The sequence below is a fragment of the Tamandua tetradactyla genome, chromosome 9 (genome assembly GCF_023851605.1).
Source record: "Tamandua tetradactyla isolate mTamTet1 chromosome 9, mTamTet1.pri, whole genome shotgun sequence".
Classification (NCBI taxonomy): domain Eukaryota; kingdom Metazoa; phylum Chordata; class Mammalia; order Pilosa; family Myrmecophagidae; genus Tamandua; species Tamandua tetradactyla.
The window spans coordinates 77,468,504-77,540,592 of record NC_135335.1 but is presented as its reverse complement, the minus strand read 5'-3'; positions in this window follow the sequence as shown (position 1 = coordinate 77,540,592).

The following is a 72,089-nucleotide window of genomic DNA, read 5'->3' as shown; positions in this document are numbered from 1 at the left end:
TTTGCCCCTCCAATGAAGATTTAGCAAGTAAGATTTGCCTCCAGCTCTGTTTTCTTGGAAACCAAGGCTAAAACACAGTGTTTATGGGACATGCAGATAAGATCAAGTCTAATGGGGTAAGGGTAGATGACCATTTAAGCATTTCATAATCATATGATTATATGAGGCACAGAATTTATGCTTTTAGTTACTAACACTTGCACTCAGACTCCCAGGATATTATTGTCACTGTAGAAAGTGCTCAATAAAGCAGAACTATGATTCTTTCAGTATAGGAGAGTCTTTTACAATTATGTTTTCCAATGTTCCCAGTATGAACAGAGGCAATGAATTAATTTTCCTTTTGCAGAGTTTTAAAAATATTGCAAATAACCTGTCAGTTATGACCTTTACAGTGATATTGTCCTTTTAATCGCACAACAACAAAACTGCAATAAAGTATGGCTGCATGTAAATTGTATTTCAGAAGTCTCTCACAAGAGTGAATTGTGGCATATTTCTCAGGGACTGGAGCCTAGCCATGCTTAAAATTTTTTAATCCTTCTCTCCCTCTCTACATTCACTCTCTGCCCTCCGTACCTGTAACCCCCCTCTCTGTTCCCCCCTTCCCCCTCTTGTTGTAGACCGCCCATTTCTGTAGCTCACCCCTAAAACCGCAAGCCTTCCTGTTATTCTCTTCACTCCTCTGTACCTAACCTAAGCCCTCAGCCTAGCAACTGCCTCCTGCCTTGTGTGATTGGCTGTCCCTTCCTGACGTGTGCGCCCAAGACTCCACCCCTCCCCGAGAGTACTTAAGCCCCACGCTTACCCCGCTCTGGGTCGTCCGAGCCCCGGGGTCTTTGGACCCCAGACATCTCACTCCTCGGGTTCCGGGTGGCCCATCCTGGTGTGGATCAATAAAAGCGTTAACCCGTATCTGGCCTGAGTGAAGACTTTTCTCGCGACCACCGGCTGGGGAAAGCGCCGGCTCCAGCTTACCCAGGTTAATTCCCTGTGAGCTCGCCCCAAACCCACCCAGTGTACCGGTCACGCGGCCCGGCTGAAGCTATCAGCGGCAGTGAATAAAACAAACATCAGGGGCCAAAAGTGCTATATTGTTCAGTGTAGTGTTTTACAGGGAGTACAAGAATGTTTATGGGTCAATGAATTATTTTTCACATCCAGAAAGAAAACTTGTGTGTGTATGTGTATGCGTGCGTGTGTGTGTGCGTGTGTGTACAGAGCATCCTGCTGATCTAGGCTGAACACTCAGGTTTTACACAATGTTCAGTAACATCTAAACTAATTATCGTAATATTAAAATGAGTTTGAAAAGAAAAGTAATGTGATAATGAGAAATATATGAAACTGTGAAAAGTTTTTGCCTACTTAAAGGCAAATTTTTAGTACATTGAAGATTTTATACCAGTTCTATGAAAGAGAGGAATGAAAGTGATATTTTATGTAAATTAGAGTAATATGTATTAGAGACTTTTTCTTGTTAATGTTTCAGCAGAGGTTCACTCACCAATGATCTCTACTTCTAGAAAATTCTTGAATGACATATGATCAGCAATTTCAATTTACAAACTTAATGTTTTGATAAGTCTCCAGAACTATGCTTCTGTCATCTTCTTTGACAACAAGGAAAGAGTTTCCAAAGCCATCATTTTAAGCTTATGAACCTCCTAAATGTAGCACCATATCCAGAATTCTTGAGTTCTTGAACAGATAGCAGTTACTTCTGGTAGGTGAAAGAATTATATGGCAGTTTGGAGAAGCTAACCCTTCTTACTCTCAGTCCTTTATATCTAAACCTAAGAACCAAAGCTATCTCTCTACCCACAAGTAGTTTCTAACTTTTTAAAACAGATCTTTTAACCCATGACTCAGGAGCATTTTACAAAGTGGCCTTAGAAATTTGAGGCACTTTTACCTGTAGTCTGAATGAAATATGTAACCTTGAGCCCATTCTCAATGGTAAGCTTGATAGAGACAGATCAATTTTAACTCGAGGCAATATTAGAGTATGTCAAGGAAATAGGTGAGCCAGACAACTCTTGGGGTTAACAATAAGGAACCCTGAAGTATAACTAGAATTAATCTAACATGGTACCAGTTAACTTCCTTCATCTGGATAAAGATAACAAGTTGTAATTCAGGCCAACTCTGACATGAACACAATATGTCATTAAAAACAATCAGATCTCTTTGCTGGCTTCTACCTCTACATATGGTTCTTCTGGTAGCATGCAAATTCGCCACTTTCAAGATGCAAATTCAAACCAAACTTGATTCTGAGACTTGCTTCTAACAGGAAAGAGGGGTCAACAGGTATGATCATCTTTAATTCCAGAATATACCTAACAAGAATGAGTGTGATATACTTGATTATTTAAATGTAAACCCTTAAAATATTTTTTAAAAATAATATATCAGAGAAACGGCAAAGAAAAATCAACAGAAGACTGTGACTGCAAACAGTGGAAAACATTTTCCTAATGTGAGAAATTAAATTACAAAAACAAAACCACAGGAAAGCAAAAATAGTTTTTAATTGTAGAATGTACTAAATTTCACTTTAGTTAACAAATTAAATTGTTACAAAAGTGTAAAAGACAAGTTATTAAAATATTCTTATTAATTTTGAATCTTTTTTGACAATTGACTGGACATGCAGTACGTTTCATTTCATTCCATGTTGATTAATTTGAAAAACAAAATAATTTCTGTTCACTCATTCATATATTCAATAAAAACGTACTTAACAAAAATTACTGGTCAATGAAATGTCAGAAATAATCACATTGTGAAATAATGCTTACTTGAATCTGTGATCTTAACCACTATCAAGCTTTATGAATAATTCCATGCATACACAAATGCAGCAAGGCAGGATCTAGGACTGAAAATACTGTTGCCAGGTCTCTTCTTGCTATATCTGGATGCAAACTATCCCATATTAACATATGAATTCCTTCAGTAATGTGCATGGATATATTACTCACATGGAAGGGAGCGATTCAGCTCATAAAACATGTCCAGTTTATACCCAGCTACTTATACAGCTTGCGAGATATTTTCCAGGAAGTCATGCTTTATAAATTCATAAATTTCAGACATATTTATCTTAGGCAATCCAAGACCAAATAGAAATATTCTAGAAAGATTCCATGGATAAGGAAACTCCTGTTATCAAATAACATTGCCTGTCAGGAATTCCGTCTTTACCATTTTAGGATATTTGATCATTTTGCCTCTTTTTTTTTTTTTTTTCCCCAGGAGGCATCTTCTGGTAAAGGGAGGGAATAGATTTCAGGCCTGATACTAAACAATTGCTCCATAGCTAATCTGTGGTCGAGGCCCCAGGAATCCAATCTAAGTGAAAAAATGCTATTACTTTATAAAAGCTGACACTTTACTTTATGCATAGCCAACACTGAGACACTGTTTCATATGAATTTACTCATTCAGTCATATCATTATCTCCATATTATAGATGAAGAAATTGAGGTCTAGATTATTTAAGTAAGTTGTCCAGGTCAACAACGTTAAGCTGTCAAGAGTCAGGAACTGAACCAGAATTTGTTCTTGAATCATGCTGCATTGCCTCTTCTGAGCTTGGGGAGGAGACAGAGATGCATTAATCAGTTGTACAAATGGTATCACGTAGAATCCAGAATATATATCCTACTGTCTTTAATTCATCATGCAATACACATAAACACATATGTTACACACACATATGGGTATACATACACATATGCATATACATTTATATAGATTTGTTAGAAAAGAGTGAATATGTGGAACTTCCTTTTATCTTGAGAATTCGTATTAACTTTACTCATAATAATTATTTTGACATCTGAATAGCTTATTTGATCAAAATAAACTTTGAACAAAATAAATATCTTTAAATTACTAATTTAGTGTTTTCGTTATTGTTACCCTCTTTTTAATAAAAACTTTAGAAGACAACTCTAATTTTTTTCTTTTAGGATGCCAAAAGTTTGAAGAAAGAAAAATAAATAGTATGGAAAGAATTTTAGTCTAGTAATTTAATAATAAACACAAATGAAAAAAGCAACATCATGTAAACCACACAGGTACACTTCCAATGTAGCTCAGGAGAAAGTTTGATCAGGATCACATGGTATCTCGGATATGACTGAAAAGAGTTAATTCAGCCATGGTTAAGCTATAGTACTGGTATATGCCTTCCTAATCTAATACTATTACAAGTTATTAGTGTTCTCTTGACAGACATGATGCCTTTGGCATTACAGAAACTGATTCTATTTGTGGGTGCACAATTTTCTTTATCATTTTGGAAGAGCATTATGTAGGGAGCTAATTTGTATGGCTCATGGGAAATAGTAGAAGGATTTAGATGCTTCATGACAAAATTTTTGGTTACCTTAAAAAAGCAAAAATGTGGACCGGTTTTCAAAAAGAGTCTTGCTTCTCTTCTACCCATTAAAATAATTTAGAACTACAGTTTGCATGCCAGAATAGTTAACATGAAAAATTATAACAGATTATGAATGATTGTACACTTTGTTTTTTAAAAAAGAAATACCTAATTTTAATTGAATGAAGCAAAGAACATGAAAACAAGATTAATATTGTCATATTTTCCAAGAGGATACAATTTTTTTAAAAATCACACTTTAAAGATTAGTCATCAAGTTTGTACAGGTTAAGAAGAAAAAAAAGCTTTTAACTCAAACATATTATTTAATGATTGACATAAAAATTACAATTACCAGTTTATTTATCAAAAAATATCCTAAATATTTGGAACACTACATATTTGAGAAAAATAGCTCATTAGAAAAAGTGACAAAGATGGTTGCAACCGTCATATCATAAAGTTACTTCTAAGTCATTATTATAGATAAATAACATTAATATGCAAAAATCATGAATATTTGAATAAATGAGAATGATTCACCTTTCAAAACCTGTTTGAATACTACCTTTGTCAAATATTTTAAGGAACTACATGAAAGACTACCATACATTACTTTATGTCAAAGCACTTTTAAATCTGTAATTCACTAACAGCCCTAGTTCAAAACATTTGTGGCTAACATAATCATCATGAATTTGATTAGTGTAGTCATATTTCAGAAAAAAATATCTTAGGCCGATGACACTAAAGGCAGTGCTTAATTATTTCACAGTTTTTCTGAGGGATGAGTCTCTTTGAAGATTATTTATTTTAGGAACAATTTAAATAAACACGCTGCAGCAAATATCATACAAATCCACACCTTATAGAATACAAGATGAGTGCATATGTGTTTGTTTGGATGCATGAGTGTGTGAGTGTGTGTGAGTGACAGGAAGAGAGAGAGTGAGTTAGTTAGTTCTAGCTCTGATATTCCCTTCTATCCTAATTAGAAGATATCTTAGAATCTTTGTGCCATCTCTTAGGAATATACATGCTGTGACTTTGACAGCAAGAATCTAATGCGAGGAAGAGAAAGTTCTGAAAGTCAAAGATTTCCCCTGAGAGCTAGCATTTTCAGAACAAATTGGACAGCTGACAGATATTAAGTCTCCAGATCTCAGAAGATAGTTAAGATCAGTGATCTTAGAATGGCCACAGAAAACAATTACCAAACCCTGACTCAAACATTTGTGCAACTCTTTTCAAAGGCCTCTTCGGTGATTTTTCTTTTTAATCAATGCTTGCAGATTGTGTCTAACTTTCTGAATTTAGCTGCTGAATAGACTCAAACACTTTTTCATGGGGTAATATTTTTCTAAAGTTGAACTGAATACAAAAGGACACAAATATTCCAGTCAAATATTAGAAAATTAAAAAAAAGCTTGACTTGAATCAAGTCTAATATTCTTTAGTATTTGACTTACATAAAATACATATTTCATATTGCTTCCTCTTATACATAGTTTTCATTTTATTTTATTTCCCTGAATTCTGGCAGCAACTACTCTGTTTTTTAACAATTAATCTTTTGAATTGGAGAAGAAATAATACATTTTGTTAAAATGATCTAGTTTGATACATGTTCCCCATTCTTTAGAAAAGGAGTTTGTCATTTTCCACTTACATTATGCATCCAGATTTAAGAGCATACTGTAGAGAGTGTATTAAGACTAAACATTTTTAAGTATTTATAGGATTTCCAGTAAGCTTGATATTCTTGGAAAAAAGTTTACCCTAAATGACATCTTGAATTGTCATTCTTACATGGTGTTTCAGTTTGCTAAAGCTGCTGGAATACAATATACCAGAAATTGATTGGATTTTACATAGGAGATTTATTAGGTTACAAATTTACAGTTCTAAGGCCAAATGTCTGAATTAAGGCATCAACAGGATATACCTGGACTCTGAAAAAAAAGCTGTGGGATCTGGAGCACTCTGTTGCTGGGAAGGCATCTGCTGGTCCTTAGTCCTGGTTCCTTGCCTTCAGCTTCTAATTCCAGTGGCTTTCTCTGTGTGTTATGCATATCTGTGTTTTAGCATCTCTGGGGCATTTCTCTCTCTAAGATTCTGGGGTTCTCTCTTAGCTTCTACGGGTCAAAGTCTGGATTTCAACTCTTAGCTTAGCATTTCCCAGAGCATTTTTCTGTCTCTAAGAGTCTGAAAGGGCTCCGATAAGCATATTAAGTAAACCTTGAATGGGCAGGGTCACATCTCCAAGGAAGCAGACTAATCAAAAGGTCCCACAAAACAATAGTTCTGCCCCCATAAGATTGGATTAGAAAAACATGGCTTTTCTGGTGTAAATAACAGTTTTAAACCACCACACATGGATCATGGCAAATGATTAAAATGGGGAGCATTGTTTTATTTCTCTAGTAAACATTACATTTAAAAATTGTGTAGGCAGTTTACTTATAATCATTAAAAACACAGATTTGGAACCAGGCTATTTGGGTTAAACCCATAGCTCTATCTTGTTTGGCATGAATTTCCTTGAGAAAGTTACTTAACCTCTATGGTAGTTTGGAGTAATTATGTACCCTAGAAAAGGCCATGTTCTTTTAATCCATTCTTGTGAGGGCAGACCTATTGTGAGTAGAGGCCTTTTTGGTTAGGTTGTTTCAATTGAGATATGATCCAACCAATTCGAAGTGGGTCTTAATTCTTTACTGGAGCCCTTGAGAGATAAAGCAAACAAGCACCCACAAAAGCTGAGAAAGCCACTGAACTTATATGGTGAAAGCAACAAAACCCAGGAACAAAGGACCAGCAGATGTCAGCCACGTGCCTTGCTATCTGACAGAAGAATCCTGGCTACCAGCAATTCTTTCTTCAAAGAAAATATCCTCTTGTTGATGCTTTAATTCGGACATTTTCAGAACCTTAGACTTGTAACTTTTAACTTAAAAAAACCCCATTGATAAAAGCCAGTCATTTCTGGTAATTGCTATCCAGCAGCTTCAGCAAACTGAAACAAACTCTCTTTGACTCAGTCTTCACTTGTAGAATGGAGATAATACCATATAGGTGGCTGTGAGGATTAAATGAATTAAAGAATGTGAAACACAGACTGAAGTCTGACTCATATTAAAGCACAGTTATTGTGATTATTACTATTCTGTGGTCATATTTAGTGATGAACTTTTCATTTCAGGAAATGGAGCACATTTAATTTTCTAGGAAAATTTTGTAACAAGATTCTACAATACAAGCCATGGTAAAGTTTCCAACAGAATGATTTATTTTCACTGCTTCACCCTTCTCTCTGCATGCATACATGTATCACCCTTTGATCAATCCACATTCTATAGCTGGATAACCAGCTTTACCCAAATATCTGCTAATATGTTGTCCTCTCGAATATTTTCAAGGTGCTCCCTCTTTTATTTTAAAGCCTTACTAAATCCCCCAAAATGAATTATTGCTTCTCTCATCTGAAATCTCATAATAATCACTTCAGTTATTCTGCTTGATATGTGTTCTGTCCTCACTCAGATCCTAAGCAAATATTTATCTTTATATTCCTGATATTTAAGTGGAATCATTCTTTACCCATGTGTGTATGAACTTTTCTCTGTTCCTCCACAAATAATTTTTAAATTATCAAATTAATCATTTTGACATATTCAACATGTCTTATTAATACTTTATTTGTAGCTATAGTTGCTTATACAATATATTGCTGATTTGATTATTTTCCAAATATTTTTATTTATGATATTATACAATATATTGTCGAATATTTAGATTTGATTATTTTCCAAATATTTTTAATTTATGAACTTTTATAAGCAGTTTTCTTTTCTATTTTTTAAAATTTTTCAAAAACTCATTTTGTGGGTCTTCTATGTTTTCACAAATGATTCTACATATTTTAATTCATTTTTCTCTTTAAGTGTTCAGCCATAATATTACAAACACTGTGTATTATACTATTATTACTTGGAAGCTACTAATTAGCACATTTTGTTTATTCGCAAGAATATATCTCAAGAAGTATACTATCCAGTTAGGTTTTTGATTAAAAATCTTTCAGTCCTTCTGAAAGTGGCTGATAGTAAATAACGAAAATTTCATATAAGGTAGCAAATTCACTCTTGTTCTCTCTCTACATAAATAGATGCTATATACAACATACATATATACCAAATTAAATCAGTATATTCCTCACCTCATTTATTTTTAAACATAAAATAAATGTCACATGAATTTAAATATGAATACTAAAATTAAAAAAAATAAGAACAAACCTTTATAAAGCTCTTACTATTTACCTCACATTGTTATAATAAACTCTTTATTAATGCATTTTATCAAGCAAAAGTTTGATATTATTTCTAATTAGGAGGTGACTGTTTCCTTGTATGTTTTTGTTTTTTAAGTATTTTTAGCAATACATATTTTATTTTAAGATGAATTTTTTTAGAGAATTTTGCTTTATTTTTAAAAAGGTCCTTTCTGTTTCTCTGAATGATGTATAACAATAAAATTTTCAAATATTTTGATATTCTGTGGAGGAAAATGTAATGCAGAAACAATTTTTTTTACCTCGCTGAATTTAAATGTTTTATCTTATTATCTTGTAATCATAAAATCAGTTTGAATGTAAAGGATCATGCATAGAGCAAAGCTACTTGTTTAACCAAAAAATATATAGAGAGCTTTAAGTAGAATCTGTATCTCTTTCTTCCTTGTCCTAGTTCCTTATAAGGACATTGTTTTTGTATTCCTCCAAATAGAAATTTTCCTATCTACTTATAATAAATATAAATGAAAATTTTCAATTTAAACTCTGCCCCTTCAAAAAGGTTCTCCTGTTCAATTTCATCACCATCCCCATTTTTGTGTATATACGTTGTGCATTTTATTTTATTTTTTAAGAACTCTTCATGGTGATATATCTCTCTGCACCAGGCCCAACGTGGGGCCTTGTCCTTTGTAGGAATTATCACAAAACTTTTGTATACTTCCATCTGACTGCAAAAATTAAAGTCATCTCATTTTTGTATAACTGTGGGACTGGGACCTTTTTTACACTAGCCATGATTTGAGAATGACTTCACTAGGTATAGATAGATTCAAATAACATGAGCAATAAAAATTAATATCTTACTAAACAGTGATTAGACTCTGCAGGAAATGTTTTTATGTGCAGTTTGTTAGTAAATGGAATAAAATACACATGACATCTTTTGTTATGTGAATAAACAATAGATGGCTCAAAGTGTTGCCAATATTGCAGTGTCAGAAAAATTCTCCTTTGATCAAATAAATGTTAGGCCTGGTATAATTTCTGAAACAATCTAATCATATATTTCCATGTTAGGTGTTTAGCATATGAACTTGAGCGTTGTTTTTTAATACCTCATGAACCCAGTAATTCAGCACCAATCATTTTATTGTAGAGTCCTATTACAGACTTCAGTAGTTGTAAACAATTAAAGTCACTTAACTACAACGGCATCTGTTATTGAGCAATAGTATACCACCAAGAAAAGTATCAGCGTAGTTTGGAGTGCATATTGCTTCATGCTCACCAAACCCACTGTGAGACACCAAACCCACTGTGAGACAGACCTGAACTAGACATTAAAGATTCTATTTATTTTCATTTACTTAAGACTTTGGAACAAGTTCTTTTCTGGGCTACGGAATTTCTATAAATTTACAAAAGAGACAACAGTCCTAAACTCATGGAGCTTAGAGATCTAAAAATCTCAGTCATTCCATATATCATTCTATAAATATAAATGAGATTTTTTTTTTATTTTGAAATCCCTTGGCTTCAAAGCATTAAAAACAAATTATACATTTTACAAAACATTGAAAGTGAAATTAAGCACAGGGCTGGCCACGGTGGTTCAACAGGCAAGAATGCTCACCTGCCATGCCAGAGGACCCGAGTTCAATTCCCAGTGCCTGCCCATGTTAAAAAAAAAAAAAAAAATTAAAGAAATTAAGCACAAAAAAAAAGTGAGTGGGTATACCTTAAATCTCAGAAACAAAATTATCAGTTACCTTATAAAGCCTTAACCTTACATAAAATAAGGATACCTGGGCCTTTCCTCTTACTTCCATGAGAAACAATCTCTACCCTTTTAAGAGAAGTCCCTGGCACTTTACGTTTTACTAATAAGAGATTATTCTTATATGTTCACCTGATTTTCACAGATCCATGAAATAGAGTAATCAAAGTCTTTCACCAAAATCACTGTGCATCGTAACAAGGCCATGTGCAGCAGCAGTCCATCAAAGAAAGAATCATTTTTTAATGCAGGGAAGCCAGGAAGAAATAAAATGAAATACCTGCCCTTTAACATTTCAGAACAGAGGTGCTGCTTCATTGTGCTTCATTTCGATTCAATGTAATAGATGTATTTTTTTTTACATGTCCAAGCCAGAAACATTCTGACAGAGGTTCTTGAAATAGTAAAAAGAAAAAAAGTGAAACCTCCTATAAATGGAATGTTTTCTTCTTCTCAGTTTATTGTCTTTGCAATGACAGCTACCTCAAATTAATAAGTTTGAGAGCATTTCTCTGTGGATCAGGTGTTAGTTCAATAAGATTAATGAGCAGCATGAAAGCTTAGTTTGATATTTGAAGGACTGATAATAATCCTTTTATTTATTTTGTTTGTTTAACTACCATGCAGTGAATGCTTCTCTACAACCAATGAACTCTAGTTACCCAGTCCTGATTCAGGGTAACTGAATCAAAGTATGACAAGGAAAATAATATTTTTTTCTCGTTTTCTCAATCTTTGGATCTAATCATATTGGGTTTTGTTCAACTTAATGGCTAATTCTGAGAAATAAAAGATTATTATTTTTTATTATTATTGGACTTTCCATAAGTTTCCTCTTATTCTGTTTTGTTGTGATAATTTATTATTTATGACATTTTTACATTCTTGAAATTCTATTAAAATTGGTAAATCTTTATCTGGGGTATCTATTATTTATGCAGTGATTTATAAAGCATTCATTAATTTGCATTATCCACCTTTTCACAGTGCATGCATGCAGATGATGGCTGTGGTTTCTATAAATACACTTTTTTGAAGGAATTTTTTCTCCAATATTTTCTTATCTTAATAAGAAATGTTTTCTATTTATGGTGTTACATAAGATATTTATATCAAATAACTTTTCAACACCAATTAAAATAAAAGTATCATTTCCCTTTTTATCTGTTAATGCTGTGTTTGCATTATGGTAAGCCGAAAAGTGTTTCCCCAAAAGGTATCCACATCTTAATACCTGGAATCTGTGCATGATACCTAATATTGGGGGAAAAAAATTAAATAAAAATAAAAAGATGTCTTGGCAGATGTGATTAAATATGGATTTTTAGATGTTGAGATTATTCTGAATTATCTGGGGTGTGCTCCAAATGCTGTCACATGTATCCTTCTAAAAGGGAGGCAGATGGAGATTTTGTGCACACATAGGAGAGGATATGTGGCAGTGAAGAGAGAGATGTGAAGATGTTGGCTTTGAGGAGTGGAGTGATATAACTTCACATGGAGGAATGCTGGCAGTCACCAGAGGCGGGAAGTGTCAGGAATGGCTCTGCTCTGCAGCGTCTGCAGGAAGCGTGGCCCTGCCAACCATGGGCACCATGATGCCAACCCAGGGACACTGTCTTTGGATCCCTGGTCTCCAGAATGCTGAGAAAATTAGTTCCTGTTGTTTTAAGCCACAGCTCCAGGAAAATAATACAGGTTTAAAATTGGTATGAATCATGGTTTCAATAGAGAAACAGAGCCAGTAGGATATATGGACATAGTAAGATGGACATATATGGACATGTGTGTATGTGTGTGTGTGTTTGCATGTGCACGTATATGTGTATATACATCTTTATGCATATAGGCATATGTGATAGTGGTGGGCTGGCTAGGCAAGTTCAAAAACCTTTTTGGCAAACCAACAGGAATCCAGGGCACAAGCTAAAACTGCAGTTCACAGGCAGAATTTATTATTCCTTCCAGGAAACCTCAATTCTTCTCTTAAGACCTTTCAAATAATTGAATCCGCTCACTCAGATTTTCTAGGATAATACCCTTTACTTAAAGTCAATTGATTATGAATATTAATCAGTTCCTAAATACCGTCAGAGCAACACCTGAATTAAGTATGTGATTGAATATATCTGGGCACTATAGCCTAGACAAGCTGACACAGAAACCTGACTAACCCATGCATTAATGTATATATTTTCCATTAAAGCATTCTGATTTTAAACATACCCCAGAGTGTTATTTTAAAAAATATACTTCTGTTTTCAGTTTCTTTGTATATAAGCGAATTTTTGTATGATATCCTTTTTTTTTTTCTGTTACCATTTGTTTTCATGTCGCTGTGAGGTTTATGCTTAAGATAAAAATGAATGTTGACATCTTCAGCCACTCTTATGCTTTAGAACAATTCAAGGAACAAAGTCATGTCTGCTATATTTTCCATGTTCTGCAGTACTTAAAATCTGCAACCATTAAAAATTTGTTATAATTAATTTTTAGGATCATATGCGCTCGTCCCTTCTAAAGGCATATTGTTGATCAGGTATTTGGTTCTATTATTGTTAGTATATTTAAATTTCGTGTTTGTGAAGTCTATTTCAAGAGTTTATATTTAATATGGTCTTTAATTTTAATTTTCAAAATCATTTATGTGATATAAATTTGAATACTCTTTTCTCCTGTGCACTAAAACATTTCTAATCAATATTTTGTCCTCGTTTGAATAACGTTTGATATATAATTTTTCTATTGATGGAATTTCCTACTATTTGTATAATCTATTGCACTTTCAGAGACTAAGCTTTTGCCTTGACTGATTTTTCATTTTTATTTCTTATTCTTATTTTCTTTGTTTTATTACCAGTTTTTCTTGATATATAACTACTTTTACAGAAAACGCAATATGTTTATTTTAAACCAATATATAATACAAAGGAATATGAGTTGGTAAGTAAGAAACCTGATATAAACAGTTTTCTAATTAAAGAATCACATTTGGTAAACTCCTTTATATCTACTCATACATAATACCAAGTTGATTATGACATTAATTATTTTCAAATTTTTTCTTACATATGTAATTCCATAATATTTTAAATATATTGTTCTGCAAAATGTTTTTGTAAAAATCATTTGTTTATTCATTCCCTATTTTAGATAGTAATGTCCTACTTTGTATTTTCTTATTAGAAATAATGTTTTGAACATACTTGTGCATATTATTTAGGTGTAGTTCTATGTAGATTTGTATTCAATAAAAGTTATATCCATTTAAATCTTGATATTCAGTTTATAGTAATGCACAATTAATATCAAAAACTAACCATGCCATCTTACCTTCTAACCTGAATGCTTTACTTGTTTCTTTCTTTCTCTCTCTCTCTTTTTTTTTTTTTGTTAATTCTCCAGAAATTATGAATGTCCATCTGGGGAGCTGTTTTGATATCACATTGAATGGAATATATGCTGTATGATTTCCATTTATCCAAATTCAGTGAACTTTTTCTTAGTTTTATTAGTCTATGTGTGTAAATTCTTTTGAATATTTGGCTAGATTGAGTATTATCCACATACTGGAGAATTGCAATCAGTATTAAAATATAGATTAAATTTTGGTACATAATTTTAAATGTCTAGTTAAACCAAGTTTTATTATTATATAAATACTCATTTGCTCACTTATTGGTTTGCTTGTTTTGCTATGTTTGGACAAAGTTGCTCCAAATTTTAAATTGTTACTTCTTTCTATTTTTCTTCCTTTTTTATAGAGTATTTCCTTCACACAAGCAATGTTGTGAGTTACATATTTGTGATGGTTCTATATTTTTTATTCATTATATTTTGTCAATATTAAGCAAATCCCTTGATTTTTAAAACTTTTACTACCATTTTATCTTGACAAAAGTTAATATTGAAATCCTGATTTATTTTGTTTAAAATTTTTGGGTCTATCTCTGATTATCACATTTTTTTAATGCTTTGAATTTTGTTTTTGATGTTTCTGCTATAAATAAGGTACATTTTTAAAGTATTCAGTCTAAGAAAACTTTTCATTTAATAAAGATATTAAGTCAATTCACAATTACTTTAATCCATAGTATATTTAATCTTATTTCTAGTTTTCAGTTAATGTCTTCTTTTTATAGCATTCTTTTGTGCTCATTTTAAAAATTTTCTAGAAATATTGTATATGTTTTGTCCTTATGTTTCCTATTTTTCTCTTATTCTTCAAATGTCTATATTCTCTCACTATTTCATTAAATGACTGCCTCTAAGTTTAAAAAGAACCTTTAACAGAAACATAAAAGAATATTTATGACCATATCTTTGTTCAAACAACAACAACATGGGCAGGCCACAGGGGCTCAGCAGGCAGAGTCCTCGCGTGCCATGCTGGAGACCTGGGTTTGATTCCCAGTGCCTGCCCATGCTAAAAAAAAAAAAAAAAGAAACAAAAACGTCACTGTGCATAGCTTCTTAAACATAGTAAAAAATTTTGAACAGGTTTTCCTGATCTATCTTCCCTCCATATCTCTAAACCCAGTGGTTTGTCAGATGATCTAAAATTTATTTCCGCACTTCTAAATTCGTATATTTACAATAAAAAAATGAAAGCTTTTCAATGGTATAATAGCTGATTAAATACAATATAACAATAAGGAAATATTATTCAGTCTTTAGGTATGACTTGCATGTTCTTCCTGGCATCAGTTGACATCTAATCCCCACTAAAATAAATTTCATATTTTAAATATGATTATTTTACCTTTATTATGATTAATTTTAATATAATTGCATACCAGCTTTCCATAATCCAGTTTTCCAGTAACTAAAAGACAGGGTATGATTAATGTATCCACATTAAAATTGCTTTTAAAAAATTAAGCAAGGAAAGACACACTTATAAAATAAATGTGGCTTTAATTAGTAAATGAGAAAAATCATTTGGTTTCCCATGAACTAGACTATGTTTTATTTACCTATTTTCCTGGAATTTATATGAGTGTAGAATAGAAATCCCATCAAGAATGTAACTTTAATTCAAGAGCTAACATGATGATTTTTGCAATTCACAACGTGAAAGAAAATTCCCTAGGTTTCTCTTCAAAATGTGCATTCCATGATCCCATTTCCATATATTTTAACGTGGAGCACAGAAAATTAAATTTTTAACATGAATTCTCCCTGGTAATTCTGATGAAAGACACTATTTATAGACAACATGTACTCATCTGGCCACTCAATTTAAAGGCATGCTGGAAAGAGATAATCAGATGAGAATGCTGCAACAGTGTCAACAATAACAATAATAGCAAATAGTAAAACCGTAAACACTAATTAATTGTTTTTATACTCGCTAATATATTTTCTAGGAGCTTCATATTAATGACCTCTTCTAATCCTTAAACAAAGTTCAAAATGAGTTTCTATTAACTAAATTCATATTTCTGATAGGAGTGTATTATCTATCACCGTGTAAGAAATAACCCACAGTTTAACAATAAATATTTACTTTCTAAAAATTCTGGAGACTAGGAATCTGAGTGTCGCTCTGCCTGTCTACTCTGCAATTGTAATTAAGCTGTTGGCTGTCTGGAAATATAGTCACACATAAAGACTCAAGGGGGAAGGAAAGGAAACCATTTTCAAGCTCATACAGATGCTGGCAGCCCTAAGTGTCTTGCATGTGTCCTTTAAGAGTCATTAAATTGTCATAAAGCAACAGATTGGGCATGATTATATTGGATGCTCAATGCACTTTGCTTCCTTCCTTAGCTGCCAATGCAACCAATAAGCAATAACCAAGTCAAGGACACCTAACCCATTTAAAGGTGGTGGACACCAGAATTTTGAAAGTTCATCAGCAAGGTCAACACAGGATCAGCAGCTACACGTAATGAAAGGTCTCGGGAGCATGTCCAGCATGACATCAGTAGAGGGTCTGAAGCCACTGGTTGGAGGTGCTGGTCACAGTGTTTTAAGATCAGCAGCAAGCCTTCAAGCACAGCATGGACACTGGATCCTGGAGGCAGAGCTACCAGGCATCAGCCTACCTCTAACTGATGCTCAGTGGAGAGGTATCTGCACTGGGTTCTTATGCCTCAGAAGTTTGGTTGCTGTTGTCTGTGTGAAGGAAGCGTCCTTATGGTAGGCATCAAGTCACACCATATCATATCCTCTCACAAATATATGCTTATTGCTTCTTAACAAAGCATGCTTTTTTTAATTTGTTCATATTCTACTTGTGGTCAACATGTTTAAAAAGTTGAGTTTCAAGATCATTGACATTATTTCAATGCATAATCCACACTTTGATTTTAAATCACCATATTTTTATACATGCTGTTCTTATAAGCATTTTTGACAGTATAATTCTTACTACCCTACAGTCAATATAAAAGCTGCTCTAATTTCTTTAGCACACTCATACATCCACTCTTCAAATTTCCAAAAGTTTAATTTTCCAAAACATCTAAATATGTTACCTTGATAAATTTCTTCCAGGTAAAGATCGTTTTTACATCACTTTTAGGAGTGCAAGCATTCATGATATGCTGCAAAGGTTTTTTTCTGTTGCCATATAAGCAATATTTAGTGTGAAAATTATTTCTTGGAAAATGTAGCTTATGATATTTATCCTCCTTCTGTAAGAAACGCTGGATTTGTTTCATCTGTTCTTCCAAGTGTCATTTCACCTGATCATATTTGGGCAATGTTTATTTACATTAATCAGAATTAATTCCTGCTTACCAATATGATATACCTCAGTGCTCAAACTCAGCGTTCCTCTATCTTTTATGGTCTAGGTATAAGGAATTTTCCCACCAATGTTAATGTTTGAAATTTGTTGAAATTTAATATAACTTTGAAGACGAATTTCATATTCTTTCCTTTATTCCAATGTTGTATTTCTTTCATTTTCAGAACATATTATCATAGTCCATTACCCAGATTATACGATAGCAGTTTCTATAGCATTTCAGCTATAGTAATAAGAATGAATATTTCTGTTATTTCTAATGATTGTAAGTACTTAATGTCCACTCGTCCATTCTCTGTACAACTATCTATATATTTTCTATGTCTGTGCATGTTTGATTTTCTCTCAGCATCCACACTATTCTTTGAAATTGAACTATTGCATAGTATAGTATCCAAAAAAACATGTTTTTTTACATTTAAGGCTGTTATTCATATTTCACATTGTCCTAAGTAATCAAATCCATCATCACAAGTCATATCTAATTTGGATCTAGTCAGATTATAGGCAATGGCTGATGCTCAATGTCTACCTGCTAGGAGTACAAGTCTTAAAACACCTTATATACAATTAGCTTCTGTTGCGGTGATTTTCTAGCTGTGTTTGATTGATAGTTTACCTAATCTTTTTTTTTTTTTTTTTTTGCATGGGCAGGCACCAGGAATCGAACCCAGGTCTCCAGCATGGTATGTGAGAACTCTGCTTCTTGAGTCACTGTGGCCCTCCCAGTTTTCCTAATTTTTTGAATGTTAAAATCCACCTGGCCTATTGCTGTTTTTGAGGGTTCAATGATGCAACCTTTCTTCTGTGTCCCTGAATATGATCAATGATTTCACATAAGCTTGTAATTTGAATTTCTAAATGTAAGAGAACTACCATGGCATGGAAATTGAAATTCTGTTGTGTTTTTTTACAATCTAACAATTTCTTATCCTATCCACTATCTGGTACCATGATATAAAGCTTCCCATCATTATTCTTACTAATCTCAATAGGAATTTCAAAGGTTTCCAGTTTCTATAGTTGTGTTAGGTGGTAAATCCATAAACTATAGGCTATATGGTTATTGAAATATTACTGCATTTGGAGCACTCATGCTAGGTATAAATTCTCTTTTATTAAATTGTAAGATATATGACTCTGTAGTAGGATCAACAATAACAGAAATATTTAATAAGTAGTTAGGCTCCCAAATTCTAGGAGCTGAAATAATCAATAGTATCATTCCACCAGAGTGGAATGTTCTGATTAAAAAGCCTTATTCTGTATTGAGCCTTTACAAAATGTCCATGGTTCATCTGTTGTAACAGAGCTAGGATATAATGCCCATGGATACTTTTGGAGAATTTTTACAGGGTTTTAAGGGTTATAGTGTAGCATTGTATCCTTCTTCCAGTGATCTAGTTCTGGTTTAATTACTTTGTGAGGTATGCACAAGTGTGTGGCTTTCAGCTGTGATTGTAAGGATATAAACTGAAATGAGACTTGGAATTTTTAGCTATAGAATTTTTCAAGATAGTTTTCTTAATGCTACATACTTTAAACTCATTCTTGAAAGATATGTAACTTTCTGCCTGTCATCTATCTTGACATTACTTCTTTAGCTATAATAGCACTTGTTCTGGTTTCCCAACACTAATCACTGAAAGAAGCCCAATAATGTAAGGTAACGTTATTCAATTGTCTAGTTTTGTTAAAGCAGTTTGGTGACAAAACTTACTTCGTGGTACATTAGTAATAGCTCTATGCCACGCATTGTTGGTTATTCTTTTTGGATATTTTTCTGTTCCATTCTATTATTTTTTTTGCAAAGTTTTTGAGTTATGTTGCTCAATACTCTATGACTGTAATTAAGAGTTGGTATGTCCTCATTCTGGTATCTTAACTCCTATTCAGGACTTTTTGGCATTTTTATTGAAAATTTGCTCATAAGCGCTTGATTCACCAGCATTGCGACATTAATGTGTCTTAATGTAAGGTACAACTATATTTTACAGTCATTTACATGGTAGGAGGAGGCTCCTATCAAGTCTTGTCCTGCAGAGTTGTTAGCTGTTGCTGTTTCCCAGTGTCTGATTTCACATGTGGCGATTATTTCGTATGCCAATGGCCGGAGTTTATTTATAACCATAGAAGAACTCACAGTGCACGTTCTGTGTACTAACCTCCTTCCCGTGCTCAGTTTACAATTTCTTAACATATAGGTATCTATCAAGTATTTGTCTGCATTGATGGCGGAATATTTTTTTTAAATCATCAGTGAATAGCCTGTGGGTATGGTCAATTTGTAAATTCTGTTCTAAATTTAGAGAATTCTTACAATCCACCAAAATTGATTGTGATTAACGTGAGGAAAATGTCTTAGGACATAATTCTAATTTTGCATACACAAGTTCATTATCAAATTGCTCCCAGAATACTTCTGGTTTAATGGATTCAGCTTTTGAGGTGGCTAATTTAGTTTCATTTATAGTCATATTTCCATAATGGACCATATTTGGCAATTCTGGGAACTTAAGCATTTTACGAGTATCATTTCTAGTGTCATAGCTCCACAGCACCCCTCTAATCATTATCTTGTTGAACTTCACATTAGCATTAAGTCATCCTTTTGTAGAATTTAACAACTATTGCTGTATTATAATTATAAGTATGATGTGTGGTTGTGAAGCAATGCAGGGTTTATGTCATTTTTCCTCTTCTTTCTCCTCTGCTCCTTGTCATAATTACAATCATAATCATCCTTGTAATGACCGTCATTAATTTCCTCAGGTACCCATTGTGCCATAAGAAAATAGTACTGTTATCTTGCTGACGATTTTAGTACCATTCACAAATTTTCTTATTTTGGGGGTCATGTGGGGTCAAGTCTCTTACAAGATTTGTTATGTTTCTGCCTGCAAGACTACAGTAACTTAGCACATCTCAGATTGTTGGGCAATTCCCCATTATTGATAAGCCATAGCTATCTCAGTACTTATGGAGAATGATGGTTCCTCTGCTTTGCTCCTGTGATTAGATTATGGACTCTAATGTGATTATAGTGATGATCTTCCTACCTACTTAACTATCTCAAGGCATCATGATGCTTCCACTGAATGTTCAGCAAAATAATCTGCACAAATATGACAGAATAAATGTTCTAATTCTGGTGATTTCATATACTTATATAGGCATTTTGACGTTGGAGCCTGCTTGTTTCTGCTAGTCAGTATAACCAGTCAAAAATTAAATATTTTCCTTTAGTTTGTAAGTTGGGTTCTTATTAGTTGTGCCTATGATTTTAGTTTCATTACCAGAATTACCAGTCACACTTTTCTATGTCTCCCATTATTAGTATTATTGGCATTATCTCTCATCAAAATAGAGCAAGTACAAAATTAGAAGTAAAAACAATATATATATATATCAATCAATCAATCTATCTATCTATCTACCTATCTATCTATCTATCTATCTATCTATGTCTTGCTAGAGTCATTAGCTTGGATTTTCCATGGATATATTACTAATTTCCCTAAATGGAACTAGTCTGGCAGCAAACTGGCTTCCTAGCATCCTTTGAACCCTCTATTGTGGTTCTCTGGGTTCTAGAGTATAACCTGCTCCTTCACTATAACATGGGATTACAGGAAATAAATCAGATATTAAATCTGTGTGTTGTCATTCAGATCTTGAACCGTGCCTAAAATGACATCTAGCTTAATCAGAAACTGTTCAAGAAAGTTGGTCTCAGTGACTTCAGTCGTGAAATTATCAAAACTGATGGTACTTTATTCCACTTCTCTCCACTCTTGGAAAGTGCTTACGTTACTCTGGTTGGGGTTGGTGCGGTAGGTGATCGGGATGTAATTTCAGATTCACTAGAGTGAAAGCATCTGACAGTGTGACAGATGATGTATTATAGAAGTTGGAGAGGGCGGAGCTATTGTCATTGGTCTCTTCTTTATTTTTGCATCAAGTGTGGTTTCTAATCAGGTTAGAGATGGAAAAGATGAATAGTTCAACCAGAAATGTCACATATCTGAAAATTAAGATATGCATTGTATTAATATATTTAACCAGCACTTAATGTCCTTTTCTTAGGATCAGCCAGTGAGTCTTGCATGTGGATAATACTATGACTTTTCCAAATTCCATTTTTCATCAAAGCCTCTAACTAGCACTTTTCCCTTTATCCCTTTTTCAGTTTCTCTTTCTGTATTACCTCATATTTTTATTTTTGTAAGTTATTTCAAATCATATCGAATAGGTAATTTCAACCTTTCCCTATGATTCAGGCTTTAGCAGTTGTCCAAACGTGTTTAGCCCAAACTTTCAGGTCTGCATTATCTGTTAGTATTCTAAATTTTTCTTTTAATAATCCATCATATCTTTCTATGCTCTCTGCTGCTGTGACATTGTATACTGAATGAATATTCCAACACTTTTTTTTTATTCTGTGCCCTTTTTTGCTCCTTTTCCTGTAAAAATGACTACCTTGATCTGATTCTATTCGTGTTTCAAGAGCTTTAATTGTTGAATTTTGATCAGACCTTTTATATAGAAAAGGCATTCAAGCTCCTGACCTACTATATGCCTACTATATTGCAAAAATACATTTTCTTTTATACAGTAGCATTGGTTATATATAATTTGTACCAGCTGAAATTATCTCACTTTTATCAGATACTCTTTTATTTCCATACCTTACACTTTTTACAGATGTCACACTTGTGAACAATATCTCTGTAATGCAAGCAGATTATTTGTTTGTATCCATTTAATTGTACCATGGATCCTTGGTTCCTCTATGTCCATTTTCCCATTCATATATTTTCCTCCGTGGTATTACATCATGTTTCTATATTTTTCATTATTCTTTTTCTTTTTTTTATTACCTTAGGTATGGTCGCTGTATGTCCTTTTTCTATTCTAGTTAACCTGTCCACTACATTATACTTTGTTATTTTAGATTGCCCTTTTGCTATGCCAGTACATGTGTGATCATCATATCTATTTTTGAATTAGCAATTTTATCCCATATTTCTTTGTCCCAAATGTCACGATTATTAATTTGCCAAATATTTGGTTTCTATGATCTGGACCACATTGCCACTCCAGCAATGATTGCCATGAATCTATACAAACGTATAGTCTCTTTTCTCTTTTAGCATTTGTTCAACAACCAGGCAGATTTTACTAATTCCTTTTATTCCCTGAATGCTCTGTCCCCTTACTAGGCAGGGTTTGTGTATTGTTGGGTCTTGAGGGCATAGCCTTCCAGTGTGCACGAGAGGAGGTCATGGTGGCTCTACTATCTGTAAATCATGCGTTTTTTAGTATATCAATCAGGAAGGCCTCCATTGCCTAACCGCTTACATTTGGACTAACTCACCCCTCCAAAATTGCAGCAAGCCCGTGGTCAGCAATGCTAAGATCTTGTCAGTTAAAGTTGAGGGTTGACCATCCATCTGAAAGTCCTCCTCAGACATACCCCATTTCCAAGCAAAAACCTATTAATTTGGCAAAATTCCTTTGTGCTCATTTGCTATTTGCTTAGGTCATGATAAGTATAGCTTGTGAATTTCTTAGCAGCATGCTTTGCTTTTCTATTAGTGGTTCTGTAGGTTGTAATGTTTCATTCATATAGTGCCTAAATATTTTAGTCCAGAAATCAAGCAAATAGAATTTTGTCTTCTGATGCCTTTGTCCATAAAGACCATGTGGCAAAGCCTTGTGTAAATATATATTCTAGTCAAAATTTAGAATCTGATATTATTGTTGCTAATGTCTAAAAAATGTGTTTTTAGTTGTTATAATGCTAACTTCTGTTTTTCTACCCTGGTATATAGTTTCACTTTTTGTTTTTATTTCATACATTGGTATAGTTATAAAGGTATATACTGTTTATGATGACAAAATTAACCTATCAATTTTTGTGCCTCTTTCTTGATGTTGGGTAGTTGTGACTCTTGTAATGTGTTTATGATTCAATGTGGTATAGTTCCTCCTTCTAAGAACCAGCGTCTCCCTAAAAATTTTACAATATTCCCTGGTCTTTGCACCTTTTCAGGACTTATATTCCAGCCTTTATTTTTGTTAGAAAGCGATTGTTTGTATTTTAGTGTTCTGTTCTCTTTTGTCTCTTCCAAATATGATGATGTCATCAGTGTAAGATGAAACAATATCCTGGTGTGGATATGTGTTAGGAAATGCATGTAAATTTGTTAAATTGTTTGCTAATATTGGGCTCTTAATATATCCTTGTGGTAATCTAATAAATATACATTGCCTTTCTTTCCATGAGAATGCTGTCATGCTTTGGCTTTGACAAGCAATATGTATTACAAAGAACATGCCACTTAAATCTATGGCTGTATACTATATGCTGATTCCTGGGGTGATTTTATTAATTAGTGTACCAATATCTAATACTGCTCCTTCCAGCTGAAGAGTAAACTTACTGAGATTTCTAAAAGCTTCATTTGATTTTGTAACTGGCCAAATGGGATTATTGTAGGGTGAGATGTAGACATTATTATGCTTTTACCCAATAGCTCTTCTATGTTTTATGTAATTTCCTGGAAACCTCCTTTTAAATTATATTGTAGGACAATAATTACTCTATTTACATCTGGTAGCACAACAGTAGTCCATTTAGCCTTTGCTAATGCAATTGTCATATATTCTTTATTTCTATTTGCATGTGGTGCCATAATGTCCATTACCAATATGTTTTCTAAATTAGGTTCTATTAGGCATTGGCTTTCATGGGCTCCATTATTTCTATTATAATATATCAATTCAAATACCTATCGTAATTTTGCCTCCATGGACTTCTAACTTATTTCCTTATTTTCTTCATCTTTGTAAATCTGGTTTCTATTCATTGAAACTGGGGAACCAATATCTACTAATACTAAATGTTGTTCATATTTACAATTATCCTTAGAAATAGCCATTCTATGTACGGATGATTATCTCTAGCTTTGTCCAAGGGACAGATGCTGTAGAGTTGTTCCAGCAAGATAAATTCTTTGGGCAGCTCCATCTTTTTTCTTAGTTTACTTTGTATTTCATTCTTTATTGCCCTAGTTATGTAAAAGGTCTTAGGTAGTCAAAAGGCCTATCTTGCTCTACCACTGCCATTATTTCTTAATGGTGCTCTTATCTATCTAAAATCCCCCTTTCTTATTATGGAAAGGATTCCTAAATATTTGTATCTCACTTTGTTTCTACATTTTTCCAGTTGGCATAGGCTTTCTTTCTTCTATTCTGGATCACATCCGGCTAGTGTCATTGGCGTTTCAAACCTAAGCAGTGCTCTGAATACATAATTTTATCCTGAATTCATTATCCTGTTGTTCTAATTGCATTAATTAATTTGTCAATTTTATCAGTACCTTTATCAGTATCAGATTTGGTGCTGATCTTAGTGTAACTTTCTTAATTCTGTCTGCTGCATTTGCTTCTAATAAACCATTTGTACAATCATAATAAATTATGCTGAGTAATCCCATCTTCATCAAGATATAGGTGGCATGCCCAGCAAATGACCCAGTCCTTGTTTTAACTACAATTAAATTTGGTAAGAACCATCTTAATTTCCAGGCCCTAGAGATCCAATACACAATCGTCCCTATATTTCTGGATGTTTTTCACAGAAACTTCTAAGAATTTGATTTAGTCTAGCATAATTAGACATATTTCCTAATTATTACATTAAATCTCTCTTCTTTGATTTAATAGTCACTGTATTTCAGTTTTTTCTCTATTTTTTGAGAATTTTTGTCTTTATTTTATGATGTTTGTTCTGTGACTGTGATAGGGCCACCAGGATTAATGTTACTCGTAGTTTTAACTGGAGTCATTTGCCACACTAGCTATCCTTCTGTGTTACTGGATCATCCAGATTGTTATGACATCAGCAAGAGATCTGATGGATCTTTTGGAACAAATGGGTTGGGATTTGAGAACGGTCTTTAAGATAAAATCCTTCTACCGAGAAGTTTCCCTTTGGTTCTTTCTTTGTATAAGTTACCGGTTGTTCCTAGGAATAGAGAAAGTGTTTCATCCTCTTCTCAGGACTTTTAACTCTAACTCTTCTAGTTGGGTGTTCAGGTTGACATCTAGAGTATCTCTAAAACTAAGGTTTTTTGTCTTCTGAGGTCCTCTATTGTCCTCCAAAATCACTAATTTTTTAACATGTAATTTTCTCTTTTTAGTTGTGAAAAAGATTTTTCTATATTTTGAGTTATCATCAACATTTTCTCATGCTATTTTTAAAATTGTTAATGTCATTATAGTGAAAATACATAATTCCAAAATAGATGGTGGGAATGTTTATTAAGAACTTTATATCCTATTGATTGATTCAGGTGTTATGCTTTTAAATGTGCCATTCCCAAGATTATTCTATAAACTGTTGAATGTTCTAATGGCATCTGTATCTGGATCATGACTATTTATCCCTTTCATAAGATTTTTCTTTAGTCTAGTTTGTGCCCTTGTAACTTCTGTACATGACCATGGCCAGTGTTCCCTCTTGACTCAGAGGCTGAGTAATTCTTACCTTCTATAATGTTTTATATGTTTTAGAATTTAGGAAACAATATTGCAATTGTGACAACATCACATGGTGTTCACATTGGTATTGGAACCCTGTCAGCTATGCAAGTTATTTTGCAATGTCATAAAATTATCATAAAATGACCTAATAAATAATTGCACATTGAAAGCAGACTCAGCAAAACTATAGTTTTGCTATGTATTTTGTTGCTTGGTTGAAAGCTGCCAGTACAACCAATCATAATAACCAGGTCAAGGGCACATGACACATTTGAAGGTAGAGGATACTAGAGTCTTTCAGTTTCTTGAAGTTGAGGGCCAACACAAGGCAGGTGAGTATCTTTACTGAGAGGTCTTGGGAAATGGTTCATAATGATAACAGTGGGGGTTCTGAACTTCTCAGTGGGAGATACTGGTCATGGTGCAACAAGGATGGCAGCACAAGAGCATTGGAGCTGGGAGTCAGAGCTACCAGGTGTCAGTTTGCTTCTACCTAACATTCGCTGGGGTGGCTTCTGCACTGTTGTTTCCCATCCTTTCTTTCAAATTCTGAATATTAGGAGTCAATAAGACACACACAACAAACACATGCATACTTAAAAATGTAAAACTCCTCATCCCCGCAATTGTTTCTATTTTCAGAGTGACAATGAGTTCTAAATTGGCTACAAAAATCTTCTGATATGTACTTGACAGTGCCTTGCAAAATGTTCACAAGATGTCCCTCCTAACTCTCCATTTTGGGACTTCATTTTTAAAGCTGGTACAGGGCCTCACTTGACATTCTCACTTGTACAACCTGCAAGTATGGGGCAGTTAATCCTATGGGGCATTCTAAATTCTTTTTGAAGTTCAGAGTCTTAGAGAGGGTTTCTTTGTTTGCTATTTGTTCCTTTCCTGTGTCTCTCCCAGTGTTACTCTGATTATTTTTATTTGAAGTTTATTAGCTTTACCGTAAGATTTTCTACGGTAGGGTGTGATCTCTTACTGCAGCTTTGGCTTCAGAGCATTCTTCTTTCTTCCACTAGAAGTCGGGTCACAACATTGTCCCCACTCTCATTCCCTTCCTCAGTTACTGATGCTTTAAGGCCAGCAGTTGTCTTAATCCTTCACAGAAAGTAACATTTTTGCTTTGTAATGGAAGTAGACAGGAGGATATGGGTGGAGATTCTTCTCCTTCCTCCGTCATGCCTGTTGTTCCTCACAGGTCCAATGTTGGCATTGTGTTGTGCCAACATAACAGTTGGCACTGCTTAGGGCTTTACTGTGAGTCCAGTGGGGTTCAAGGAGAAAGATCCTGTCAGAGCATGCAGACTCCCTCCATTGCTGCAGTCCCAGGTATTTCATGTTTTTCTGTTGGTCTACATTCTTTCTCCTTCAATTCCTCAGCTATTTATTCCAACTAAATCCTTACTAGTGTTCAGCTGTCTGCATTGATTTTGCTTTGTTGTGTTTGTTTTCAGAAGGCATTTTATCTGTATAGAACAGTACTATTGCATCATTTGGAACATTACTCTGTCTCTAGACGTCACCTTATGAGAAGGACAACTTTATACTTGACTCTGTTTGCCAATTACTAAATCTTTAAGTATGCACTAACTACTAGAATTTTTACATGATGGACAATGTTTAAATTGAAAATATTTTACGATGAAAGGTTCTTGAAAAAAGTGTCCTTGGAATTCTGTAAACAAAGTAAATATTTGAAACAGTGGAGGTTTTAAACTAAAGGAGGTTTTAAGTTCCACACAACTTGACGTAAACTTAAATACATTCTTAAGTAAGAATGATTGCTTCCATCATAGAACAGTCCTTTGTTGGGATCTATTCCATTACTGAACTAGTTGAAAACTAATGTGTTATTTAAGGATATATAGCTGTGTATATTCATATTATGCACTATATACTTCATAATAAATGCCCAAGAACTTTAAATTATTATAGCTAAGTGATTTACTCTTGCAATTCAGGGATTACTGCTACATATTTTGACTCCAATATTTTATGTAATATTAACTTCATATGGTTCAGTGTCCCAAAGTTTTCCAAATGACTACAATTGTTCCAGTACCAAGCAGTTTGAGATATAATTGTTTTGAAACTCATTTTTTTTTTATTACCCATCATCTTCACCATGCCTCCCAGACAGTACAGTCTGGGAGTGCATTGAAAAGAATTGTTGGATATCTTTCTGGTTACATTACAAATACTTTTCATTTGTTTTCATTGATTTATTTTTTTTGAAATTCAAGGACAGTTCTCTGAAAGTATGTTCTTAATTGTCATTGTTGATAGATGGTCTTTACTATAGAATTATTTTTATTGAATGATAGACACAAAATACTCTCCTTCAGTCAGATGTTTAAATATAGCTATATGGATTGGAATATATTAAATCAAATTTAGCCTAATCACAATTTTAGGCAATATACCAAACATAAGAGAAACATAATTGAAAGTTCAGTTAAAAGTTCTTACAAGGTATAATTTGACATAAATCAGAAGATCATACATTCACATCTGTGCTGGTTTGAAAGGATGTATGTCCCCTAGAAAAGCTATGTTTTAATCAAAATCCCATTTCATGAAGGCAGAATATTCCCTATTCAATAATATATGTAATTAGATCATCTCTCTGGACGTGTGATTAAATTAAGGGTGGTTGTTAAACTGGATTAGGTGATGACATGTCTCCACCCATTTGGGTCTTGATAAGTTTCTGGAGTCCTATAAAAGAGGAAACATTTTGGAAAAAGGAGATTCTGAGAGAGCAGAGAATGCTGTAACACCATGAAGCAGAGAGTCCATGAGTCAGTGACCTTTGGAGATGAAGAAGGAAAATGCCTCATGGGGAGCTTCATGAAACAGGAAGCCAGGAGAGAAAGCTAGCAGATGATGTTGTGTCTGCCATGTGCCCTTCCAGAGGAAGGAGAAACTGTGACTGTGTTCACCATGTGACCTTCCATTTGAGAGAGAAACCTTGAACTTCATTGGCCTTGTTGAACGAAAGTATCTTTCCCTGGATGTCTTAGATTGGACATTTCTATAGACTTGTTGTAATTGGGACATTTTCTCGTCCTTAGAACTGTAATCTATCAACCTATTAAAGTCCCCTTTTTAAAGCCCATTCAGTTTCTGGTATATTGCATTCTGGCAGCTAACAAACTAGAACAACATTATTCTTACTTTGGTAATATATAGGGCCAAGTATTTCCATTATCCTTGATATATTTGACTTAATTACATATAAATAATATTAAAGATGACAATTTTTTCAATAAGATTAACAATTTAAAACAACATAAAAGTAATATATAATTTGGGGTTTACTAAATGAAAACTGAAGCCCAGTGACCTTCAATTCTAATGAAATGAAAATTAGAGGACATCAAAGTACAGTTCCATCAAATGGGTTCAATTGTCTTTATTTTGTCTATTAAATGAAAGTCAAGAAGTATCCAAATGTAAACTATACCATCTCCATCCTTTTTCCTGATGATTTGTCAAACATAGTGATGTTCACTGTTCTAATCTTTTCAATCCCATATTTTGCCTGGTCATCTTTCAGTTATGAAATATGTGGTTCTAACAATGAGAAGCAAACAACTCACTGAATAGAGTTTTGGGAATACTATTTTAAATGGCTAGATGGCATGTGCATGCCTTATGTTTTTGCATATATAAACATTTTGTTCTTTCCATCCACTCTCCTTTATGCTTTGAATGATGGCAGGTTGTCAGAAGTTCATTGGTCATCCCAGGAATAGAAGAAAAGAAACCATGTCCAAAGATGGCAAAGTAAGAAGCTGAAATGAACCTGAGGCTCTGATGGCATTGTTCAAGAGCTCTAGCAGCCAAAAACTGCTTCTGACCACATTGTTACTTAATAGATTTATAACTGTGTGATTTAGGGGATTTATTTATTTATTTATTTATTTATTTATTTATTTATTGCAACTGAATATATGTATCCTAGCTGATAGAAATGAAGTCCTTCAATGTAAAAATGTTACTAGGTGAGTGTGATTTTTTTTTGGATGAGATTTACATGAAAACCATGTACTCATACTTGGTTCTCTGTGGGCTCTAAGGACCAGCCCTGAAAATGAGAGAATATTCTGCTCTTTTATTACTTATTCTCAAAATAGAAATTTTGATTCCTTGTTCATGATGGACTGAAAATCAGTTAACACATTCAGCACAGAAATGCAAGATTTTCCCCATTTTAATAGAAATGTACAAAAACAACCTAAGTGAGAGAGAAATCTTGTAATAAAGAATGTATATCTTTCATATTTTCCATGCTTGTTTGCACTCTCCTTGAGACAGAACTCAGTGGGAAATTGTACTTTCGGAAATACTAAGTAGTTATGTTTCATTTATTAAATATGCTCTCCATGCAAAAAATAAAAAAAAAATAATCACACGGTGTAGTAAGCAGAATTTGCTATTCCTATTTCTTGGTTATTTGATTGAAATTAATTTAGGTGCTGTTATGAATGATCTCCAAATGGAATTTAAGGCTACTATACTAATCCATTGACTTTAAAATAGGGAGATTATCCTGCATTATCTGAGTTGCTCAATATAATCACATGTGCCTTTCAATACCAAAGAAAAAGACAGAATTGTCCATTAGGGATACGAGGCAGAAGGAAAGGCCATAGAAATAGGACACACAAAAGTGACATGACCTACTGCTGCTGGCTTTGAAGACAGAGGAAAAAGGCCAGGAGTCTAGGAAGGGAAGCGACCTGTAGAAGGTGGGAATGGCACCTGGCTAATACTCAGCAATGGAGCCAGTCCTTATACTGGTTCGAAACTGTTATATACCCCATAAAAATCATGTTCTTTTATTCCTTATCCAGTCTTGTGGGGGCAGACCTATACACGGGTGGGACCTCCTGATTAGATTGTTTCCTTGGAGATGTGACCCACTCAACTGTAGGTGTGACCTTTTGATTAGATTATTTCCAAGGAGGTATGAACCTGCCCATTTAAAGTGGATCTTAATTAGTTTACTAGAGTCCTTAAAAGAGCCAACACAGGGAAACATTTTGGAAAACTCAGATGTAGACATTTGGAGATGCTTGGACAACTGATTCAGATTCAGAGAAATGAAGCCTAGATATAGACATTTGGAGATGCATGGAGGCAGACAGAAGCTCAGACTGGAACCAGAACCTGAAAGCAATGAAGACTGGAGCAAACGCCACAGACATTGCCATGTGCCTACCTGTGTGACAGAGAAATCCTGGATGGGGGTTGGCCTTTCCTGAGTGAAAGTATCTTTTGTTCATACCTTAATTTGGACATTTCCATGGCCTCAGAATTTTAATTCATAACTTAATAAATCCTCTTTATAAAAGCATGTTGATTTCTGATATGCTGTACTCCAGCAGCTTTAGCAAACTTAAACAGTCCTGCAACTACAAGGAATGAATCTTGCCAACAACTTGCATGTATCTGTAAACATATTCTCCTTTAGAATTTCTAGAAAGGAAAATAAGCCCACTGGCACCTTGATTTCAGTTTTGTGAGACCCAAATAAATGAGGCTTCTTACCAAAATATATGAGGAGTAAAAGTTTAGGTTGTTTTAAGCCTCTAAATTTGTGGTTATTTGTGATTCTAACAATAGAAAATAAATACATATAGTCATATAAGAAAAACTGTTTAGGGGATTGGTCCCAAAATATTAAACTTTCAAAAATCAATTTCATTGTTTGGTTGACCAAAATGACAGCATGAAACACTCCAGGGTGCCATTGTCACACAGAATTTATGAATAACTGGCAAAAACTTGCATAGCTATCTTTCTCAAAACTCCATAAAACTGTTAAAAGACACAGTAATTTGGTGAGTGCCAAATACCGAAAATACAGCCTAAAATGTTAAGCGAAGCTCATGGTGTTCCCTCTCTCACAGCATAGAGTCACATTGCACTCCTATTAGCGTCTCTGGCTCTGTTATGGAGAGCAGAGTAATCCCAATGTACATAATAAGGTATCTGCATGTTAATGCCAATAAATCAGGTGGCAGCCTGAAGCACAGCACCAGGAAATTCATCTTGGCATACTCTCTCAGAACTTGTACTTCAGGGGAACATCAGCAGGCAAACAAAGCTGTGGAAGACTCAAATAAGGCAAAAAGATCAGGGGCAAAAGTTTACTTGCTTTGAGTCACACAGTGTTTCAGAAGGGATGGGGGAAAAAGTCAATTTTATAGGGAATAGAAGAGGTATTGGAATTTCTGTAAATATGGAAATTCCTAAGACCACGAGCAAGCACAAAATGAGGAAATGATACAGGCTAAGAAAAAGTAGAGAGAACCCTAACCTTAACAATCAGCTTCAACTGATCTTATTGATAGCTGGGCTACCCTATGAAGAAGAGCTACAGAAAAAGTAGAGCAAATTTAAAAACTCTGTGAAAAGTGATTTTTTTTTTTTGCTTTATTGGTTATATTTGTTAGCTTTTTGGCACCCAAGGAATCTTTGTCATATCGTTAGCTGGATGAAAATTTGAAGAAAAGACTTCTCAGTTATTGTCATGGTCAGGTTCATGTGTCAACTTGGCCAAGTGGTGGTGCCTGTTTGTCTAGTTGGGCAAGTGCTGGCCTGTCTGTTGCAATGAGGACATTTCATAGAATTAGATCATAATCACGTCAGCTGCACCCACAGCTGATTTCATTTGATATCAGCCAAGGGGAGTGTCTTCTGCAATGAGTGATGCTCAATCTAATCACTGGAAGCCTTTTAAGGACGATTCAGAAGAGACAGACTCTCTTCCTGCTTTGGCTGGCGAGCCTCTCCTGTGGAGTTCATTCATACTCTCCATCGAAATTGTTGGCTTCACAGCCTGCCCTGCGGATTTTGAACTCTGCGTTCCTGCGGTCACGTGAGATGCTTTTATAAATTTTGTATTTGTGAGTGTCTCCTGTTGATTCTGTTTCTCTAGAGAACTCTAATACAGGTACTAAATCCCAGAGTTAATACTTTGAAACAGTAAAATGTACAGTGTGTCACAAAAAAATGTATGACAAGCAAAGAAACAGGAAATTCACCATCCAAAGGAACAAAATTAAAATCTAGAAGCCATCAGTGAAGAATATCAGACTTTGGACATACAGGATAAAGAGTAAATAAATGATCATCAGTATGCACAAGGAGATATAGGAAAACACAGAGACAGAACTAAAGTAATCAGGAGAACAACGAATTAACAATATCAGAATCTCGATGAAAAGATGGAATTTCCATCTTGGAAAAAAGGGGGAAAAGAAGTGTAATTAATAGATTAAATAAAGTATCAGTGGCAGAGAGAGTTCGAAAGAGTCTACTCTGGAGGTTTCTCTTATGTAAGCTTCATGTAGACCTTGCTACCAATTATAACCTACCAACAGCCAACCAGGACCATTCCAGCCAATCCTAAAGAACACCTAGGACAATATATAAGAGTCCACAAGTGTTCTAGGCACTAGAGGAACTTTCCAGAAACTTACAACCTCCAGATAAGTCCCTGGTCCAGATAAGTCCTGAAATCTAGCCCAGCCTCTCAGAACAGCAGATAGTTCCATCTCCCTACCCCATATTAATGACAGACAGTTCCAATATGAAAAATTTAGAATTACCGTAGTTCAAACGTCCTTAAAGAGAGGAATGGAAAGATCAAAGGTGATGGTGGAGTTATACAGAGATTATGGGATTTAACAAATGAATATGAATGCTGAATCATTGCATTGATATCTCTTTTGGCCTCTAGTATTTTAGAGCAACTAGAAGTAAAGACCTAAAATTGTAGGCTTGTAACCCATGTCTAACTCTGAAATGTTTTCTACATCTAATTGTGGTGTTGTGTTTTGAAATTTATAGCTCTTTTGTATATAGTTAGTTTTCACAAAAAAAAAAAGGAGGAAAGTCGATTGTAGCAATGAAGAAATATTTAAGCCCTGTAGCCTCCTATATTCTGAAACAGCTAGAAGGAAAAATATGAGAGGATCATATGGTAGCCCATGACCAACTCTGGGATCTGTCCTGTAACCATTTGTTGAAGAGTGTTTGGAAAACTATTGCTTTGCTTTTTTTATTTCTTTGCTTTGTATATTTGGTATACTAAATAATAAAAAAGTTAAGAATTTTAAAAAGGCCTTAAAAATGGAATTTATAAAAAGAACCAACCAAAACACTGGTTAAAAAGCATCATAACTAAAATGAAAAAATCTCTACAGGGTCTAACATCTGATTGGAACAGTCAGAAGAATCAGTTACTCAAAGACAAGATCATTGAAATGACTCAGTCTGAGAAGCAAAAAGAAAAAAAAAAGATTGAACAAAAATGAAAAGATCATGGGATATCTGTGGGAAACTATCAAGCATACCACTACATTCAATTAAGGGATTCCTAGAACAAGAACAATGAGAGAGAGACAGAAGGAATATTCAAATAAATTATGGCAGAAAACATCTTAAATTTAACAAAACACATGAATATGCACATTCAAAGAACACAACAGATCCCAAGCAAAAATAACTTGAAGGAAATCATATCCAGAGACATTATAGTAAACTGTCAAATGCAAAAGAACAAAGAGATAATTCTGAAAGCTGCAAAAGGAAAGCAGCAAGGGAGTCCCATTAAGTCCCTATTTCTTATCAGAAAGCATGGGGGCAAGAAGGTACTGAGATGAAATATTTAAAGTGTTCAATGAAAACAAATGCCAAAGAAGTGTTTTATATCCAGTGAATCTGTATTTCAAAAGCAAGAAATAGATTAAGGCATTCCCAGATAAACAAAAGTTGAGGGAGTTTGCCACTCCCTGCCCTACCAGCAATGCTAAAGGGTATCCTTCAGAATGAAATAAAAGGACAATAGACAGTGGGTCAAAATAGTTTAAAGATATTAAGCCCTCCAGTAAAGGTAAACTTATGGCAATAAATGCCAGTACTGTTGTATTATATTTTTTGTTATGTAACTGTACTTTTCACTTCATACAGGTTATAAAATGCACGTGCATAAAAATAATTGCAAATCTGTGTTTATACGTAATTTGTTTAGATATAATTCATAGCAAGTATAACAAAAAGGTGGGTGAATGGAAAGGAAGAGAAGCTATATGTGTGTACTATTGCAGTCGAGTTGATAGGAAATCAAAGGTTGCTGTTATGGATTTAGGATATTAGATTTAAGCCCCATGGTAACCACAAAGAATATGTAAAAGATATATGCAGAAAAAAAATGTGGAGGGGTTCAAAATAGTACACTACAAAAATCTCAAATAAATATGAAAGTAGATATTAATGGAAAATTGAGGGGTAAAAATGGTATAAGACTTACAAAGACCAAACAGTAAAATTGCAGAAGAAAGTCTTACATTATCAATAGTTACCTTACATGTAAATGAATTGATAAGCATTTAATATTCAGAATATATAAAGAAATCTTACAACTCAACAACATAAAGATAAGCAACTTGATTAAAAATGGGCAAAATATTTGTGTACAACATTTCTCCAAAGAAGACATACAAATGGCTAAAAAGCACAGAGAAAGGTGCTCAACATCATTAGTCATTAGGGAAATATAAACAAAAACCACAAGAACATAGAATTTCATACTCACCACTATGGCTGCTATTTAAAAAATGGAAAGCCACAAGTGGAGAGGATGTGGAGAAGTAGGAACAGTCAATCATTGTTGGTGGTAATGTAAAATAATGTAACCACTGAGAAATACAGTTTGGCAGTTCCTCAGCAAGCTATGTAAAGAACTGCCATAAGTCTTGGCAATAACACTTATAGGCATGTATTATCTAGAGTTCTCTAGAGAAACAGGATAAGCAGGAGATATTCGTAAATATAAAATTTATAAAAATGGAACTCCAATGAAGTTCCTCAATGAACTCTCACGAGAGGCTGGCTGGACAACCATAGGAATGGGAGAGTCCAAAATCCATAAGGCAGGCTGTGAACCTGGCAGCTCCAATGAAGGGTCTGGATGAACTCCACAGGAGAGGTCCGCTAGCTGAAACAGAGTGGCTGTCTCTTCTGAATCCTCCTTAAAAGCTTTCCAGGGATTAGATTAAGCATCAGCATCACTCATTGCAGAAGACACTCCCCTTAGTTAATTACAAATGCAATCATTTGTGGATGCAGACAGCATAATCATCATTTAAGTCCATGCAATGTCCTCATAGCAACAAACAAGCCAGCACTTGCCCAACCATACAACCGGGCACCACCACATGGACAAGTTGATATAGAAACCTGACCATGACAAGGCGTATATCCCGAGAATTAAAAACAGGGACTAATGTGGAGAGCCGCCTCCCGGGTTGGGCCTAGTGGTCGCGCTGCAGCCTGCTCTAGAGTTCCCCCCGCCCATCGAGTGAGTCAAGATGGCGCCCGCATCCTGTTTCCGCGTATGACGTACGCGCCCACCAACCCTATCTTCCAATCACCTCTGTATACGTGGCACTAACCTATTGGGTTTGGGCACAGTATATAAGAGGTTACCCGGACAGGGTGGGTGGAGACGACCCACAGGGAGCCGTACCTGACGGCCGCACAGAGGTTGTCTCCCCGCGGGGTGCTTAGGCCCGCGTGGAACCTGTAACAGAGAATGCAAGCTTAACTCCAGTAAAGGTCTGTGCTCACAACCGTTGCGTGCCTCGAACCCGTGTTTGTCACTCGAGTCGGTTTGCCTGCGCCTGTCTCTTTCTCCCCTCCTGTTCCCTTCGCCGGCCGGGGATCAGAAGCCGAACGAGACGGCTGCGGACAAGTGGTGGCCCGTACGGGGAACCCTTCTGCTGCCTTTCCCCGAGCTGGTGAGGACGCGCATCCTGAGTTCGCGGCGGACTTTCCACGCCTGATCACTGTGGGAAGGTGAGTGCTTCCTATTACGTGAGAGTTAAGGGCTGTGGGCGTTCAGGTAGCCCCAGTGAATCGGGAGAGCTCCCCGATTGGTTAAGGTCCAGTGCCGACTGCAAGCATGGGGCAGTCAGGAAGTTCACCTTTATTACCCCCTTTAAAAACCCTTTTGAAGCAGCGGGGCATCTCAGTTAAGAAGAGTTCCCTCCTGCGGTTCCTTGACGATGTTGTTACCTTTGCCCTTTGGTTCGCCCATTCCGGTAGCCTCAGTCTGCCCTCTTGGTTAAAACTTGGTAATGACATAGAACGGGCGCGCCGGACGGGCCTTTGTATGGACCCGATCCTGGTCCCTATATGGGAGACCGTTCGTGCTTGTCTTGAGGCAGAAACTGCTACGGGCCTTAGTCCGTTCCCTGCCCTGCTAGAGGCACGGCACGCGCTTCAGGAAACTCGGTCGGCTTTGTCTGCAGACGGCTCCTGTAAGAGTGAGCCGCCAACTTGCAAGCCGCCAGAGTCAGACGTTAGTTCGGACGACTCTGACTCGGAGTCAGATAGTAATGAGACCGAGGGTGCAGACGCGCCTCCGCTGATCGATTGGGGGAGGCCCCCTGTCTCACCCACGCAGCCTTCCGCCCCGCCAGCGCCTGCTGCAGGGGCGCGGCGGCTTCCGGTGAATGGTTTTGGTGATCTCGCCAAAAACCCTCACCACGGGCTCCCTCTGGTGGCCGAATTAGGTAATTACAGTGGCCCTCCTTTGCGAGACCCGGAGTCCCCTACAGGCTGGTCCGAGTGCAGTGGAAGTTACAACTAATTGATTACAGTCCTGAGAGAATTTGCCGGCCCCCTGAATATTGTTTCTGATTCCTTGTACGTCGTAAATTCTGTAAAAGTTTTAGAGACAGTAGGCATTATAAAGTACTCCTCCTCAGTAAGACCATTTTTTCTCAAACTTCAAGAGACAATACTTGCTAGACAACACCCCTTTTACATAACTCATATTAGGGCCCATACAGGCCTGCCTGGCCCCATGACACAGGGAAATCACATAGTAGATGTGGCCACTCGACAGCCACACATTTTCCCTGTGCAGACGCCGTATCAGCAAGCCCAAAAGTTCCACGCCAAATTTCACATCAATGCAGGTACCCTAGCTAGGCGGTTTAATATACCACGTGCGACAGCTAGAGATATAGTCCGAGCGTGCGGAAATTGTGTAGAACAAAGAGCAGTCCCTTCAGTTGGGGTTAACCCTAAAGGTCTCATCCCGGGAGACATTTGGCAAATGGATGTCACCCATCACTCAGAGTATGGTAAAGTTAAATACCTGCATGTGTCAGTGGATACTTGTTCTCAGATATTATTTGCCTCTGCTGAGACAGGAGAAAAAGTCCACCAAGTCATTGCACACTGCCTTGCCGCTTGGGCAGCGTGGGGTAAGCCAAAAATATTAAAGACAGATAATGGACCTGCTTACACCAGCAAAGCCTTCCAAAGATTTTGTGCAAATATGGAAGTGCAATTAAAACATGGTATCCCTTACAACCCTCAAGGGCAAGGAATCATTGAAAGAGCACACAGGTCTCTTAAAGACTTGCTCAAAAAACAGAAAGGGGGAATAGGCCACGGCCTGTCCCCGAAGGCTCAACTGTCTGTAGCCTTATTTACATATAATTTTTTAAATGAAAATGCACAAGGAATGACACCTGCCCTACAGCACACCACTCCGAGTCCTCCACATAGAGGTCTAGTCCGATGGAAGGATGTCCTGTCAGGACAATGGCAAGGCCCTGACCCAGTGCTCAGCTGGGCCAGAGGCTCTGTTTGTGTTTTTCCCCAGGAGCCAGGACGTCAACCAGTGTGGGTTCCAGAAAGACTGGTGAGAACCGTGACATCGCCCGAGGAGGCCAAGGAGCTGCTGCCCAACAAATCAGCAAACCTTCAACCTGAACCACCAGATCCGGTCTCCAACTCTGCTGATGACGGCGGCGACTGACGAGATGGCAACGAAAACGCCGGTCACCCTTCGATTGTTTAGAAGGGGGACCAGTTTTAATAACCCCCGTTGCCTTCGACCTTTCCAAACTGGGCGAGACTGTACAAAGTCTGTGGAACCGAGTCACCTCTTGGTTCTCTTGGCCCAATTTGACTACTTGGATTCTCGTAGCAGTGGGACTCTTAGTAACTCTGTTCATTGTTAAATGTTTGTTAGAACGCTTGTTCCAGACGCAGCAACAGCTACGCGTCACCACTATGTTGGCTATGTCACTTGCCCCTGATGCCCCTGGCGACACCCGCACCGTAGCCCTGTCCTCCCCCCCACTGCGTGGCCCGTCACGGCCACTCAAGGCGGGACGCTCGAAAGTAAGGTCTGCTGCAAAGCCCATGGCCGTGTCCCGGGTATAAAAGGCGGCACCAGATGTCATAATTTTGGTCTTAGGATGATCTCTAAGGCAGAGTCACGGTCCTGGCCAGACTAGACTCCGGCCATTGCACAGAGACATCTAGTGACACCCTCGACTCTGGTTGCCGCTCTCCTGAGCCCCGCTTAGCCCAGTTGCGAGGCGAAGCACTGCAGGGAGAGTCACGTGGTTTCCAGTTCACGGGCTCTCCGGTCTCTATATGAGGAGTGCATTCTGGTTGGTGCCTAGCAAGCCTAGTCCAGACTCCCCAAAGCACCAAAACAAGTAGTGGGCTAATCAAGCTCACGGGAGCTCACTCATCAATGGAGACACTGGGTCTAAGAAAGGGTCTACGGACCAAAAATAATAAAAAAGGGGGAGATGTGGAGAGCCGCCTCCCGGGTTGGGCCTAGTGGTCGCGCTGCAGCCTGCTCTAGAGTTCCCCCCGCCCATCGAGTGAGTCAAGATGGCGCCCACATCCTGTTTCCGCGTATGACGTACGCGCCCACCAACCCTATCTTCCAATCACCTCTGTATACGTGGCACTAACCTATTGGGTTTGGGCACAGTATATAAGAGGTTACCCGGACAGGGTGGGTGGAGACGACCCACAGGGAGCCGTACCTGACGGCCGCACAGAGGTTGTCTCCCCGCGGGGTGCTTAGGCCCGCGTGGAACCTGTAACAGAGAATGCAAGCTTAACTCCAGTAAAGGTCTGTGCTCACAACCGTTGCGTGCCTCGAACCCGTGTTTGTCACTCGAGTCGGTTTGCCTGCGCCTGTCTCTTTCTCCCCTCCTGTTCCCTTCGCCGGCCGGGGATCAGAAGCCGAACGAGACGGCTGCGGACAGACTAACACAAATATTTGCATACTGATACTCATGAGGCATTATTTACAATGACCAAAAATTGGAAGCAACTTTTACATGACTAAATACAACGTGGTATATTTATACAATAGAATATTATTCAGCTGTAGATAAGAATGAAGTCCTCTTAAGTGTGACAATATGAATGAAGCTTGACGACATCATGTTGAATGAAATAAGCCAGACACAAAAGGACAAATATCGTATGATTTTGGTGACATGCAATTAGAATAATCAAATTGATAGAGTCAGAAAATAGAATACAGATTACCAGAGGATGGTGTAGAAGTTGGGAATGGGTAGTTAATGCTGAGTTGGTACAAAGTTTCTGTCTGGGGTTGGAAACGTTTCGCTAATAGATGGTGGTTATGGTAGCGCAACATTGTAAATGTAATTAGCAGCATCAAATTATATATTTTAAGGTGATAAAAAGGGAAAATTGTAGGTTGTATATATGTTACTAGAATGACAAATTAAAAAAGAAAACATAAGACAGTACAACAGAAATAATGAAGGCAAAAATAAACTATGGACTATAGTTTTATAGTTAATAATGTAACTATAATATTGCTTCATCAATTGTAACAAATGTTACATTCTAATGGCTAATGTTAATAATAATGAGATAATAATGAGACGCATGTGTGTTTCAGGTCAGAGGGAGGCATGGTGAGAACTTCTTCTCGTCTGCATAATTTTTTCACAACCCCACCTTACGTAGAGATCAGAAACTGGAAATATTACAGCTAAGAACACATAAATTTTAATGGAAGAAGACAACATGAGAGGGGCCTTGGGATGCAACCAGAGTGGACAAGTGTGTGGTACTGTGGACGTTTCTTGATAAATGAGTTAACCAACTGAAGTATGAAAAATAAATGTCATGAGTCTATATTTTTCAGACTTTTCATTTGTCAATTTTTCTACAGATCTTATATAATTTAGTATACTTTGGGGGAAAATTGATTTATTAACATTTTACCTCTTTTTTTAACTTTCAGATATGAACTTTGTATGTTTTACAATTAAATTTGGGAATCATAATTATGCATTTTTAACTATCTTCATTAAAAAGTAGATTAATCAAAATGATGTAATATCATTATTCATTCTTTTTGTTGTTCTTGTTATATTGAAGTGTTATACTCTTTTTACAAAAATGTAGACTGTCTAGTATAATCCCCTTATTCTGTCATAAATTAGTGATCTTTGCAATTGATCCAAACATATTAACTGAATATCACTAAGTCCAGTGATTCTTATGCATAAATTTACCTACATTTTTGCAACACAAATCACACTTTGAATAATGTCAAATTATTTTTCAAAAAATAAGAGAAAAGCGTGATTATGAAATTTCACCCCCAATTGCTTTGATAAGTGATTCAATATTAGATAACACAGTATATAGTTCACAATCCAAACTATTACTTTGTCACCCACTCATAAGATGAAAACACATTGAATGAAGGACCAGAATCTAATTTATCCTCAGTCACAATCTACTAACAAAGTAGCTAATGTGTTTAGGTACATGAAAATGTTATTGGAGTTAACTGTACGTTACCACTGATAAAGATGTAACCAATAACCTAATTAAGAATAATCATATAACTGAATGATTATGTTCTATCAGTTTGATGAAAAATTTTCAAAATAACTGGGAAATGAAAATTGTTTAATAGTTGACATCTTTCATTCTATGAATAAATAATACATGAACATTCACAATGTAGCAAGTATTGTTCAAGATATTTATGGCATGGAAATAAAAAAATAAGTCTCTTACTCAAAGAATTTCATGGGATTATAAGGATATTTAATGAAATCCATATATTATGATGCCTGTTAGGGATTTGTTCAACATGTAGCAAAGCACAGAAGAGGAAGTACTCAAGTCAAGATAGGTAATATGCTTTGTTTTTCAGTCTGCTTGCCCCTGGAGGTGGGGTGGGGAAATCAGTGAAGTCTACAGAGAGCAGATATCATGTGATTCCATCGTTTTATTTTTCTTAAATGGAAAATTAAGCAGCATTGATAAGAATACATTAAATTATTTAATGGGGAACAATTTACAAATTTTTCTATTGAGGTGTTTAAAATAATAATATATCCATATATTAATTATGAATTTCAGAAAAAAATGCAGGTGAAAAAAGGAAAATTAGTTTCATTTTTTAGGAACTGAGTGGAGTATGAATTTCATGTTCCAGGTAGTGTTAACAGTCCATGCAACTTGCATTACAGTGAAAAATCATGACACCTTTGAACAGTGACAAGTAGTTCAGAATAGTTGAAGCAGAGAGATTTTGTAGAATAGTGACAGATGAGGCTGAGAAGCAAGCAGGAGCAATATCACAAATGGTCTCATATGCATTGCCAAAAAGTATTTTACTTCAAATTAGGCTATGGGAAGTAAAGATAAATGTAAATTGCAGAGGCATGACCATATTTCCATTTCAAAATATCACTCTAGCAGCAATGCGGAGGATGGTCATGACAGAGGTTGGAATTTGAGCACCTGAACTAAGATAATGAGCACAAAATTAGTCCAACAACAGTGGAAATAGGGTGGAAGAGAAGACTTCAAGAAAGATTTAAGGCAAGGCTTAAATCTTGGGTAAGACTTTCTGACTCATTTGAAAAGAAGAGAAGGAAAAGTCAAAGGAATATTTAGAATATGATCTCCAGTTTACTGAGTATATAAACAACTCATCACAAATACTTGTAATAACTATAAACTGAGATGAAGAAATTTCATTTCCACTTAGATTTTCAGAATTCACCTAAATATTTCCTAATAAAGTTTTCCTGTATGCTTCCTCCTATTTTCTTTCTCAGCACTAAAAACAGTATTTTCTTTTTCATGGAATCATGGAATAGATGTTATGAGAAATACTAAGTGCATAACATTTTCTTCTACCAACCTTTCTCCTATATATATGCTAGAATATTTCAAAGCATGGTTTGTGATATTAAATAAGCAATAATAAAGAGATGTTAATTCTAAAGGGTATTAAATATGAAATTTAAATGCACAATCAATACAATCTAATTATACCAAGTAAATACAAAAATGTTATGGTAGTTGTCCACCTGTACTGCTCACTGATTTACAACAGCAGTACATCATGTAAAAGACACCATGGAATGGTTATGAGATTGTTTTTCTACATTTAGCAGGAAGGATGCCAGAAGCTTACATTTTGCACAATATCTGGAATCATTTTCCTGAAGATGACATACATATAAAGCAAAATACTTTCCATTTAATGAATTGGAATTGAACGTGGTTCAAATCATTCATTTCTGTTAAGAAGGCTGCACAATATGCTTTTCTTGATTATTTCCAATAATAATGGCTTTTTAAGTCACTGAAATAATATATATTGAAATAATACATATTTGTAGAAAAAGTACTATACACATAAGCCAAACAGCGTGAAAGAAACAAAAATTACACATGATCCCAATACCAACTCTAGGCAGATAGATAGAATGATTGATAGATTGACAGATAGATAATATCACTTATGGGGACTCCCTGAGTAAAGTCTACTATTAAAGGTGGCAGGCAGGAATTTCCTGATTCTATTGCACCAAATTGCTCAGGCATTGGGAAAGGGTATCAGTCACAGTTCTCCAGAGAAACAACACCAAAAGGACATAAGAAATTTATTGTAAGGAGTTGGCGCACACAATTGTGTAGCTTCCAAGTCTGGCAATCATAAGCATGTCAGTAGTCTGGAAATTCCAGTAAAAGTGATGTTTACAATTCATACTCAGAAATCTGTAAGAGAAGATAGCAGTCTTTGAATACAGAGAGGATTCTACTCTCTAAGGTGTAGTGTGGAGACAAGATTTCTTATTCTTTCTGGAACCCTCAGTTCTTTAATTTTAAGACCTTCAATTTATTAGATGAGGCCCACCCAAATTCTTTAGTGCAACCTCTTTTACTGAAAGTCAATTGGTTTAGATGTTAATCACATCTACAAAATACCATCACAGAAAAATATCTAGTATTTGAACAAACAACAGGGCACTAGAGTTTAACCAAGCCAACCAATGCAATAATGTGGTCTGAACATTTTGGGGTATCTAGAGGCTATGATCAGCTACATCCCTGCAGGTGTTCCTCTTGAGTGGAGAAATAAGCAGGACAACTTCATGGCATCAGTCATCCATCACTTGCTCCATATAGATGCTCTTCCATGCATGCTCTTTTTCATGTTTGAAAGCAACTCCTCAGTGATTCTTGTGGGTCTGTCTTGAGGGATTTTCTAGTTTGCTACCTGCCAGAATGCAATATACCAAAAACAGAATGGCCTTTAAAAAGGCGAATTTAATAGGTTGCTAGTTTATAGTTCTAAGGCTGAGAAAATGTCCCAGTTAAAGCAAGTCTATAGAAATGTCCAATCTAAGGCATCCAGAGAAAGATACCTTGATTCAAGAAGGCCGATGAAGTTTCTCTTTCAAGTGGAAGGGCACATAGTGAACATGGCATCATCTGCTGGCTTCTTCTCCTGGCTTCCTGTTTCATGAAGCTCCCAGGGAGGTGTTTTATTTCTTCATCTCCAAACGCCACTGGTTGGTGGACTCTGCTTCTTGTGGCTATGTCATTCTGCTCTGCTCTCTCTGAATCTCTCTCATTCTCCAAAATGTTCCTTCTTTCACAGGACTCCAGGAACTAATCAAGACCCACTCAGATGGGTGGAGACACGCCTCTACGTAATCCATTTTAACAACCACTATTGATTAAATCAACGTTGTGGTTTCAAATGTGTAAGTAGAAAGTTGGACCTTAAAATTTTTGAAGTTATAAAAATGAAGAACATTATTTTAAAAAAAAATCATCAAAATCTATGCCACTTGAATATTTTTTATCATCTATAAGTTACTGTGTTTTCAAATGTGAATGCATCCTTCTATCTGTAACAAAGACATGGTCTATTAACAAAAGATGTGTCCCTGAAGTTTCGTGATAGTGGAAATGTTTTAGAAACTCATTGAGTTAAAAAATGAAGGTTAAACGTCTCATTTTATCAGAAAGAGATGACAGCTATGTCAGTGTGAATCTGTTGTGGACCCCAGAAAAGCCATGTCCTTTAATCCTTATTCAACGTTGTTGGGTAGGAGCTTTTTGATTGTTCCCATGGAGATGTTAGCTATCCAACTGTGGGTGATATCTTTTGATTAGATGGTTTCCATGGAAATGTGTCCCCACCCATTCAGGTTGGGGTTGCTTACAGGGGCCCTTTAAGAGGGAACCATTGTGGAAAAACTTAGGAGCCTTGAGAGTTCATGCAGCCAGAGACCTTTGGAAATGAAGAACGAAACCACTGGCAGGGGAGCTTCATGAAACAAGATGCCTGGAGAGAAAGCTAGCAGATATAACCATGTTTGCCATGGGCCTTTCCAGCTCAGAGAGAAACATTGGCCTTCTTAAACCAAGGTATTATTCTCTGGATGCCTTAGATTGGACATTTCTATAGTCTTACTTTAATTTGGACATTTTCACAGCCTTAGAACATGTAAATTTGCAACTTAATAAATCCCCCTGTTTTAAAAGCCATTGCTTTTGGTGTACAACATTCTAGCAGCTTGAGATCTCTAACAACAGCTCATGAAAAAATTTGTTTTAGAGAAAAAAAATATGCTTAATTGAAAGCATGAAATTTCTTTTGCAAAAGTAAAATAAAAAATTCTGTTGGAGAAATGAATTTGTCCTGGCCAGCACTTATTACTAATAATAAAGATTTATAAAGCATTTTCCAAGCACTCAGAAAAATTCTTACTCCTTTCCATATTTTTTTTTATCATGTCACTATGTCCCATTTTATGGTTGAGGAAACAACTTTGGTAAGTCTGTGTGAGAATTTAGAATATAGGACTTTATAAATTTGAGATTAATAACAATTGATAAGATCTATATTGGTATAAATTAGATTGCTTCAAATCACTTGATATTGTTTTATTTTATTACAGTTGCACAGAAAAAAGGGAAGCTAACTCATAAGTTTGATTAGAGAGGGGATATATCATTTTATATATGTATTATATGTTATTATATATCCTTTGACATAAAATGTCACATTATATGCAAATCCCTAGATAAGGCTACATGTCATTAAGTTTGTCTAAAACTGAAAATTTAGAGGAAAAGGGCCACTTTGAAATTTAGTTTTACAACTCATTTTTCTGTGTTCATGTGTGTGTGTTTAAAGCTGTTGAAGAATTTAGATATTAGAAGTTGATGAGAATTTTGCTAATAATAGTTTCACAAAGCCAAATATTAAGAATTTGATATTAATGTTAATTTAAATGTGTTATACTATATGATTGAATCAAACTCAGGTACTACTTTATCTAAAGATGCTAAAGAAGGTCTTATAAATTTTAATCCCTTAAAATAATTCTGTACTCAATCTGTATAGTAGCAGTGCATTGTCCATTGGTATAAATACTGTTCAGAATTCTGTGCCCTTTCTCTCCTTTTCCTGTTGCTTCACAGATCAGAAAGCCATGCTTCTCTGGAAATCATTGGAACGTTTCCATGACCCCTATAAGTATATTATTATTTTCATTTCCATCCTCATAATCAATATCAAAATGACCTTAGATAGTTTCATACAAAAACAATTTAGGACTACTCATGAGAGGGAAGATTGTCTTAGTGGGCAGTGGGTAAAAGAGAATTATAGTTAGAAGGCAGGAAATTCACTTCAAAGTAATCTTGTAAAATTACCATATCTGTTAGTTTAGACCCATATTCCGGATATATTGTAATAGGAGTTTGATTAAGGCACAGCATATTTCCAGGTATCTTATATTCAGAAGATGATGACATATTTCACAATATACTCAGAGGTTTCTGAAGTCAAAGGTAAATGTGGGACACACCCCTTAGTTTTGAGGTGAGTTCTTTCTTATAACCCTTAAAATATGATCTGTCATTCTATCCATGCATTGAACTAGGAATATTTGTCTTATATGCAAAGGTGGTTTAAACCTTTACTCAATAAGAACAAATCTGTTATTTTGGGTCATAACTACAACCATTTGACATTAGTGGTAACTTTGGGGAAAGTAACAGGGTTTCTGAATTATTGGTGACTATAAATATTTAACTTACTGCTAAAGAAATACCTATTTCATTTCCATTTCAACTGCACCTACAGTTCATTTGAACCAAATGTCCTTTGTACCATAAGTGTTCATGTGCCCATGCTATTTATTTGTTACTGAGAACCTTCCCATACTCATTCAATTAAATCCAAAAACATTAACTGTACTTGTTCTAAAATAGCAAGCAATGTGTTGGGTTAGAAATACAACCATGATTAAGAAATCTTCCATATCGTCAAGGAAATTAGAGTTCACTGATGGGTTTTTACATATAAGCAAATGTAATAAGATATATGCTAGGTTATAAATTCCTACTGCTGTATGCTTTGGGAATTGGGAGTAGGTGTTTATCTTCCCTTTGGGTTTGAAGAAATGTAAACCTAAACTGCATAGTGAACATGAACAAAAATTAATGAGATAATTAAATATATGAAGGTCACACAGTGGAGCATTTACCTACAGGTGTGTAAATGTAAGTTGACAATGGCAATGACTCTACATAATTATATTAACTTGTGAAGGAAGGAATGATGAGAGAAGACACGGACCTACAGGGCAGGGATGGTTCTACTCATTTCTGAAAGTAAGGAACAAGACAGAGTGCAGATTTTGCAGTGAATCTGCCTAGCTGGAAAACTGATTTCACTTTATTACCTGGACGTCCTTGGCCAAAGTGCCTGCTTCACTCTACCCCAGATTCCTCATTGGTAAAATGTACCTGAAAGGTGACCTAGAGTTAAGTGTGAAGAGATATAGAAGCATAAGTACAGAAAAAAAAAAAACATTCAAAAGGTAAAATCCACCATTATTTCACCAAAATAATAATAACTATTTTTGTTGTTCAAATAACGTTGACTTGTTCATTCTCTGTTTCAGCTAAAACCCACAAGAAATGCCTTTAGACTGAAACTCAGTGATCATTTTTGCTTCTTATTATCAGTGTTTATCTTCCTACAAGATGACAAAACACCTCTTATGAGTTTCCAATTTAGAATATTTGGGTCAAATGAATGTTGTTTCAACATGTATAGAATTGTAACATTATGATATTTCCAATTTATCATTGTTTAGGCCATGTTTTAGTTTGTTAAATTAATGAAATGCCATATATCAGGAATGGATGACTTTTAACAATGGAGATTTATTAGCTTATGAGTTTACAGTTCCAAGGCTGTGAAAAATGTCCAAATTAAGGCATCAACAGAATGATACCTGAACTCTGAAGACAGGCTGCCAGCATCCTCAGCTCCTCTGCCACATGGGAAGGCACATGGCTTATCTGCTTGTCTCTTCCCTCTCGCCTGGAGTCTGCTAGCTCCAGCTTCTGACTTCGGTGGGGATTCCATTCTGTGATTCTTCATGTTTTCTCAGAGCTTCTGCATCTATTAGCTTCTGGGTGAACTTTTCTCTAATTTTTTCAGGATGTTGCCCTTAGCTTCTGTGTCTCTGTGCATTTTCCTTTGAACACCCCCAGGGGCTTTTATTCTGTGTCTTCCGTCTTTTACCATCTTAAACAGGACTCTAGTAAGAGGATTAAGGTCCATTTGGGGCAGTCTTTGGGGCAGTCTTTAACTGAAATAACCTGATCAAAGGGTCCCACTCACAGTAGGTCTATGCCCACATGAATAGATTCAAAGAACATGATCTTTTTTTCTGGGGTGATACAGCTTCAAACCATCACAACCACTTGATGTTGTGCTACCCAAAGTTGCCCATATAAAATTCATTAAGAAGCTAGGTATAACATTTATTATTTCTCAGGGCTTGGAGTAGTATAGGCAATCAAGAACACCAACAAATATTAGATTTCAGCAGTAAAAGTCCACAGCATCTACTACTGTTTATTTTCCAGGCTAGGATAAAAGAGGTGGGGTAGGCAGACTTTTTCTAATCCAAAGCAGTCCTCTGAGGAAAAAGGAAGGTGTGAGAATGCACAAGATCTACCACACCCTTGATTATTACCATTCCATCACCTGAAGGTTAGAGAAGGGAGAACAATGAAGGTGGCTGCTGTGGAGAGCTAGCAAGAGAGATTGGCTGAGCAATTAGAACGAACTTTCATGGAAGCATGAGTGTAGGGCTCCAAGCATCCACAGTAGAGGAGATTTAATAAAACACTAAATAGATTCACCTAAGTCCCTAGAATAATTAACAATACTATGGAAGGTGGAATGTCCACTTCAGAGTGAATCAAAAACAGACCAAAAAAGTGCAGAGGGAAACAAGGAAAATTCATGGTAATATGACAGTAATTGGAAGATCTATAAGGAGCTTTCAACAAATAGAGCCAAGGAGAAAAGACACTGCCTGACAATTATAGAAAAATACTTATTAAAAAAAATGTTTTGAGGAAAACAGCATGAAAAAGCCAGAAAAGAACCAAACAATAAAGATAACCTAATTCAAGGTACAGAAGGAGTTTTCCTTAGAAAATTAATGAAAAAATAAATTCAATAAACAGGTACTGAAAGTTGAAAACAAAATTATAAAAGTCCATGGAGAATAAAACAAACCTCCCACAGAACTAATAAATGAATTAAACTTGGCAAGGAAGAGAATAGATTCAGCTGAAAATGAAATCACCGACAAAAAGAAAAGTAAAAATGTGCAAAATGATATATTTTGAGATTAGGAAAAGGATATCAAATAATGTGGAAAGAAAAAAAGATTATCCAATTTCAAGATAATGGTATTTCTAGAGACTTTAACAGCAAAAATAAAAGGTTTTTAAAATAACATTTTTCCCAAAAGAAAATTTGTAAAAGAAGAACAGACTGGAAAATGATACAGAATAATCAACACTTAAACATATTCATTTATGTTGACAACTTCAAAAATAAGGAAGAAATTAAGCAAACTGGCCAAAAGAAACAATTCACTTTCATGGGTTGGGCTCAGATTTCTTGTGAGTGCCAATCAGTGCCAGAAGATGAAAGATTTATTTGGAAATATCTTACATAAATAAAATATGGCCCTATATTAAACCTAACAAACATGTTTTTTTTTTGTTTGGTTTAGTTTTGTTTTTTACATGGGCAGACACCGAGAATCTGACTTGGGTCACTGGCATGGCAGGTGGGAACTTTTCCTGTTGAGCCACCATGGCCCTAACCAACATGTTTTTTAACTATAAAAAAGACTGCTTGAAAAGTTAAGAAAATCTAATACCCACTGATCTTTTTTAAAGACAAAATACAGCCAACTAAAAGATTCATAGAGAAGCAAGCAAAGCATGCCACGGTTATTTCATCACAGAACACTGGGGTCACGTCTGAGAATTTCTGAAAGTCTTGTTTGCCAGTTTGAAACTGTTGTGTACCTGAGAATAGTCATGTCTATTTTCTTGATGTAATCTTGTGGGGGCAGCCATGTTTCTTTTAACTCTGATTCAATATTGTGGGGTGGAAAGTTTGGATTGTTTCCATGGGGATGTGACACAACCAATTGTGGGTATAACCTTTTGATTAGATGGACATGTGACTCAATGTGGGACTTGAGTAGTTTAATCCTTTAAAATGAATTCCTTGAAAGAAGAAACATTTTGGAGAAATCTCAGAGCTGACAGAAGTGACAGAGCCAACATCAGACCCAGATGTTTGGAATTGCAGGAAGAAAAGACCCCCTTGGGAGTTGTTTGAAACCAAAAGCCAAAGACCGCAGAAGATGCAGCCACATCCTTTTCCAGCCGACAGAGGTGTTCTGGACCCATCTGCCTTTCCTCAGTCAAGGTGTCTTTCTCAGTATGGCTTGGTTTTACATTTTTTTTACATTTTTACAGCCTCTGAACTGTAAACTTGTAACTTAATAAATTCCCTTTATAAAAACCAACCCATTTCTGGTATATTGCATTCCAGCAGCTTTATCAAACCAAAACAGTGTGAAGCAAAACTTGTGTAACCAGTTATGTTTTTTTGGTTGTTTGTTTTCCTGAATAAAGTTAACACTCAAGTATTTCCACACACAAAAACACAGACACTTGCAAATGGCTTTTACAAATATTAATAACAACAGCAAACTAACTAGACAATTAAATCCAACTAAGAGATGAATGATGCAAAGTAACTCATGGCTAGAATTTAAAAAAAGAGACTGATGTCAGTGCTGAACTGTGAGAGACTAAACACAGGCAGAAAAAGAAAACCATGACACATAAAGACTGATATTTTTGAATTGCTATTGATGCAGCAGTGCAGAATATCAGAAATGTTGGTATTATTTACATTCATAATAAATGTTGAAATAATTTTTAAATCAGATATGAAGAATGAAGCAATGACTCATGCATTCTCTATCTGACCTTATATGGTGAAAGAACTTTAATCTATTTTAAAAGATAATTTATACAGAACAACTATACACTTTAAGCTTCTAGCAGAAAAAAATAAGTAACAGAAATGATCAAAATTAGGAGATAATGGGTAGAGATGTGGGTGGAAATTTAGGTGAGCTAATTCTCTGGTATTTCAAAGAAGGGCAAAAATTGATTCAATCCCAGTTCTTTATATTAGAAAAATATAATGCTCCAAACTCCAAAAAATTTTCATAATTTACTTGCTTTTAAATTTGGAAGAATATTTAAGAAACAGAAAATATTTAAGAATATTTAAGAATATTTATGAATACTCTTTGTAAGTTGTATGTGAAACACCAGTTCCATGGATCTATTTTTCTGTTATCATGTCACATGTGCAATGTTTTTGTTTCTCTGGCTTTATTGCACATTTTAATATCAGAAAAAGTAAGTTATTCGTCACTTATCTTTCTTTTTTCTAAACATTACTCATTGCTTATTCTTCAAAATGGATTTTATGAACAACTTCTTAAATTCTATACCAACAATTAGAATTCCATAGAGGTTATAGATTAATTTGGGGGAATTACATATTTAAAACATCAGGCTGGTGATGTATACATTTATACATGAAATTTGTGTGTTTTTCAGTACTATTTAAGCATCTTTTACTATTTCAAATTCAAGTAAAGTTATATTTCATCAAAATAGCATGCCTTTTATATCACCTTCCTAAGAAAGCACAACTTAAGAAAAAGACTTACGTGACTACATTATTGTGAAAGTAATCTTGGGAGAAAATAGTGAGGAATAGTAGGATGTAAGTGAACTAGATGGAGAGCCAAAACAAAGAGGTATTGGGTGGGCCGCGGTGGCTCAGCGGGCAAAGTGCTTGCCTGCTATGCCGGAGGACCTCGGTTCGATTCCCGGCCCCAGCCCATGTAACAAAAACGGAAAAACAAAATACAATAAAGCAAGAAAATGTTTGGAAATGTTTCCCTTTCTTCCTTCCTTCCTTCTCTCTGTCTTTCCTTTAAAAAAAAAAAAAAAAAAAAAAAAAAAAAAAAACAAAGAGGTATTAATTTAGCAACCAATGTTAACTACTGGTTGTTTTGTTTTAAGAGATTGTCTTGAGAAATGGCGTTATGAATACCTTAGGACTAGGGGAGCAAAGAAGAATGTTGTTTCATCAGCTGCCATGCAGCATTTTTCAACATTTATTCCATGATGCACTAATATCCTTTCATTTTGAGGTTGCATAAACAAAATAGCCCAGATATGTTCAGGATTCTGTTTATTCTAGATCTGAGAGGGTTCTTGGGAGACTTTCAGTGCTATAAATGGGAAAGTCCTGGGAAAACTAGAATGAGTTGGCACCTTAGCTATATAGTATTCCATGTCTCAGTGTCAATGATGACACTGATGGAGGCAGCAGCATATGATATGATCTTAAGGTGAGATTCTTTAAGTTGCAGAACAGTTCCCCGAAGAGGTGGCTGGAATAAGAGTGCATAAAACAGAAAGCATCTGAAGTGGCACATAGAAAATGTCTAGAACCGTCCACCATTCACACCCACTGTTTTAGTTTGCTAGGCTGCTGAAAACACATGCCATAAACTGGGTGGGCTTTAACAATGGAAACTTACTCACTTATAAGCTTACAATTTTGAGGCTGTGAGGACGTCCAAACAGGGTTTTCAAAGCTATGCATTCTTCCCCGAGACTCGCTGCTGGCGGTCCTTGGGTCCTCTGCCACGTGTCAAAGCATATGATAGCATCTGCTGGTCTCTCCTTTCTCTTGTAGGTTTCATTGCTTTCAGCTTCTTGCTTCCAATGTTTTCTCTGTATTTCTTTGAATATCTTTCTCTTATAAAGGATGCCAGTAAGAGGATTAAGACCCATCCTGAATGAGGTAGTCACACTTTAACTGAAGTAGCCTCATCAAAATATCCTACCTAAAATGGATCCATATCCACAGGAATGGTTTAACTTTAAGAACATGCTTTTCTTGTATTCATAGATATTCAAACCACCACACAAATGTTTGTCCACCATTTGACCCTCTTATCCAATAATTCCAACTCATATGTTAAAAAATTCCAGCTCACATGTTAAAAAATTGTTCCTCCATTGCTGGGAGAAAAATATGCCATCCCTTCTTCCATGAGAGATAGGAGGTGTAAGTACCATATGTCATAGAGACCCCTAAAAGATAGTATCCAGCAACAATCCTGAATTGACCTGAGGCATAATCATTAGTTGAAAAGTAGCAGTTCATACTGCTTTTAGGTGAGTAGGAAAGCTAGAGACTTACATAATGTAATTTGCTTGTGTATACCATGCTGCCTGGACCCAATCTTGAATGCACCATTTTCATTATACAGTGGATTTCTGCCGTGCTCACTTGATTCTATGGCATAATGGCTCTGATAATGCCCAGATCAGCATGGGCAGCTCTGGTCACATGATCAGTTGCTATCCCAGAGTTAGGAACCCAGTGGCAAGTGAGGAGTTGCTAGTAAACTAAAAGTAGTTTCCTGCTAAATAAGCCAAGCCCTTGCTCTCCAACCCTGGTGATCTTCAATGAGATTTTCTGATTGAGATTTGATAAGCTTCCTTATACCGTCCTTGTTCCTCTTGGATCTTCCAATGTTAATGAAATTTCTGAGTTATGTGGTCCAGGTACAGTAGAGCTTGAAGTGTTAGCTGGGCCTGATGCAAAGACCTCTCGTGGATTGATCCCTTCTGAGTCACTCTGTATAGGCCAGAACAGTATTCTAAGTATGGAAGAGTACTAAGTTATTTCTGTTTAAAAGCTTAAGAAGTATAGGCATTGTGGTAGTTAGATTCAGTTGTCAGCTTGGCCAGGTGAAGGCACCTAGTTCTATTGCTGTGGACATGAGCCAATGGTAGGTGAACCTCATCTGTAGCTGATTTACATCTGCAGTCAGTTAGGAGGCGTGCCTGCTGCTATGACTGACATTTGACTTAATTGGCTGGTGCTTAAATGAGAGAGCGCAACGTAGCACAACCAAGCAGCTCAGCAAACCTCATCTCGGCACCCGCAGCTCAGCCTGGGCCTTTGGAGATACAGAGAGAAATCACCCTGGGGAAAGTCTTTGGAACCCAGAGGCCTGGAGAGAAGGCCAGCAGAGATCACCGTGAGCCTTTCCGTGTAAGAAAGAACCTCAATTGAAAGTTAACTGCCTTTCCTCTGAAGAACTATATGTTAACTGAATAAATCCCCTTTTATTCAAAGCCAATCCCTCTCTGGTGTATTGCATTCCAGCAGCTAGCAAACTAGAACATAGAGTCAATGTGCCTTCCCATGTAAGAAAGAACCTCAGTGGAAAGTTAGCTGCCTTTCCTCTGAAGAACTAACAAAATAAATCCCCTTTTATTAAAAGCCAATCCATCTCTGGTGTGTTGCATTCCAGCAGCTAGCAAACTAGAATAGGCATAAAGTATCCTTTCCCTTAACAGTCATGTCCAGTATACTCTAGACTGTAGACCACTAAAAGTGTGACTAATGTGGCACATCTCTGAGTCCTCATGGAATTTATCCCTAACCCCTACTGTTTTAGTTTCCTAGGCTGTTAAAGAAAATACCATAAAATAGCTTGGCTGAAACAATGAGGATTTATTAATTCACAGTTGGAGGTCAAGAAAATGTCTAAGGTGATGCTTTGTTTCTGAAGACCAGCTGCCAGCAAACCTGGAACCCTCCACCACATGGCAAGGCACGTAGCAGCATCTTCTGGTCTCTCCCTCTTCTTATGGGTTTCATTGCTATCAGTGTCTTGTTTCTCTCACTTTCTCTCTCTCCATTTGTGGTTGTTCTGGGTAGAAGTGTGTTCAGTAAGATTAAGACCGTCCTGAATGAGGGTTTTAACTGAAGTAGCCTCATCATCATTGTTAACTTACAACGGGTTAACACCCAAAGGAATAGATTAAATTTAAGAAGATGTTTTTACAGCGTACATACAAATTCAGTCCACCACACCTACTACTGTTTATTTTTCCAGAGATTCTAGGGCACTTTCCACTTCCTGCTTACCACATTCAATTAACATGATGTCATTAATGTTGGTAACAGAGTACTGTTATACAGAATATTAAAATGCTCAAGGTTGCAGTGACAGAGGGCAGGTAATATATAATATTGTCCTTCTCACATAAAAAAATGGTTTTGATCCTATGTATGGTTTATAAATAGAAGGTATTTGCTAAATTAATAGGAGCATATATCATATTCAGAAGTTATGTTGATAAATCCCAGAGAAGAAATCACATGCAACATGGAAAACTGAAGTTTCCATTTATTGAGTTTTTGGAAGTTCACTGTCATCCATTATGATACATCCATTTTTTTAAAAAAAGAGCCAGTTAATTTAAGGCTGAAGACAGCATCAGTCTCCACAGTTCCTACAAGAACAGAGGATTGCTTTATGATTTACACTTTGCAGGAGTAGTGAGACATTTTAGAGGCTTCCACCAGCCCTTTTGTAATATAAAAGTACATGTTCCACAGTTCAGGGAAATTTTACAATGGTTCTGCTAGATTTTAAGTGAATCTATCCCAATCCTTCATTTAGAAAGTAGAGATGACCCCATTGAATTACCATTGTGATGAATTTACACCAAAATGCCCTTCATCATTGGGTCATAATAAGCCCCAAGGTTTTTTACAGGTCTATAATGCCATTTCAAGGGCCCTGATATCTGCATCAGTTTAAATCCCAAATCTATCAATTTTCTTAACAGCCTTGGTGTAACTCCTTTCCCCAGAGAGTAGTGTTACTGGAAAAAGGCCTTATATTCCTTTGAGGGGAAGGACCATCAAATATTTTCCAGCTATTGAGAAGAATAATTATTATCTTCTTCAGAAATAAAATGTGTCTTAGCTAAAACTGTTACAGTTTATATGAAAGTGAAGTCTGATTTACTCTGGCAAGAGGGAAGGGGATGTTTTGTCAGGGTGGAGGGTTCAGGAGAATTTAGATATTTCTAACATTACCCATCATATCCTGAGGTCATGCTCTTTTTGTATCAGTTCCCTCACTTTAACCTAAGGTAGCTATCAAGGCTGTGTATCCAATTACTTTTGCAGCTATGCCACCTTTATAATTAGATTTGGCCTGCACTTTGGAACAATCTGTCAAGTGTCTGCAGGAAGTGACTCTTTTTTAAAGCTTCCATGGAAAATTTCTGGCTTTTACAGTGTCCATTTAGTTGACACTACCCCCCTCCCCCAGGGTTCAATGCTATGAAGAATATACACTTGATTTTATACCTATTATAATTTTTAATGCCCCATTCTGTTCAAGCACTTCAGCTGCATAGCTCAGACCTATACCATGAACCACGTGCCTCTCAAACATGTGAGGTAGCAGATTCCATGGAACCCCACAAAGTGTCCCGAACTGTTCTCCCTAGAAGTGTGGCAGAGTGGGTAATTCATTGGCAGTTAAACTTTTTACCAGTGAGGTGAAAAGCTGGTAAATAAATACTTCATCATTTTTTATTCTCCACATGCGCAATCTTGAGAAACAAATGATTCCTCAGATGGATCCATGGGATCAGGAACCAGTAGCAGACAGCACATCTTAATCAATCCCACATCTTTCATCTGCACTTGTTCACAATCCATCGCAGGATGAATACTAGTAATCACAATGCTTCTGCTTGTGAACAATTATCTCAACGACACTGGCCACCCGAGAGGGTGTACATATTACTTTCTGGGTGGTAAACATCCAGCCTGATGTCCCATTCTGAAAGTAGGTAGATTTACCCTAGATCAATTAAATTCATATTCCTCTAGGGACCCATTTGAACTTTGATGCTTTACTGGTTCCGGAGAGAGATTACATTGCCATCAGTTATCCTTATGCAGTTCCCTCGGACCCTGGACAGAGCTCTTCATGATCCCTCATTTAAGTGGCTCTGGATTTCTCTGTATGCTCCCATGTTTGACACATAGTGAAAAATCTTGGGCACTTATTGCTCAAATATGAGAGAACACAATAAGTGAGGTCCTAGGGGAAGATAGAGTTCAAGAAAGAAAGGTGTGGAAAAGAACACATTAGGCTTCTTCATGCCAGCTTATCCTCTTTAGATTTAATTTTGAATCTCCTCAGAACCAAGCAGTAAAATGTAGTCCTGACAATCACTAATCTATATTCTGTCTCTACAGAGTTGCTACTCTGGAGACTTCATATAAATAGAATCATATAGTATGTGGTCATTTGTGACTGGGTTTGCTCACTTAGCATAAAGTCTTCAAGGTTTATCTGTGTAATTATGAACAAGTAGATGCAGTAGCATATATCAGTACTGTATTCCTTTTTAGGGCCAAATAAAATGCAATTTTATGGATATAACACAATCGTTTCTTCATTCATCAGGTAGCAGACATTTGGATTGTTTCCACCTTTTTGCTATCATGAATAATGCTACTAAAATCATTAAGGTACAAGTTTTTGTATGGAAATATTGTTTTCTTGTCACTTGGGTTTATAGTTTGGATTTGAGTTTATGGATCATATGGTAAGTATTAGGATAGAAGGAAATGGGAGGGTATAGATTTGATAGCTGAAGTGTACTGGGTTTCCTTTTGAGGTGATTAATATGTTCTCAAACTGACTGTGGTGATAGTTGCATGTGTCTATGACTAAACTTAAAGTCACTGAATTACTTTAAATTGGTAAATTGCATGATATGTGAATTATAAATCAATAAAGTTGTTATAAAACATAAATCAGGGCAGGCCACAGTGGCTCAGCAGGCAGAGTTCTCGCCTGCCATGCCAGAGACCCGGATCCGATACCTGATGCCTGCCCATGCAAAAAAAAAAAAAAAAAAAAAAAAAAGAAACAGCATAAAAGACACACAAAAGTAATCTAAATCTGGATTTTTTTTAATGTATAATTCCTCAGAATATTCTATTTTGGACAATAGGCAATAAAAAGTGAGCCAGATATACCTTACAGAGCCAGGAAGCAAGAAAGTATTCTGACTATGACCGAGACATCGAAACTATACAGAAGCCAACTCGAGTAGGCTGTCATTGACTATACTGGCAGAATTTGAGTGTCAGAATAAATAACAATAGTACTGGATTTTAACACATTTAATAAAATAGGAAACTATCACCCACACATATATTAATGAATGAATGAATACATTGAATATCTGATAAGGAACAGAATATTTACATAATTTCAGAAAAGGTTCCCACATAATCCTCATTAATTTCAAAATGATAAAAAGGAACTTTACATTGTACAGCCTGACAGTTAGTATATTGACTGAAGGGTGAAAGAGAACATCATTGGTTATAGGATAAATTAACTGTATACCACCTCATATAATTCGATGCGTAAGAATTAAGCATTATTTTTGTAGAACTCTCATCAAAGACGCATACATATAATCTATTCATGAGGAAACAACACTTTGATAAACCCAAACTGAAGTTATTCTGAAAAGTAACTGTCACGAAATCCTCAAGGTCTCAGGATTGAAGAAAAAAAATTAAAGACGGAAGAAGTGTTCCAAATTGAATGCTGGTAAAGGGAAATAGCAACTAAAAGTAATGCTTGATTCTGAATTCAATCATTTTGCTGCTAAGGACATTACTGGGACCAGTACAAAGACTAGGGTCTGAGTATTAGATTGGAATTATGCAGCCTTGGTAATTTCCTGTATTCCATGGTTTTGATGATAATATTGAGATTATTTAGTACAATATCCTTACTTGTAAGAAATACATAGTAAGTATTTAGAACTAATAGGGCATCAACTAACTAACTAACTCTCAAATGGCTCAAGGGAAAAGTGTTTTGTGCTATATTCTCGATTTTCTCATAAATTGGTGTATAAGATAGGGTGCAACCAGAGAGACAGAACTATTAGGAAATATTGATATCTCATGCTATATATGCATGCATACATACATATACATACATAGAGAAAAAGAGTGATTACTAGGGATTGGCTTACTTGATAATGGTCATTTGCTAAACAAATGTGAAAACCATAAGGAGGGCCTCAGGAAATGCAAAGTGAGAGACAAGAAACTCTCAAATAGGAACTGAAGCTGCAGTGTTGAGGCATTACATTTTCTTTGGGGTGACCTCATTTCTGTTCTTTAGGTCTTTCAACTAATTGAATCACACCCGCCCAGATTACTGAAGATAATCTCTTTAAAGTTCACTAGTTAGCACAACATGTACATTAGTATTTGACCGAATAATTGGAGACTATAGCCAAGTCAAGTTGATGCATAAAAGGGGTCATCACTGTTGATTATTATAAAAAATAAGAAAAGTACAACATTAGGAGAAAAAGTAATTGCTTGGAGTAAGTGGGTTATCAGAATTGCTGCATATGGCATTTTACCAGCTTAACATAAAACCATGGTTTTCTTCTAGTTGAAGTTCCAGAATTAAATTGTTCAGTAGTAGATAAGGAGAGAGTATTTGGGAATTCCTGCACATAAAACAAGTCCAATGCACCCCCACACATCACCATTTAATTTATTGACATAGAACTTGATGTTAATACTATGGAGAAAACAAATGTGGATTTTGAGGCCATTGGCCACCAACATACAAACATATAAAGTATATGTTTTTACATCCACTTGATTTAAATTACCTCAATAAAATTTCCATAAATAAATAAACCATCACCATTTAAAATTTTCACATTTGAGACAAATATACGTGTGTGTGTGTGTGTGTGTGTGTGTGTGTGTGCGTGTGTGTGTGTGCGCTTTGCATTTATTATTTTGGGGTGAGAGGGACTAGAGGGAGGGCAGGGAATACAACTTGCCTATAGTTTCTCAGTATGCCCCTCCCTTGGAACCTTCATACTAAGAGTTTGAAGTAGGGTAAGATAGAATTCTGTAAATATACAGAAATTAATTCAATCATACACCAGAAATTTAACAGGGTTTTATATTATGTAACTTCTCAAAAAAGCTTTACAAGAAAAAAAAGAAGGTGATTTCCAGCAACCTTGCACATCAGCAGCATTGAGAGTAGTTTAGCAGCAGGGTAGAGTGGACTTTTAGTTTTTGCTCAGCAGAAACATTCCCAAACCAGCAGAAGCAAGGACAGCATTTGCATCTTGAAGTGTCAGCAGCTCAGTGGCCAACTATGAGTCATGGCCTTCAGAAGATGACAGTTTCTCCATCTCTGATGAACAGCCCTCTCATAACTTTTCAACTTTGTCTGTTCCATCACTCTGTAACCAACTGTTGGCTATATATTTCTCCATGTTTCAATACTGACTGGTTCCCTTTTATGATGGGAAAGTGAATGAAGTAAAAAGGGTTTCTGTGATGAAGCATATTGACCAAATATGTGCTGCAAAACAATGACAGTTTTCTGTCAACTGAGCTGTTAAGGAAGAGCTTGGAAACAATATCTTTGAACACAAGCATTGGATAACTACAGTTCTTCACTCACAACTGCCAACATTTCTAGCAAGTAGCAAAGACAAAACACAGAAAAACAAAAGAAAAATGTAGAAAATGGTTCTCTGTATTACCATAGGTTTCTAGAATATATCATCTCTATAGATGATAAGTAAAATTTCAACAATGAGAAGCAACTATAAATGAGCTGGAAAATGTGACATGACAGAATATAAAGAGACAGTGCAGAGAATAAATGTCAATTATAATTTTTAAAAGTTAGATGAGTATTTTACCTTGCTAAAGCTGCCAGAATGTCATATACCAGAAACAGAGTGGCTTTTACAAAAGGGACCTTACTAAATTACAAGTTTACAGTTCCCAGGCCATGAAAATGTCCAAATTAAGGCATCCAGCTTTCTCTCTAGGCCTCTTCAACCACTTACTCAGGGGTTATTTATTTCTCTATCTCCAAAGGTCTCTGACTGTGTGGGCTCTGTTCTTTCGGAAGCTTTTTCCAAAATGGTTCCCTCTTAAAAAAACCTCCCAGCAATACTGAGTGGGGCTAAAAGGACATGGCTTCTCTTTGGTACATAATAGCTTCAAACCAGCACAATGGGTATTGTAGTTTTGAAGGTCATTGCATAAAAGAGAGAGGGAGAAGAGACAGAGAGAAGGAGACAGGGAGGAAGGAGGGAGGGGGTCAGAGGGGGGAGGGAGAAGGGAAGGAAGGAAGGAAAGGAGAGAGGAGGAGAGAAGAAAGAAGAATGAGCATATGTTCAAAGAATGGATGATAGATTTTAAAAACGAGGTATATCTAACATTCAGAATTGGTATTTTAAGACAGCCTGAGCAAATGAAATATTTAAGCTATAGAAAGAGTTAAAAGCATAATTAAAAAAAAAAACTTTCCTGAAATAAAGACAAATTGAATCTGCAGACTGTCATAGAGTTCCAAGAAATAATGATACCTAACATACATATTTAACATTCCAAATCAAAGCAGGTTCTGTTAAAGATGTTAAAATTCAAATACAAGAAAGAATTGTAGAAGCAGGCAGGAGAAATAAATCATGCTTCCTACTAGCATGAAATATCAAGTTGGATTTGACTTCTTCACAGTAATATTCAATGCAAGAAGACAGTTTGATTAGTATCTAAAATAAACAGAGAGGAAGAAAATGTGACACAAGAATTTAAAAATAAGCCAAGTTATTCTCTGATTATAAAGAAAACTTTTAGGTATTAAAGTGTGAAAAAGCTTTAACATTTATAACAAGGTCTGAATAACAAGGTCTGAATCTCCTGGGGGAGAAGAGTAGATGGTGATAAAGTAAGAAAAAGGAGAGAATGGAGCACAAATCAATAGATTAGATAATGTGAAGTGGTATTTTATGGTTTGATTGGAATAGAACCCATTCCCACCCACCTCTCCTGACCAAATGTGGTAAGGTCAATTTTAATTAATTGAAAATTACACCAATTAATTTGATTAAATTGACAAAAGTTAAGTGTCACAAAGTTGAGTAGCAAAAACAGCATGCTCAGTTAGCTTCCTTTGATTTCCTGTGTCCCTTTCCTGATATAAGGAGGAATCTGCCCCAATATGCATAGCTTGAAATTGTCTACACTTAGTGCCTTTTAGATTCAAGTCACATGACAACTCTCAGAAAGAACTTTAAACAATCTATAGCCTTGGGCTATAGCTTTCCAGTCAAAACTATCAAAATCTAGTTCACATTGCTTTGCAAGTACATGAAGCTATAAATCCTATTTACAGACAGGCCACATCCATCTCTGAATCTCTGAATATTTGCCATTGAGAGTGAGAACAATTCTCTTTCCTTGCAAGGTGTTTCATTCATATTATTTCATTTTATTTCTCCAGTACTGTTAATAATTGCTATAAAGATTCTCATTTTACTGACACAGTAAAATATTATATGACGTCAAAGAAATTTGTTCTAACTTATACAGCAATTCAGTTATGTAGGTGATATTAGAACCAGAACTAAGTCTCTTTGTGCTTTCTATAGCTGTGAAATGTTTGTATTGGCAATTACATATAATAAATGATCATATGATTCCAGAGAGTAAGCACCAGGTGTTAAAAATATGGCTTCTACAGACCCCAAACTCCACATTTTTAATCACATTAATCAGAGATCTTATTTATCATGAAGAAAAATTTTGAAGAAATATAGTTTTGTTTTTTTTTTTTTATTTATTTCTGTTGTTGTTATTATATGATGTGCTACATAAAATTACCCATGAAAATGTCAATACTCTCTGGGCACATATCATATAAAGTATGATATCTTAGAAATATTACTTTTCAGAAATGACTGTGTCTCAATATGAAAAAAGAATGGTAAAGTGCTAATTGAATAGAACTTAATAAAAATCTAATTATCTAGCTCACAAACTTTAATTGCATTCATCAAAGGGAGCCTGAGTTGAATGTACTTATTTCACACATTTCTAATTGCCTGTGATAAAATTGGGGTCTGATGATAATGGAGTATTAAAATATAAATATTGTGTTTTTATTAGGGGACAAAGTTTTCTTCTATTTTTACTGTATGGCTATGTATTATCTATATTTAACTTTTAATTTAAATGTTTATTTGGATAAATATTTATTGAATGGATTTTGAATGAATCATTCAATAAATAGTATCCTAAAATAAAAGGGATACTATTTAAGGCCTCACTATTAAAAAAATTATAGTAAAAATATAGTATTCCATAATTATATACTATCTGACCAATCAAATAAAGTTATCAATTAGAAATAAGAGAGACAAGAGTAATTTATAAATTAAACAAAACTGCCTTAGTTACTATAACTAAAGATATCACTATCAGTGACATGAAAATAAAAAGGATCTATATATCATTTGGAAGGAAATTTATAAAAAGTTTTTATCAATAAGTTTGTTCAAAATGTCTAGGACTGGGATGAACACCGAGGTTTCCTAACAAGAAAACCTTGCTGGGGTGGGCCACAGCGGTTCAGCAGGTGAAGTTCTCTCCTGCCATGCGGGAGACCTGGGTTGAATTGCTGGTGCCTGCCCATGAGAAGAAAACAAACAAACAGAAAGGAAACCTTGCTGTTTGTAAAACTGGTAGCCTAGCAATGTGCGCAGAATTTCACTGTAAAACACCAGGAAAGGCCATTCATTTCTAGGAAAGCTCACAAGCCAATGGACTTAAATATTGACCTTTCATACGCCCACAATCGCACTTTGAAACTCATTTGCCTAAAAAATGATGATATTCCATATGAGAGCACAAAAAAGATCTAAAAGAGTGAGAGGACAACATGTGTTCATTTGTTGTCACTGAGGCATAAACATTTCTAAATCTAATCACTTCCTACAAAATGCCTGCATGATGTGAATTATCACTAAAAATGGATTCAGAATACAGTAGGCACTTAATAATCATTTTAGGGATAGATGATAGTGGTTATTTAAATTTATAGTTAAAATAGAGTATAAAATTCCTAACATATTCACTGCTATGTAATTCAAATTGAAGAATAATATGATGCAGTTTAGTATATGTGGCTTTTCTTTATAATATTTTAATGATACTGTTCATATATTAGCCTTTTTTTTTTTTTTTAGTGTTTTCAAGGTAGTATAATTCCATTGCCAGGAAAGAGAGACTGCATGAATAATAAAATAATTAAGAAAAATGTGAAGTAAACTGAAAAATATATTTATGAGCTTTTTAGGAACTGTAGTTTTTATTCAAGAATCCATTTAATATTGCATTGAAGGAAAATGCTTGTTATATTAAACACATTTTTCCATATTTCAATTTATACTTCAAATCTCTGATCATTTAGTTTCATCATAATTCTATTGTTCATTCTCCTGCTGAACATGTTTGACTATTTTTTTCCTATTCTTGCTGCCACAAATGGAATTCATTAATCTGAGGCAGGCTATTATTATAAAAACATAAGCTAACAGATCATCAAAATTATATGCTTTTCTGAACAGATGCACTGCTTCACAGCATCCATACCTTTTTACCTGTAGTAAAGTAGTACATGCTTTAATAAATGAAAGTAAAAATGTATGGAAATTATGTGCACATTGGATTTATTTGATTAATTATTCTTATTAATTTCCCTTGTCTTTTTAATGGTATGTAAAATATCATTTTTATAAAGTAAATAAGATAGAGTATATATTGTGTGTTTATCAGAGAACATAACGAAATACCATCCCGAACCCACCTCCAGCTTAGGAAATAGAGTGTGCACTTTTGCCAACCTCTCCAACTTATCCACCAAAAATCTGATGATATTTTTTAAAGTAATTATACTATGACAGGATTGTTTTAGATTGCATACTGTGGGAGATTTATAAAAGTGGCATTATTCCCTCTGAATTACTTTGAGAATACTTTTTAAATTCACTATTATGTTTCTGAAATTCAAATATAGTATTGAACTTGGCTACAGTTGTTTAATTTTTACCAGTCTATAGGATTCAATTTAATGAATATATTAAGAATATTTGTATTCTTATAAATGAATATAAATATCTACAGATATTCTTATGTCTACATGTCTATGTATATATGTATATATGCAGATATTTCAGATATCTACAGATATTCTTATGTCTTCTACAGGTGAAAATGTTTAAGAGTTTCTTTAGAATAGGTCTAAACTTACACAAGTGCTGGATACAAATGAAGGGAATTACAGAGTCTTTGTGTAATTCATAGATACACGAATAAGTGATATATCAAAGTATATAATGAGAAGGTACATGGGTAGTTCAGTGGTAGACTTCTCGCCTTCCGTGCCAGAGATCCAGGTTCGATTCCCAGCCTATGCACTTCCCCATCCCCCCCAAAAAAGACAATTCAACAAATGGAGCTGCATAATGGGATAGCCACATGGAAAATGAGTGAAAGGTGACCCCAATTATATAGCAGACAAAAAAATGCATAATGATGATATATCTATAACACAAAAATAACAATATACTTTTGGTTTTTTTGTTTCATTTTTCTTTTGCTGTAATGCTTTCCTTAGTTTTATGACCTTTAAACATTGATAATTATAATTAAGGTTTTAGATATTAATTCATACTTATTTATTGAGCATCAGGTTTTATTCTCTGGGTTCTATTACTAAAGAATGATGAATTCTTTGGTTGAGTTTCACAAGTATTAATTTATATTTTTTAAATCATAGGATTTTTGAAAAAATAGTATTAAATAGCATGTTTATAGCATTACATATAGAAAGGCAGGCAGAAAAAAAATATGAAAGAAAATGTTTAAGTTTCTGAATAGAGGAAAAAGTTAAACTAGAATGAACAAGGGAAAGAACTATATTTGAGGTAATATCATTTTCAGAAATAAATCACCGTAATGGTAGCATGTGAACAAATATCAAAGGGATAAAATTTGAGAAGTCATGATAAAATATATTAATAATTCAATGATGCTAGGAGATATAAATATATATTGAATGTAAAGTAAACTATTCTGAGACAATTCTTTTTTTGCTTGTTTCAGGGTTGCCTGTGCAACTGTAGAAATTTCACTGTAAATGAGCATATTTTTCCTTTACTCCAAATTATGAACAGCAACAATTGAATCCACTAATTTTCCAAAAAAAATTAATATTTTTTTAAAAGTTAACATTTTAAAATGATATACTTTGAGATTAATAAAGAGAATTTCTCTCCTACTTTTATTGTTCATAGACTATGTCCATTGTTAAATATGGCAGAATCAATATGTGTGTGTTAATTCATTTATTCAGGTTTATATTTAATCATTGCATAATATCTGGCAGACCATTCCAGGTCTACAAAAACAATGCACACAAGACAGAAAACAGGTCTGCTCTTGTGAGGCATTACTTTTAGTTACAGGGAAAAGGGCATCAAACCATTTCAGATAGTGACAAGTGTCATAATTTTTCTTTTTAAGATGATGAGGTCGAAAGTAGAGTGTGTAATTTGGATTTGGAATTTTATAAATTTCTCTAAAGAGATGGCATCTGAAGTAAGACATGAACGATGGCAAGGAATTAGTCATCTGAAGATTTACAGGCAGATGCTGTGAACGTCAGATGACCCAGTATAGAAATGGATCCCAGGCATACTGTTACCACTTACTCTGCCATATCACCTGGTGTTGTGACATGAATGTGCACCGCAGAAAGCCTAGAAGCCAAATTGCTCTTTGGACTATCCTATATCCACATCACTAGAGGTTTGTGTGTGACAGAAGAAAAATAAGATTAAAAATTGTAGAGACAAATGTTGCAAGAGTAGTTTAGTGGTAGAACTCTTGCCTGCCATGCAAGAGACACAGGTTCAATTCCCAGATCGAACTTCCCAAAAAGCAAACAAACAAGCAAAAAAAAGAAAAAGAAAAAGGCAAAAATTGAACAAACGGTGCTTCAATCACAGGATACTCACATGGAAAAATAATGAAATGTGACCCTGCCATACAGCAAAAAAAGAAAAAAAAATTATAGCAATAGAAGTTAGTCTATGAAAAATTATCGCTTAATAAGACATGTAAAACACCAAGGACAGATTTTATTCTTTTTTTAATGTGTTACTTAAAAGTTCTCTTGTTAAGAGAGATTATTATTCTCTTATTAAGAGAGATAATCTCAAATTTGACAAAATTTCTAAAAATCTATGGCATTGTTAATAATTTGTATAACTGAGGTATCTTTTATGAATTACCAATTAAACTAAAAGAAACTAACTGTATAATAAAAATACTGAATTATCTTTTCTATCTGTAGAATATGATGTTGCAAACTTGTAATGTGAAGCAGTAGTTGCTGAGTATCCATTTAAAGATATAAACCTTTATATCTTCATAAAGGTTTGAGAGGCATGTTGAAGACAATCAATAAAAATATTATGATATTTTACTGGGTCTTTTTTGACATTTGTAGTATAATGTGTTGTGAATTCTTTCTTTATTATAAAAAGTATTTACTTTTGTGCTACTTTTCTATTTGTAATTTTTATTCATACATGTAATAAAGATTCCCAAATTGTTTTTGTCCCTTCAAATGTGGATATCAATAGATAGATAGATAAAGATAATAGTTATAAAGTCATATATAGAGAAAAAGATCTTCCTTTTCAAATGGGTATGGGGCCTTGCTGACACTTCACACCCTACCTAGGAGAGGAGAAATGGTTCCTCTGTACTCTCAAATCTGTCACATCTATCTATCATCTTTCTATCTATCCATCGATATTCAGAATGCTATTTAACATATCTAATATTTTGTGCATCATGGATTGAAAAGAACAGGGTTAAAGGTGGGGAGATAATTTAGGTGCAGTATCATGGATTGTGATGCTTTGAACTATAGTGCTGGTAGTCGGGGTGTTTGACCTACAGGATACCAATCATTCAAAACATGATAAGTGTATTATTGATGGTGGTAATGACATTTATTTTCAATTTTCGTATTTAAAAGACAGTCTTACAGAAGGCATGCAGTCATTCTAGAACAGAAGTAAAAGTCTTGGTGCTTTTCATTAAAGATGTCATACTGGGAACATGCTTTTCTCTTGTCTTCCTGAAAAGCACTTTTAAATAAAAGTGTTGAATTATAAAAAAGGAATAAAGCATAAAAAATTTGGAAATTGTGTGATGGTGATTAATAAATAAAGAAGAAAAGTGACAGCCTGATCCTCTAGGGTAGAGGATGTGGGAGAACTCCTGCCTGGGTTGCCCCACAGAGGCTCTTGAGCTCAAAGTCATCAGGAACAGAGAGGAGGAATAGCTGAAAATAGAAGACATTATTAAAGCTCATTTCATGAGACAACTGTGTGGAACATGGTAGAAACATAAGCTCAAATACAACAGGAACTTTTAACAAAGGACCACTTTCTTAGATAGTACGAAGGGTCCAAAACAACAAGGGAAGAGAAACCGTTGTGACCAGTCTCCCAGGAAGGCCCAACTGCCCAGGTCAGGTTTAGGTCAGGTTTAGATCAGGGTGGCCAGAGGGTGCCTCTGCCTACCCCACTTCTCTTGGGAGAGGAAAGACAAATCTGTGCTGCCAGAGGGCAAGATATTTATATAACCCCAGGGGGAGGAGTCCTTCCACTCAGAGTTCCTTCCCTTATCAGCAGCTGGAATTGCTTGTTGCTGGTTTCAGATTTAAAATTTCAGGTTTCAGGCCATTCCATTAGACCTAACCTCTCCCAGGGCCATGGAGTGGAAATACACTGAAACACCCTCCCACAATGGAAAAGGAGAAAGGGCTGGAAAACGGTCTGTAGGTGTGTTGGTAACTTACCCAGCAAACTGCGCTGGTCAACTAAGGAATGCACTTTCCACTAAATTACTCATGCCCTAAGAATAAAGGCCCCAGGCATTTGCTCCCCTTCAAAAAAAAAAAAAAAGATTTACTTCAAAAGCAGTGTTTTCAAATAATAGTATCAGATATGCTGAAAATGTTCTCTAATCCTTTGTTCAATACAGTAGTCACCTTTCACTTGTGACCTGCTGAAATAAAGCTAGTGTAAATAAAGATTTATATTTTTATTTTTATAGAGTAGATGTACTTTTCCCTATTCCTCCTTTGAACATTACATAGAAGATACTCAAGAAAATCCTGGAAGGTGGAGAAAAGGCAGATGAGACAGAGAACTTGGGACCCAAAGAATGACATAGAGGTGTAACTGAAAAAATAAGAATTAACAAATGATTAGGATTCCTGAATTATTATATAGAAGCTTTTCTATCTATATTGTAAAATAGGCAGAAGTTATCCCTGAAATTACTGAAACTCAATGGTATCACTTGTTTATGTTTTCTAGTATAATGGTTATTCTAGCCTGGTCTCAGCCTTGTGTGTACTTTTCATTATAATGCTTATTCTAGACTAGTCTCAGCTCTATTTATGCTTATTATTGTAATAGTTACTATAGCTTAGACTCAGCCTTGTATATACTTAATATTGTAATGGCAACAACTTCATGGCCCCTTGTTTGAATCCATAAAACCCTGAAGCCCTTAGATTTGGGGAGAGAGATTTGGGGGGCAATAGGCCATCCGCCCTCCTGCTTCACATGTAGCATTAAACTCTTTCTCTCTTTGAAATGCCAGTGTCATGGTTTCACTGTTATGTACATTGGGAGAGAACTCACTGCTGTGTCTGGTATCAGTACTGTGTTCCCTGGTTTTGCTTTCTGCCTCATATATCTCAGATTTGGAGCTAAAGAAATTGACAACCTGGAAATTTCAGTATGCTCAGGCAAATAAATAAAATAAAATAAAAAACCAAATGGCCAAGAAAGGAGCAGTTTAACAAGTAAAAAAAAAAAATCACAATATAATTGCTTCACTTCAGAAAAACAGCATAGAAAAAATGGTGGCCCCACCCCAACACATACCAAAAGAGGCTGAATGGGGGGCCTAGATACCCATTCTGGCCAGGCGGTAACAAGTCACCTCAACAGGCAGGTAGAGTAGCATGATGGTTTGAAGCTGCATGTACCCCAGAGAAGATCATGTTCTTAAAGCTAATGCATTCCTGTGGGTGAGTGTGGTATTAAGTTAAGATGTGACCCACCCTATTTAGGGTGGTTGAATCCTCTTAGTGGAATTCTTTATAAGAATATAAAAGACAAAGAGAAGACAAGAGAAAAATGTCCGAGAGAAGCAAAGAGGGACAGAAGCTAAATTAGAGAAATGCATAGAAGTTAAGAAAGAAAGCTACAGATGGAGCAGTTAGAAGCTGAAAGCAATGAAATCCAGGAGAGGAGGACCAGCAGATGGCACCCTGGGCCTTTCCATGGGACCGAGATGTCCTGGATTACCAGCAGCCTTTCTTCAGGAAGAAGGTATAGTCCTGCTGATGCCTTAATTTACACATTTTCAGGTCCTCATAACTGTAAATCTTACAAGCTAATAAATCCTCATTGTTAAAACCCAGTTCATTTCTGGTATATTGCATTTCGTCAGTTTTCGCAAACCATTTCTGAAAAGGTTTCAGAAAAGCCTACTGGAAAACCAGGATTTTCACCGTATTAGTAACAAAGTCCCTTCCCCATGGAATCCATTGAGGCTATGTAAGGGGCAGTAAGGGAAGTACTAGCGGAGCCAGTGGGAAGCTGTGATGCGCTCCACCCCCACCCCCACCCCCACCCCCAGCACAAAGAGAAGACTCAACCACTCATGTCTCAGTGGAGGTCAAGGGAGGAATTTGGACTTTTACTCTACTGGAGTAATGATGTGGTGCCCCACACCACTTTCAGAGTAATGACTGGTTAAAACAGAAGGTTAAAATAATATTCAAAATCGTATACCTTAAGGGTCCACATATCCAAATTGCATTAAAAAATCACTCCTCATACCAAGGACCAAGAAGTTCTTGGTTCTGACTAAACAGAAATTATCAATCAATAGTTTGTTAGAGAGCAGAGATGTTAGAATGAATAATCTGGCAAAGAATTTGGCATGAGAGAATAAAAAGAGGGGTGGTAAAAAAGAAAAAGTCCCACATCGTTTTGCAAAATAAAACTGCTTTAACAACGGGACAATAAAGTTGAGATTACTTCTTAATAGAAAGGAAATAGAGAAGAAAAGAGAGACAAGCATGTTGGAAATGTGAGAAATATATTTAAAAGAGGAGACTTGGAAAAGTTATAAGATTTATGAAATTATACCAATCTAAAATCTAAAACTCTTTGTTGATAGCATTAAGGTAAAGAGGAGATTCTAGAAACTTCCAGGGAAAGGATGAATTTAAAAAACAAAATGAAACAAAAGAAAAACCTAGAACATAATAGGAATCAGAAAGACCTCTGATTCCTTATCTGCTATTAAAAATATCGATCCAATGTGAAACATACTAGATGTAAATATTTTCACACCCACAGACTCAAATATTTTACATTTTAGTGCTATATCCTGGGAAGATGTTTCAGAGTGGGCTTCGAAACAAACAAAGCAAAATGAAAAACAATGACAACAACCTGTATTTAAATTTTTAAAAATGAGGCTTTAATAAAATTGAAAAAATGGAGAGATCCTCAGAACAGGAAATGAAATTCCAGTGCATTATAGGGATTTATTGAGAAAAAAAAAGTCACATGGAACAATAAGCATGCATTAAAATTTGAAAAATGTTGAGGGTGAAATCAGTGCAAGCAATTTTAAAGATGGTCAATACAAGCTCCAGGAATGATAGAACCTGAGATTTCCAAACATGATAAAAAGTAAAATGCTTTTTACCAACAGAGGAAATCCCCTTAACTTAATATTCTACCTTAAGTGGCATTTGGACTGTGATTTTGAAGTCAAATCAGAAAT